At 48.5% G+C, this 70,986-nt stretch overlaps 3 protein-coding genes and 1 pseudogene across 4 annotated transcripts; 3 read left to right on the top strand and 1 right to left on the bottom strand.

Annotated features, from left to right (window-relative positions):
- The first annotated feature begins 4,535 nt into the window (after window positions 1-4,535).
- LOC133913002 (glucan endo-1,3-beta-glucosidase 7-like) lies at window positions 4,536-8,041 on the top strand. The gene is made up of 3 exons (XM_062356024.1): window positions 4,536-4,891; window positions 5,103-6,383; window positions 7,655-8,041. Exons 1-3 carry the CDS (start codon window positions 4,819-4,821, stop codon window positions 7,687-7,689), a joined length of 1,389 nt encoding a protein of 462 aa, XP_062212008.1. The 5' UTR covers window positions 4,536-4,818; the 3' UTR covers window positions 7,690-8,041.
- Window positions 8,042-32,691: 24,650 nt separating this feature from the next.
- LOC133913000 (guanine nucleotide-binding protein subunit beta) lies at window positions 32,692-43,252 on the top strand. Of its 2 annotated transcripts, none has more exons than XM_062356023.1 (6): window positions 32,692-33,010; window positions 33,103-33,197; window positions 40,100-40,524; window positions 41,282-41,645; window positions 42,421-42,534; window positions 42,985-43,252. In XM_062356023.1, exons 1-6 carry the CDS (start codon window positions 32,902-32,904, stop codon window positions 43,018-43,020), a joined length of 1,143 nt encoding a protein of 380 aa, XP_062212007.1. In that variant the 5' UTR covers window positions 32,692-32,901; the 3' UTR covers window positions 43,021-43,252. The 2 variants fall into 2 exon arrangements, with proteins under 2 accessions (XP_062212007.1, XP_062212006.1); XM_062356022.1 differs by lacking the exon at window positions 32,692-33,010 and adding an exon at window positions 35,959-36,525.
- Window positions 43,253-43,525: 273 nt separating this feature from the next.
- On the top strand, window positions 43,526-44,766 carry LOC133913001 (deoxyuridine 5'-triphosphate nucleotidohydrolase-like; annotated as a pseudogene).
- A 17,039-nt stretch (window positions 44,767-61,805) lies between these two features.
- Window positions 61,806-63,322, bottom strand: LOC133912999 (E3 ubiquitin-protein ligase BOI-like). The gene is made up of 2 exons (XM_062356021.1): window positions 62,604-63,322; window positions 61,806-62,484 (listed from the first exon to the last, which is right to left on the bottom strand). The coding sequence occupies exons 1-2, from the start codon at window positions 63,015-63,017 to the stop codon at window positions 61,933-61,935; spliced, it is 966 nt and encodes a 321-aa protein (XP_062212005.1). The 5' UTR covers window positions 63,018-63,322; the 3' UTR covers window positions 61,806-61,932.
- Window positions 63,323-70,986: the final 7,664 nt, after the last annotated feature.

The raw sequence follows: 70,986 nt of genomic DNA, 5'->3' as shown, positions 1-70,986 counted from the left end.
TGGATCCAGCCCTAGAAGGTGAGATAGGTACCTACTGATTTCGAGTAGTTACTTTTGAAGAAATTACGAGCTTAGTATTAACAATTTGCTTGTTGTTTTCCACAGTGCTCTCGTTGGAGGCGTCCAACAAGAAAACCAAGCTCCCCTTTGACGCAATCCCCTCGTCCAACCGCTCAGACGTCCTGGTCCCCATCGTAGAGATGGATCCCAACGCCCAAAGGAGGAACATTTTAGTAAGTCTCACAAACCTTCTCGTTTTTTTGAATGTTGTTTCCTTTCCGAGTAGTCGTAACAACAACGATGGCCACCGCGGACTTGTACAGCTTCCCGGACATGGGCAACCCAACTCAGAGGCCGAGAACATGGGAGCCCCAGCTATGGACCCGGATGAGGTTATCATCACATGGAGCACGAGACCGAGTGGGAGTGGTGGCGGCGGTGTGTTGCCGACCACATCCCTCTCTAATGGCATGGCATCGGAAGGGGATGACTACACGGAGATCGAGTCGCTGGTGGGTCATTCTAGGCCGCCGTCGCTAACAACTCCAATGTCCTCAGCTCCCATCGATCCGGTGCCAGTATCGTCCGTTGCATATCTGACCCTTGCGATGGCTTCCAGGGGTCCAGGCGTGATGCAATCACTCAAAGCAGTGGTCCCAACTCTAGTAAGTTGAGCTTTTATCTAGAGCCTTCGTAGTTGGATTATTTTTTATGACTTTGGGTTCATTTTAGCCCCCAGCTTAAGATCACAGGAAGGAGATTGTCACCACATGTAACACCCTAAATTTTTAATTTTCTCAATAGTTTAAAATTTTGCTAGAATTAAATAGGAGTTGTAGATTTTGTTTAAGTTTAGAATGAAATTAATTTATAAATTTAATTTTCTATAGGTTTTATTCATCCTTGATGCATTCATGTTGCAGTAGTTATATTAGGTTTTTATGTGTGGAAAATGTTTACAAAAATTTGCTAGAACGCACTCGTTTAAAATCTCTTTTGAAATGGTTCAAAAATAAAAAGAAAATCTTTTCCTAATTCCTAAAGCTTTGTGAGCCTTTTTCCTCTCTCAATCCGGCCTAAACATCTCTCTCTCCCCCTCTCCTACTCTCCTTTCCACCTGGCCCGGACCGCCTTCTCTCTCCCTCCTTTGCTTGGGCCACAGCCAGTTTCCCTCCCTCTCCCGCGTGCCCAGCCGAGCCGGCCTGTCCCTCGTGCGAGCCGCCTCGCTCATGTCCCTCTTTCTACCGTGTGGGACCACACCGAGCCACCCCGCCTGAGCCGGCTCCCTTTTTTCCATCTCCGACAGTTTCCCCTCCCACCGCTGCATCTTCTCTCTCTCTCTCACTGGGCATTTCCAGCCAAATTCACTAGTCTCCATGCGCGTTAATGCCAAATGAAAGCTGGAATGAAGTCGCTCGTTGAGTTTCCAAACGATCCGACCATTTTGCATGGATTAAACCCCCTCAACCGAGCATTTTCTTTGGAGCTATGAACCTGCCAGTGGTTTTAACTCGGTCGCCCGCTTGATCTCCCTTCTTGGCCTATAAAAGACCGATTAGATCCTCGGTCGAGCCTTCCTTTGCTGCACCACACTTTTCCCCTAACTTTTCTTCAACTCACCGCCGCCCAGGAGCCCCTACGCCGTGCTCGGGTCACCGCCGAGGGCCATTGTTGTTGCCAAGCCGTTGTTGCCCTCCCCAATGCTTGGCGACCTATCGAACGACTTAGCTGTCACTTGGTCGATGTGTTCCGTCGCTCGCAGGAGCTCCGCGACCACCCGCGCGCCGAATCGTCGCCGCTCTGACTGTGCGCCACTATGCCCAGCTCGTCGTCGCTGTTGTCCAGGCCGGAGCCGAGCCAGGTGAGATAAGCGCCATTCGATCTAAATAGTAGGGACAAGATTGTGTACCCCCTTCGTTCTTATGTAATTGCTTCACCATGGACTGTGGACTGGCCCTCCAGCTGTGGTCCATGGTTCCATGGATTTTTTCATGGGTTTTTCAACAGAAAAATAATTATGTTTTGCTTTTTTGACGTCAGCTTGCGCTATAAAAAGGATTTTTAGAATAAAGAAATCTAGAAATTCCTAAAAATTAGGTAGATTTTGCAAATGGGCCCTTAGACCATCAAACCATCATAATTTTTTGCTCGTAGCTCCGATTTGAGCAATTTTCATGCTCAAATTCTCATAGCGTCGTGTAGTATCTTTCTATAGGGTTTTTACCGAGTTTTTATTACTATTTGGTGTACTATTTTTAGTAGTTCCTTTTGTGTGCTTTTTTATGTGCCATTCAGAAGGTGAGCGGTTTGTGAACCTGTAAGACCAAGTTTTTGAAAACTTCGAGCAACCATCCGTTAAAGGCAAGTGTCCTTGAAAATCTTGCACATACTATAGGATTTTAAGTTAGTTGTTTATCTTTCATGCATGTTTGTCTAAAATTGGAATCATATTATTAGGATTTACTAGTATTTGTATCATCTTTTTTATCGTCGTTGATGAGTTCTTGGGTTAAAGAGTACATATTCTAGTCGCCGTCATGGTTGAGTTATAATTCTAACATGAATAATGTCTATTACAACATGAATCGGGAATGATAATTTTGTAGCAACATGATATAGAGATCCTAATAGGCTATATTTTTTCAGAATTTTTATGATTATTTCAATAATATTTTGAATTTTAAATGTATTGGAACTAGGCTTTGGATAATATCCAAACTTAGGCATTTCGAATATCCGATGCTGATAACGATTCCGTTGGAAACTGCTACACCGATTTAAAAAAAATATCCGATGCTAATTTTTAGTCAAAATATCTAATACTCCCTCCGGTTCCATGTTAGATGTCGTTAGAGTGTTTTTAGGTGGGATGGTTGAAAAGCTATCGTTAAAAGATTTTAGGATCATCTAGTCCGTTTTACCCCTTACGGTTACTCTAATCTTACATGCACCATTAACATTATTCAACCTTTGTTGCTATATTGAATAACTCTCAGGTATTTGAGTTATGATGAATAAAATGGTAAAAAAAACAACTTATTTAAGCCGGCTTGTATTCTAATTTCTATCTAAAACACGACATCTAATATGAAAAAAAAGAGTACCGATTTTAAAAAATCTATTTATATCTAATTCGGACTCAGATGATCAGAAAACTTACTCTCAGGTACGTCCGAGAAAACAGGGGGAAATATTACTCTATTACAGTCCCTACCAAATCCACCAACGTCATGTCAAAAAGAAAAATCTGCCAAACGTGAAAAGTGAAAAACGAAACCAGTTACCATCATAATGTAACCTGCGCCTAACGGCTCTCTCCGCCCGTCCTATCGTCCTCCGCCTCTGCGACGCTTGTCGGAGCCCCACGCATCCCGCCGTTGCCTCCGCGATCCAACCGTCGTCCCCGCGCCACGGCCCACAGCTCCGCGCGCATAAGCTCCATCTTGGTCCGGACCGTACATAGAATCCGGTGTAGAAGGTTGTTTAGCGCCTGGGTTTACTGTAGCAGCCTGTTGAGCTGATGTAAAAATATAACTGTGTGTCGCATACCGATGAAGCTCGAATCGAGCTTCACTCGTAGGTCTGATTGAGCTGATACAAGTGTACGGTCACCTTCTTGCTTAGGCCATTTAAATTGTGCACCGTACTCCACCAACCTACATTGTCCTCTTCATTCACACCGGCGAGAGATCCCTTCTATCCCCTGCAGCGAACTCTCGCAGGGTGAGTACTTGCGCCCTCATCTCGTATTGCATGGAGCAGAGGTTGCTGATGCCGCAGAACAGAGGCAGATGGGGGTGACGCATGCCGACGATGCGCAGATCTGGAGGGGGGCGGTGCAAAGCACAGACAGGCAAAGGTGTCGTAGGCCGGCAGCTTGTAGGTCTGGAGGTGACGGCATCAGAGGGCATGCAACAACGTGTGGTGATGGTGTCGGAGGGCTAGGCGGTGCACTGTGCTTTAAGGCTGAAGGGGTGTCGAGCCGAGGAAAAAAATAGGAGTTAGATTATAAGGGTTTTTTTTTATAGTCAGATCGGCATAAAAGCACTGTTGCTCATAAGTTCATGAGTTTTTTATTTTTTATTTTTAAGAAATGGTATGTATAGTATGAAAAGGATGATATGTTTATGTTTCGGTACTTAAAAAATATCGAATATCTTTAAAAAAGGTGAAATACTCACCAAATGTATCCATCCAATCACCTTCTCAGCACATTAAATCTTTATGAGATCTCAGATTCAACCTACAATCACAGATTCAATTCAAGCCTTGAATTCAACCTACCAATCGCATCCATAATTATAATCAATCAAATACTTTTTTTAATATAAATCTACTTAATTTACTTCTCTTTATCTAAAATACAGGCTGCAGCTCAACAAAACATCATTGGGGCAACCAAACACGGATCCCCTCAAAGTCGCTCCCCTTTCCGAACCCGTAGGACGCACGCCACGGTGGGCCCATCTGCTAGTTCCGTAGGGCAGGTAGCCCGAAAGGAAACTTTATAAAATTTTGGTGAAAGACTCTCTACGTCTTTTCTCTTCTGATCTAATGGTTACAAAAACAGAGGACAAGTGTCGCGCTATAACTACGGTTCTTTCGAAAACACAGTTCTTATAAATTTTTCTTCCGGATAGCTCCGGCGTGGGCAAACGATTTCTGCGTCACCTGGCCGGCGGCCGCCGCTTCCTAAATCGAGTTGGCGACCGCGTTTTAACGGCTCCGAGCATTGGCCTTCTTCTGCTGCTCGTGCCTTTCCCCACTCGCTCTCTTTCTCGGTTCTGACAAGTGACGAATCCGAGTGCGGGATCGACCATGGAAGAAGCGGCGTGCAGGAAGCTGGTCAATGTTCTGCTACCAATCTTGCTCTGCCTCGTCGGCGCGTCGAGTGAGTGATCAGCTTTTTTAGTTGCAGTCTCGATCGCGAGTCCCGAGTAGTGCAGGGAAAGTTGGCGGGTTGGGAAAACCAGGCTTTCTGAGCCGGAAGGATCAGGAATTTTATGCCTTTTTCTGGGTTGATTGAGTTGGGGATTTTGTGGTGTGGCTTTATCGGATGCTTTTGTGAATGGTTGATGGACGGGTTGGTCGGTTGTGTGCAGGGGCGCAGCCGTACATCGGCGTCAACTACGGCGAGGTGGCGGACAACCTGCCGTCGCCCGACGAGACGGTGAAGCTGCTCAAGTCCACGGCGATCTCGAAGGTCCGCCTCTACGGCGTCGACGCGGGGCTCATCCGCGCGCTTGCCGGCTCCAGCATCTCCGTCGTGGTCGGCGTGGCCAACGGCGACATCCCCGGGCTCGCCGCCGACCCCGCCGCCGCGTCCCGCTGGCTCGCCGCCAACGTGATGCCCTTCGTCCCGGCGACCACCATCTCCGTCGTCGCCGTCGGCAACGAGGTGCTCGAGTCCGGGGACGCCTCCCTGGCCGCCGCGCTCCTCCCGGCGATGCAGAACCTCCGCGCCGCCGCCGTCGCGGCCGGTGACGGTGCCGCGGAGATCAAGTTCTCCACCGTCAACACCATGGCCGTGCTCGCGCAGTCCGACCCGCCGTCCACCGGCGCGTTCCACCACGACATCGCCCCCCAGCTGCAGCAGATCCTGGGGTTCCTGAGCAAGACCAGCGCGCCCTTCATGATCAACCCCTACCCCTGGTTCGCGTACCAGTCGGACCCGCGACCGGAGACGCTGGCCTTCTGCCTGTTCCAGCCCAATGCCGGACGCGTCGACGCCGGGTCCAAGATCAAGTACACCAACATGTTCGACGCGCAGCTGGACGCGGTCAAGTCGGCGCTGGGACGCGCCGGGTACGGGGACGTGGAGATCGTGGTGGCCGAGACCGGGTGGCCGACGAAAGGCGACTCCGGGGAGGCCGGCGCCACGGTGGACAACGCCAAGGCGTACGTGTCGAACCTGGTCGCGCACCTGCTGTCGGGGGTGGGCACGCCGCTGATGCCCGGCAAGTCGGTGGACACGTACCTGTTCGCGCTCTACGACGAGGACCTCAAGCCCGGGCCGACCTCGGAGCGGTCGTTCGGGCTGTACCACACCGACCTCAGCATGGCGTACGATGCCGGGCTGACGTCGACGTCGGGGAGCGCGGGGAGCCCGAGCGGCGGGGGTGCGGCGGAGCAGCCGAAGAGTGCGGGGTGGTGCGTGGCACGGGACGGCGCGTCGGACGCGGACCTGCAGACGGACCTGGACTACGCGTGCGCGCAGGTGGGCGTGGACTGCGGCGCCATCCAACCCGGGGGCGCGTGCTTCGAGCCCAACACGGTGCGCGCCCACGCCGCGTACGCCATGAATCAGCTGTACCAGGCGGCGGGGCGGCACCCCTGGAACTGCGACTTCCGGCAGTCCGCCACGCTCACCTCCGACAACCCAAGTACGTGCACGCCCCCCCCCCCTCCCCTCTCTTCGTCTCTGTGCCCAATCTATTCATGCCCTAAATCATCCACGTGCGGCCCCGGGCTGGGCGGGGTCCTGGGGGCCGGGGGCCTTGCCCGGGTGGGGTCTGAGCCCTGCGTGGTTCCGCCTAGGCCGCTGCGGCTGTCCCTTATGCTGTTGGAGCGTGCTTCGTCCAGTTTTGGGCATTTTTCGTCCTGTGAGCAGTAGCACGCATTTTCTTGGGTTGGCAGGCCTTTTCCTGCCCTTGGACATGTGCCAATCTTTTTCTAGAAGTTACGAATCTGCTTTGCCGATTTCTTTTGTTTACATTGTTCCATTAGCCAAAAGCTGCTCGCCTTGGAGAGTCGAGGCACATCGGGCACTGTGTCACGTGTGGTGCTCTTCCGATTACTTAGATCCTACCTCCGATTGAACCGTTTTCAGAGTTAGAAGCATAAAAGATAATTATTCCTGAGGCCCCATCGGCATCTTCAAACTGTCTAAAGTCATCATCAACTGTCACATCCCGTTCGAAAAATCTTAACCCTATTCCCTTTCAGGCAACGCGTGTGATGCGCTATCTGCTATAATTACCCTATCAGATAGGATCAACTTACCTATGTGCACGTGCCATTTACATGGGTAATTTTGCTCCTCGTTGCTTCAAAGTTCTTATTTAAATATTTGCCACTACCATTAAAATTTGCACCAACGGCCGCTCCGCCCGTCATCATGTTTCTCCATAAATCACTCCGAGTCAGCCGTCACTACGCAGCCGACATGGCATCTGATTTGTTCGGGGTTTGTTCATAATGCACACGGCACGCAGAACATGACATGGCCTGACATGGGCATGATAAAGGAAATCAGCTTTGCTCATCATCTGTCACACGTTGTTCATGTGCCGACAGTCGACGCAGCGTCTGCAGTGATCCTTGCGCTGCCGAGGTGGGGCGAGCAGGCTTTCTGACGTGCTTCACTTTTCGCTGCAAAAGGCTCTTGTAGCTCTAGGCGCAGACGACAGGCACAAATCGCAGAATCAGTGACACAAGTCAGTTTTGTGTCAAGTGTTAGTGCACAAGTTTGGCTTTGCTAATCTCGCAGTCTTAATCTTTCGTCTCTGAAGTTATCTAGCTGCCTGTATTTCCAAATTTAATTTGACGTGTTTGCTAGAGACTGGATTAAGTAGCTTGGGTTAATTGTCATCTTGCTACCTGACTGCCAACGAGCCATTCTTCTGAAAGTCGTTTGTCTCTGTGATTTCTGCAGGCTACGGCTCGTGCGTGTACACCGGAGGCCAATAGTGGCGCGGGCAATCAACCCCGACAGCCACTCCATGGCACACAATTATTTTTTTGCGATCGAGTACCATGACGAGTGACGATCTGGGCCTACGTGTAGCGGTCTGGATGAATGGAATAAAGCTACAAATAATGGTGGTGGTTGTTGTGGTGTGGGGATGCAAAACATCCGCTGTTTCGTCGTAGATTCGTAGCAGATGTTTCCTTCCTTCGCTTCGTTTCAGCTGCTTTTGTGTGCAGAAAAGAGACTAGAGATGGCGGCCATATATAATGGCTAGCGCTTTGGGTCTATAACTAGAATTATTCGGTTGTACCATTTACTATTCATAAGTTATATATAATTTGTTTTCAGTTAGCCATGTGAGCAGCCGGATCTTGTTGCTGTTTCTAGTTGTAGGTGACGAGACAAAGGAAAAAAGATTGGAACGTGAAGTCGCGAAGGTCGTAATCTGAGTTGTTATTATCGCCAAACAGGGAAGGTTTCTGTCGACGTCGATGATGTGGCATTCGTTCATGGGATAACGGCTAGTAGGTGTGGACCTGAGGAGTGACCATCTTTTTGTCGGATTTCCTCGTCCATCCGGCACCCATCGGCGCTACATGTCCAAAACCATTTTCACCGGCCATACCTTTTTGTTACAACAACCGTGCAATGAGTCAGGTGTTGCCATGGCTAGCTGAACAAACACGTGTCTCAGCTCACTGTGTTTGGTGGTTAGGAGGGCAAGCATCTCGGTGGCGTACTCCTGGCCGGCGTGGTCGTGTGGGCGGATCGAGCTGGCAGAGGCAGCAAGCATGGAGAGCGAGGTGCACGAGGGTGACAAAAGGCAAAGCATCAACGGCGTGCCCCCCAAAATATCTAGGAGATGACTACTGCCATATTCAAAACCTTATCTTCTATAATGAATGGCCGCATTGTCACGCGGTGTACGTGCCTGATGAGGAGGGCACGAAGTCTACTAAAGCCTGAGACAAGGTGGGAAGACTTAGACCACGGTCAACGGTTTCTTTTCGGGGATGAAAATTCTATTGTGAAGGAATTTTCATTCCATTCAACGTTTCAACAGTTTCCCTTTACGGTTCACATCACGAAAGGATTCTCAAGGTCATTCACTTCAGGATAGGATTCTCTCTCCTTTCCCTTCGCGATTTCCCTCGAAGGGAAGCTGTTGGGGATGAGAGAAAATAAAAAAATGAGAACGGGGAAGGGAATCGGGAAGGGAACGAAATAAAGGGAATATAGTTGAAGATGATCTTAGACGGGCTGCAAGCATGAACCAAGGGTGCACCGGCCCAACTCCCGATACCTAATCTTCAATTGGGCCTTGTAACAGGCTAGAGATCTCATGTCTAAACCCGAGCTTGTTATAACCGGACAGAGAGGGCGAGGCGGAGGTGAACAAGATAGAACCAAACTCTTAAACCTCTCCTAATACAATTCCTCCTACCTCTAAACCTCGATGTTCTTCCTCTCCTCTGACCCCTGTTCTCCCTTCTTCTCCGTCGAGCCGTCGGGGTCGTGACATTTGGTATAAGAGCCAAGCGCCCTAGAGCCGCCGGACTACCTCAGGAAGCCAAAATACCACAAGCGTGAGCAGCGACGAGCCATGGAATCCGACAAAGTAGCTAGTGGAGATCTCAAAGATGGTGGTTGCTCTTCAAGAATTGAACCAGACCAACACAAAGGCTTTGGCTGCTCTTCAGGCATCAAACCAGACCATTATGGAATGATCAAGGACTTGGTGGGGTGGAAGCCAAAGGTTGATGCCGTAGTGGATGAGGTGTGGGATGAACTCAGAGCCTTGAGGGCACAGGTGGAGCAGATCACAAGGAATCCAGTCCTCACCATGAAGTTGGCGGTTCTTCCGCCGCTGATCGCCAAACCTCCACTGCCACCCACTTCGCTTCAACCAGTCACACCAATTAGATGGCAGAAGGAGGGCGATCCTTCCTTCCACAAGGCAGATCCAGCTCCCAGGTCGGATGGCCACCGCCTCAACTACAGGAAACGAGGGATGATAATTTGGGGAAAAATTTCTCCAATTTTGCCTCTAGAGAAGGCTATGTGTTTCTCTCCTAAATCCTATCGGTATGTTGATGCTAAAGGTGAAGGATCAAATAGATTTGGGCATGAGTATTCTCCAGTCATGCCTCCCCATATGGATTTTCCCCAATTCGATGAAGACAATCCACGGGTGTGGCAGCTCAGATGTGAAGCTTACTTCTGCGTGTTTAACATTCACGAGGATCTCTGGGTTAGCATTGTGATTTTACATTGTGGGGGTAGTGCTGCTCTCTGGATTCAGTCCAATCCTAGAGTTAAGGACAAGGAGTGGCGAGAGTTTATGTTTGCAGCGTGTGAGAAGTTTGGGAAGGGAGAATTTCATAGTGTGTTGAGACAGTTCTCACACCTCAAACAAGTGGGTAGTGTAGCACAATATGCAAAGAGATTCAATGATCTGATTCATAGTTTAATAACTCATCTTTATTTGTGGGATCCTCAATTCTTTGTGACCCAGTTCTTGGATAGACTTAGAGAGGAAATTCTCGCTCTTGTAATTTTACATCAGCCCGGAGACTTGGATGCTGCTATGTCTCCGGCTTGTTTGCAGAAAGAGGTGGTGGATGCTTCCAAGCATAAGGATCATTGTCGTTTTGATGCACAGATGTCTAAGGTGCATATGCGGACGAGGTTTCTCTTACCACCACTACCGAACAAGCCGAGAGTACTACAAGCAGATGACTACCGGGGCGTGGAAGGAGCATGAGCAACTACGGGTGAAGCTAGGCTGGCAACACTGCGCAATCATCGGTGAGCGCATGTCCTTTGCATGAAGTGTGGAGAAAAGTGGGCAAGAGATCACCGCTGCTCCCCAACTGTTCAACTACATGTGGTTGAGGAAATGCTGGATTTCTGGAGTGGCCAAGAGCAATACAATCCAATCAGACGATAAACAGTCATAGGCAACAGAAGGTAATCTTATGTCTCTGTCCACAATTGCTATTAATGGAATTAAAGGGCCTAGAACAATTCATTTGAGGGGAATGATCTAGAAGAAAGAAGACCTAATGTTGATTGACTCTTGGAGCTCACATAATTTTGTGGGTGAACATTTTGCTGATAATATGTCAGGCAACAGAAAGAGTTTGCAGCCCATGACTATCCGAATTGCTAATGGGGGTACCTTGTGTTGTTAGCAAGAAATGGTGCTGTGTGAATGGTGGGTACAAAGAGGTATCTGTCGGTGTATCAGGAACCGGGGGTCCCTGAGTCCCGAGGCCAGGCCAGCCGTCCGCCACGTGTCACCATCCCGCGAGGTCCCTCCTGCGGGATGAGGTAAATCTAAGTTCCGGGAGAAGGTGCTCGGGGCCACAGCCTCTGGTCCCCGAGCACCCCAATTCCCCGATGACCTGCAGAGTCCAAGTACCGGGAAGAAAGTGCTCAGGGAGGTGCTCGGTCGCCCCCGAGCACCCTAGTCCCCCGATGATCAGAAGAGCTAAGTTCCGGGAGAGAGCGCTCGGGGGGCTGCGTGCGGCAGCCCCCGAGCGCCCGGTTCCCCGAGGGTCAGTGCAAAAGTGCTCGGGAGAGAGTGCTTGGGGTTGCACGTGGCAGCCCCCGAGCACTCGGTTCCCCGAAGGTTCGTGCGAGAGTGCTCGGGAGAGAGTGCTCAGGGAGGTGAACAGTACCCCCGAGCACTCAGTGCCCCGACGACCCAGAAGGGCCCCCAAGGGGCCCGCTGATGAGGTGTCAACCAGTTAGAGGTCCGATGCCGCATTTAATGGGCGTGCGCGGCCTGACATTCCCAACTGCTCCCGCCGCAGTGTCAGTCCCTGCCATGCTTTGGCAGAGAGGCGTGGGGCCATTAATTGCACGGGTCCCGTCCCGTATCATCCGGTGTATCTCGGGATAACGTTGCCAGGATCAAGGTGTTCCGCCTGCCGCCCTGCCGTGGCAGAGGAACAAGACAGAGCGGGCACGCGGGGTGCCTCTGTGGCTGCTCGGTGGGCCCTCTCAACGGTGCCCGTCGCTAGGGCGTCCACGGTGACGAGTGACCGGACGCACGCTGCGTTTTTCCACCGCTCCTGTCACTTCGCCCAGAGGAAATGATGACGCCTTTCTCAGTCGTGGCGTCTTGGAACTTGTGCCCCTTCCTTCCCGTTCGGGGTATGTCGTGGCTGGCGAGTGCATAAAAGGATGGGCATACAGAGAGAAGAGAACAACGATCGAAACATCGAGAGATCGGAGGAGAGAACAATTGGAAAAAAGACAAGCCCAAGCAGTCGATCGTGCCACACTCAGACGAAAACATCGCAAGCAAGCCTGAGCAGAGCTAGAACAAGGAGCCTCAAGCTCTTAGTTAGACAATATATTCTTGTAACTAGATATATCCCTGAGGGATCCCCCTTAGGGTAAGATATAGCATCCATACAGGAGTAGGGTATTACGCCCCCGTGCGGCCCGAACCTGTCTAAACTCCGGTGCATTTACTTCCCTTTGCACTAGGTCGATCATCTCCCACCACCGGCCGTTGCATTTACTTCCGCTTCCATTTATTTCTCCGACAAACTTATTCAGGATCATCCCCCCGGCCGAATCTTTAAAAAGGGGTCTCTCGGGATCCCTGCGACAGGAGTTAATCCTCCGACAGCTGGCGCGCCAGGTAGGGGGGAACATCCCTGAATCTGTTCGTTTGTTTTCTTCCACAGGAAAAGATGGCCGGTGGACACCGTCTCCAGCGTTCCGGCTCCACTTCCAGTGACGGAGTGCTGCCCGACGTCCAGGAGGCCCCAGTCGCTGCTGCGTTCCAGCAACAGCCACTATCTGCGCGCGCGGTTTTCCCCTCCCAAGGGGACCAGGGTGCTGGGCCCAGCAGGGCCGCCGCCGCCGCCGCCGGTGCACCATCCGACCCCCAGCAGGTGGTCGAAACTCCGGCCGCCAGGTCCGCCTTTGGACAGCGCCGGGTGCCACTTCGGCGTAGACTCGCCTTTAGCGAGGCCGGCCTGGGGAGCGCGCTGCTTGCGGTGCATGCTCTCCTCAGGCACCCGCCCGTCCAGGCAACGCCGAACACTCCGGAAGGCCGGTGGATCCAAGACATCATCACCCTGGTCGGCATTGCTCGCCGCCAGGTGCTGGCCGGGAGTTCTCGCGCCACCACCCACCATGGCGCTGCCAGAACCGGCTTATCAACGGGCAACGTTCGCACGGGCCGGGGGGCCTCCAGGCGGAGCGCCACCCCCCTGACCGCGTCCGAAGCCCAAGACCTCTGCTTGCGTCTCAACGAGCGAAGGGGCCACGAGGATGCGCGCGTCACTCTCGAGCGCCAGCGGGAAACCTGGCAGGAGGCCGAGGCAGAGGATCAGGCTTTCTCTTTCCCGGCCCACGATCGCCGGGAATCCCCGGCTCGCCGGCATTCGCCACCAAGGACTACCGCCTGCGCCACGGGGTACGGCACCGGTTACCGTGCCTTTACCACTGAGCTCCGTCGGGTCAAATGGCCCTCCAAGTTCTGCCCCGAGCTGCCGGAGAAGTACGACGGGTCCATCGACCCCGTCGAGTTCCTCCAGATCTACACTACGGCCGTCCAAGCGGCCGGAGGCAGCGAAAAGGCGATGACGAATTATTTCCATGTTGTCTTGAGGGGCTCTGCCCGTTCTTGGCTCATGAACTTACCCCCAGGGTCTATTAGCTCCTGGGATGACCTCTGCCACCAGTTTGTGGCTAATTTTCAGGGCACATTCACGCGCCCCGGTTTGGAGTGCGACCTCCATGCCGTCAAGCAACAGGAGGGGGAGACGCTGCGACGCTTCATCCAGCATTTTAGCTAGGTATAAATGCGATGGCCGGCGGGGTGGAATGATCTAGTGCGGAACGAAGTAAATGCACTGGGGTTTAGACAGGTTCGGGCTGCACCGAGGCGTAACACCCTACTCCTGTATGGATACTATAAATGCCCTGAGAATGTCCCTCAAGGATGTTGCTGATTACAAGAATGTTTGTCTATCCTAGAGCCTGGGGCTACTTGTTCTTTGGTCTGCATGTATCTGTTGGCTTTGGGTGCTCTTGGGCTTCTCTTCCCTTCTCTTCTCTACTTACTTCCTCTGGGATTTTCCTACTTCCGAGAGATTGTCTAACTTGTCGAGCTTGTTCAGAGATTGTTTTTTGCCTGTCTAGAGATCCTTGAGCGCCTGTCTTTGTCCGTGCTGTCGGCTGCTTTAAATACCCGTCGGCAGTAGCGTGCCCCGAAGGGGAGGGCACGAGTTCCAAGGCACCATAAATGGAAAGGGCGTCATCATAGCCTCTGCACGAAGTGACCGGGGGTGGAAAATGCGCCCCACGCCCGGTCATGCGTCACCATAAATGCATTGGCAACGGGCGCCGTGGAGAGAGCCCACCGGGCAGCAGCAGAGCGACCCGGCGTGCCCGCCCTGTCTTGTTTGTCTGCCACAGCAATGCGACAGACAGAATGTCTCGGCCCTCACGATGTTATCCTGAGGCGTGCCGGATGGCACGGGATGGGACCTGTGCATTTAATGTCCCCACGCCCTTCTGTCAGAATGTGGCAGGAACTGATACAAAGCGTGGCGGGAGCAGTTGGAGGTGACAGGCCACGCACGCTCTTAAATGCGGCCTCGGGCCTTTGACTGGCAGACACCTCATCGATGGGCCCCCGGCGCCAGGAGGAGGATGTCACGATCCGAGAGACCGATGTCGGCATCACGGCGTCGGATCTGGAAGCCCGAGAGGAGGTGCTGATCCGCTGGGAGACGGAGGCTGCCGAGGCGTTGGTGGCCTCAGCTGCTCGGGAGGAGTGAGCTGCCAAGTGGGAGTCAGAGCTGACCGCCCGCGAGCAGGCCCTCTCCGCCCTTGCAGAGTAGGTGAAGCAGGCCGAAGCCCAAGTGCCCCGTGGCGCCTCGACCAGCGCGGCCGAGGGACTGAGCCTCGAGGAGCGGCTGCAGAGCATGACGGAGGAGCTCGAGACCGCCAAGACCGAATGGGCCAACGTGAAGTTGATGATGGAAGACATCCTTCGGCAAGCGCGGAGGTCCGTGATGGTGGCCGAGCTCGGGTGAGTCCATGTGGGAGCGAAGGGGACGGGCATTGGCCACATTGCCCTTGGCTTCAAGAACATCAGCCAGCGCCTCGAGGCGCTCCCCCAGGCCATCGAGGAGCTAGCGGCCCGGGAAGGGCGAGGCTTGGCCCATGCGGTAGCCGAACATGTCCTGGCCTGCTAGCGAAGCCAGGATCCGAACTTCCCGCTAGAACCAGCTCGGGAAGGGTTGGTCGAAGCCGAGGAGGAGGCCGCCCAGGAGGCAGTCCGGGGCGGTGCCGCCGAGGTGGCGGCTTGTTTCACGCGAGAGGCACCGCCGACTCCAGACCCAGGAAGTAGCGGCGAGGAGGCCCCGCTATCTTCCGAGCCTGAAGGCTCCGACTTAGATTAGGCTTTTGTAATTTCGTTTTTCTTTGACTTTGTAAATATGGGAGTGATCCCTCAGAATAGGTGTCCTTTCTTGTGAATATAATGGAAGCCTTTCTTTGGGGTCGCAACTCTAGTGTTCTTCTGAGTGCTTGATGAAGTTTCTGTTCTTTTCACTTGATGTCCCGAGAAGTACTCAGTCAGACCGAGGCCGACCTTTCCCTCCCCGAGAACGAAGTCGCCCCGACCACTCGTCGCTCGAGCAGTGAGGCCTTCTCTGCACGTTCAGCCCCCTAGCCCTCGCGAGTCCGCAGCGTCTAAGTCAAAAGACAAAGGCACGAACTTCCTTGCTCGGGAGATAGGTCGATCCAGCACGGAGCACGCCACGACCGGTGAACACTTTCCCATTCTGCGACCACTCAAACAGGTAGACTGGAGACACGTGCGAGCGGAAATGTGACCAAAAGTCCCCACGGTTTGGTGGTGCCCGGGCTAGGACGGACCGGACCGAGCACCGACAGCCCGCCCCCAGAGTCTAGGCTCCCGACCGCTCGAGCAGCTCGAGCGGTGAGATAACCCGAGAACCCCAGAGGATCGATAGTGCCCGGGGCCTTTTAAGCGGACCGAACACCACGACCACCATGAAAGACTTCGGTTAGACATTACCGTACGTACGGTACACCTTTTTACTGTCCGTTCTGTCGTTCCGGGAAAAGCGGACACGTGGCAGGGTTTTGTGCGCGAGGAGACCATCTCGCCGAACAGATTAGAATACGAGGGCCCCGAGGAAAACTCGGGAACAATATATTAATGACTGTAAAATTCGTATGAATTTAACCACTCACTGGACGGCTGTCAGCTTTTCGGCCGACCGATCCAGGAGAGGCATGCGCTCCGAGGTTGGGGTGCCCGGGAACTTGGTTCCCGTGGTTGGGGCGCTCGAGCACTGGGGGGCGCATGGGGAGCCCGGGACCAGACGATCCCGACCACTCATGCCCGAGCGGTAGGACCACCCGAGGACCCCTAGGGCCGAGTAGCGACCTGGGCACTGAGGCCCTCACGGTCGAGCTGCTTTTGCTTTTGATTGTCGATCTGTGATTCGAGAAAAATAGAAAGATTCTTTGCTTGGTGCACTCTGTTAGTGCGGTACTCATTATAGACTGCTCTCGTTTTTTACCTGAGACCTCTCGAATACCTAGACCGGTGGACTATACAGGTAGAGGCACAACCCAGAGGTCCTATGGTTCGGTGGCGCCCGGGTATGACAGACCAGACCGAGCACCGACAGCCCGCCCCTGGGGCCTAGGCTCCGGACTACTCTTTACTCGAGCGATAGGATTACCCGAGAACCCCAGGGACTCGGTGATGCCCGGGAGACTGCCACGACACCGAACACCACAGCCTACCACGATAGACGTAAGTCAGCGGCAACTGCCCGCGCGCATACTGATCGGGATTCTTTTGTCAACGGGGAAAATGAGAGAGCAAACTTTTCTCGCACAATCGAGCATCTCACCAGACAGATTAAACATATGGAATCCAGGAAAAATGAAATTTAACATAAGAACTGCACATTGATATACATATTGTATTGACAATTTTTACAAGACTGGGTGACTTACCCGGTTAGTGGTAGCCCCCGGTCAACTTGGGCGGGGGGAGGGGGGGGAGCCCCCGGCCTGGTTGACCTGAGCACGCATACACGCCATGTACGGGAAGAACTTGCGCAGATGCTCGATGTTCCACGCGTTGGGGAGCGGCTGCCCATCCTCTGCAGCCAATCGGAAGGAGCCTTCTCGCGGGACACCGATAACGGTAAAGGGGCCTTCCCACATAGGGGACAGTTTATTCCTTCCTTCGCGCGATTGGACCGGGCCCGGATGTGACGCTGATGATAGCACCGCAGGCTTTGCTGGTAGCGGGCTGCTCGGACGGCGTCATGCCGCTGGCGCTCTTCCAAGTAGTCGACGCCGTCGCGCCTCTGCTGTTCCTGTTCACCTTCAGAGTAGGCATGCACCCGAGGGGAGCCTAGAGTGAGCTTGAAGGGGAGGACCACCTCAGCGCCGTACATGAGGAACAAAGGAGTCTCCCTGGTAGCGCGACTTGGCGTGGTCCGGTTGGCCCATAGCACGGCAGGCAGCTCGTCGATCCACCCTTTCCCGTGCTTTGTGAGCACGTTGTTGGTCCGGGTTTTGAGCCCCTTCAGTATCTCCGCGTTGGCGCACTCGACCTGCCCATTGCTCCGAGGATGAGCGTTCGCAGTAGTCCCCGAACAGGGCACTTGTGAACTGAGTGCCATTATCGGTGATGATCCGGTTCGGGACACCGAAGCAATTGGTGATACCGCGGATAAACTGGAGCACCGTGTGTTTGGTCATCTCGACGACTGGAACCTCCTCCGGTCACTTGGTGAACTTGTCGATGGCGACGTAGAGGTACTCATAGCCCCTGATTGCTCGGGGGAATGGACCCAAAATGTCCAGCCCCCAGGCCGCGAAAGGCCATGACAGGGGGATGGTTTGAAGAGCCTAAGCTGGCTGGTGAATCTGCTTTGCATGGATCTGGCACGCCCTGCAGCGCCGAACCAGCTCGGAAGCATCCGGGAGGGCTATAGGCCAGTGGAAACCTTGCCGGAAGGCCTTCCCGACCAACGTGCAGAACGATGCATGGCCACCGCACTCGCCCTCGTGGACCTCAGCGAGAAGCTCGTCGCCTTCTGCTCGGGTGATGCATTTTAGGAGGACGCCGCCTGCGCCACGCCGGTAGAGATCCCCATCTACTATGGCATAGCGTTTGGACTGCCGAGCAACTCTTTCAGCAGAGGCTTCATTCCCTGGGAGGAACTTTTCCTTCAAGTACCCTCGCATCTCGTCCATCCACGAGGCATCTTGAGAACTGTCAGCAAGCGCAGCGCACTCGCCGGACGACGGCACCCTGTCGGGGCTTCCCACTGAGGGCGCCGCAGGGGTCCCCTGAATTGAGCTCGCGGTTTCCCCTTCGTCCTGTTCGGCAGGCGGGACGGAAGGCCGTGTGAGTCTTTCTTCAAAGACTCCGGCTGGGACGCGCGCACGAGAGGAGGCCAGGCGGGAAAGGTCATCGGCCAGAGCGTTGTCGCGACGAGAGATGTACCGCAGCTCCAGGCCGTCGAAGTGCCTCTCCAGCTTCCTGACTGTCGCCATGTACGCCGCCATTTGAGGATCCGTGCACTGGTATTCTTTCGATACCTGGTTGACCACCAGCTAGGAGTCTCCCTTGACCAGGAGGCAACGCATCCCGAGGCCCACCGCGGCTCGGAGGCCGGCGATGAGGCCCTCATATTCCGCCATATTGTTGGTTGCGCGGAACTGCAGCTGCACGATGTACCGGAGTTCTTCACCCGTTGAGGAGGTGAGAACCACTCCGGCCCCGCGCCTTTCAGCGTGAGGGAACTGTCGAAGTGCATAATCCAGTACCCGGGCGCATCGTGCCCGGGATATGTGGAGATTTCTTCTTGGACGACCTCAGGGACGGGTGTCCACTCTACCACGAAGTCAAAGAGCGCCTGGCTTTTGATCGCCTGGCGGCTGACAAAGTGCAGGTCGAACTCCGCCAGCTCCACTGCCCACTTGACGACGCGCCCGGTGCCTTCTCGGTTCCGGAGGATGGGCCCCAGTGGGTACGTGGTAACCATAGAGACCTTGTGCGCCTGGAAGTAGTGATGCATCTTTCAGGAAGCAATGAGCACGGCGTAGAGCAGCTTCTGGGCTTGGGGGTATCTTGTATTGAACTCCCGGAGGACTTCACTAACGAAGTACACCGGTCGCGGTACTCGGTGGGCCCGGACTACGGCTTCACCCGAGGGCCTGTTACAGCCCCCGAACTCGGCAACGTGGTCGGGGCTACCAAGTGCTCGGGCTCGACCCCCTGCTCGGGGGGAGCCGCGAGGACAGGGGAGTGCTCGGGGGCGGCCGGGAGCTGGGACCCAGCACCTAACCCCGTGCATTCATCGCGCTCCACCACCAGTACCATGCTCACGACCTGAGGAGTGGCCGACACGTAGAGCAGTAGTGGCTCGTCCTCGGAGGGGCCACCAGTACGGGTGGCGAGGTGAGGTACTTCTTCAGATCGCGGAAGGCCTGCTCGGCCTCCGGCGTCCAGTCGAAACAACCGGTCTTCTTCACAAGCTTGAAGAGGGGGAGTCCTCGCTCCCCAAGTTTGGAGATGAAGCGCCCGAGGGCTGCCATGCAGCCGGCGAGACGCTGAACCTCCTTGACTCGAGCCGAGGGTCTCATCTGCTCGATGCCCCGGATCTTCTCTGGATTGGCCTCGATCCCTCGGCTGGAGACCAAGAAACCGAGGAGCTTGCCCGCAGGCACCCCGAAGATGCACTTCTCGGGGTTGAGCTTCAGGCGGGTAGTGCGGAGACTGTTGAAAGTCTCGGCAAGATCTTCGAGCAGGGTGGCACGATCTCGGGACTTAACCACTAGATCGTCGATGTAGGCCTCAACGTTGCGGCCAACCTGCGAATCAAGGGTGATGCAGATAGCGCACTGGAAAGAAGACCCAGCGTTGTGCAAACCAAAAGGCATCGATACATAGCAATAAGTCCCCATCGGAGTGGTAAAAGTAGTTTTTTCTTCATCCTCTATGGCCATACAAATCTGGTGATAACCATAGTTTGCATCTAAAAAACACAAAAGATCACATCCCGCGGTTGCATCTACAATCTGATCTATGCGGGGCAAAGGAAAAGGATATTTGGGGCAAGCCTTGTTTAGATCGGTGTAGTCCACGCATATGCGGAGCTTGCCGTTGGCCTTCGAGACGACAACTGGGTTCGCCAGCCACTTAGGGTGGAGGACTTCTCGGATGAATCCGGCGTCAAGGAGCTTGCTGACTTGCTCCCGGATGAACTCCTGGCGCTCGGGCGCCTGCCGCCAGACCTTCTGCTTCACCGGGCGTGCGTCCGGGCGCACAGCCAGGTGGTGCTCGATCACCTCCCTAGGGATCCCAGGCATATCGGACGGCTGCCTTGCAAACACGTCGACGTTAGCCCGAAGGAAGGCGATGAGCACGCTTTCCTATTTGCCGCCCAGGTCACCGCCGATTCGGACGACCTAGGAAGCGTCTTCGCCCACCACGACCTCCTTCGTAGGAACGGATGCGTCGGCAGCGAGTTGGGGTTTGGATGAAGAGGGTCCCGGGCCCCGTGGACGACCTTCGACCTCAGCCCGAGCTGAGACCAAGGCCGAGTATAACTGCTCGACGCAGGAGATGACGCTGCTGGTCTCGGCGGACACGGAGATGGGGCCTGCTGGGCCCGGTATCTTAATCGTGAGGTACGCATAGTGCGCGACCACCATGAACCGAGCGAGCGCCGGGCGCCCGAGGATGACGTTGTAGGGTAGGGGGAGCTCCACGACGTCGAAGATGATGTTCTCCGTCCGGAAGTAGTCCCGGCTCCCGAATGTCACGGGCAACTCGACCTGCCTGAGGGGCAGGGAGTGCCCGGGTGTCACCCCGTAAAACGGGAGCGACGGCTTTGGGCGCCTGGAGGGCACCTGCAGCTTCTCGAAAGCCTCCTTAGAGAGGACCTGTAGTACTGGTGGGATGGTCGGCACTCTGCTGACCTTCACATTGCAGATGGTGGGGGACACTACCACGGGTAGTCGCCCCACACCTGCAGTACTGGTGGGATGGTCGGCCAAGCTGAACGTGATCGGGGCGTCCGACCACTTCAGGGGCCTTACGGCCTCTTCGCTCGGGGTCGCCGAGCACACCTCGCGCCGCTTGGTCTTGACACTGCGGCGGGAGGAGGGCGTGTACGCGCCTCCGTCGATGAAGGCGACGGTGTGCTCAGGCTCCTGGAAGCCGAGCTCTAGGTTGTTGGGGGTGGCTCCATCGTCGCCACCCCTGCGGGGCTCCTCGCGGTCCCTTTGGCGCTGCTCGATGAGGCCCTTGACCGTGCGGCACTCCGTGAGGTCATGCCACCTGGTCTGGTGAATCGGGCACCACTTCCCCGGCTCGGGCCCTGCAGGAGTGGGGGCCCTTGCCGGAGCGGGAGCCGCGGGCCGTCTGTCGGCGGCCGCCCGGTGTGCTTACCGGCGGTCAGGTTCCTGGGCTGGCCCATGGGCGGGGCCCTGGAGTGGCTCGACGGGGACAACCTCGCGCCTCCTTCTCTTTTTTTTCCCGCCTGTCGGAGCGGGAAGGACTTGGCTGATCGGCGGCGGGATGCTCAGGGCGCGGAATGTGCCATGCCCGAGTCTCCGCCGCCTTGGCGCAATTATCGGCGGTCGGGTTCCTAGGCCGGCTCACGGGCGGGGCCTTGGGCTGGCTCGACGGGGACAGCCTCGTGCCTCCTTCTATTTTTCTTTTCCCGCCCATCGGAGCGGGAAGGACCTGGTTGATCGGCGGTGGGGTGCTCAGGGCACGGAACGTGCCACGCTCGAGCTTCCGCCGCTTTTGCGCACTTGTCGGCCAGCGCGAAAAGCTTCGCGATGGTTTCGACCTCGTTCATGCCTAGCTTCTCGAGCATCCGCTCGTCACGGACCCCCTGCCGGAACGCGACAATGATAGCGTGGGGGGTTATCCGTGGGATGGTGTTGCGGACCTGGCTGAAGCGCTGAATAAAGCGCTACAACATCTCCCCCTCCTGCTACTTGACGGCGTAGAGGTCGCACTCCAGGCCGGGGCGCGTGAACATGCCCTGAAAATTAGCCACAAACTGGTGGCAAAGATCATCCCAGGAGCCGATAGACCCTAGGGGTAAGTTCATAAGCCAAGAGCGGGCAGAGGCCCTCAAGGCAACATGAAAGTAGTTGGCCATCACCTTTTTGCTGCCGCCAGCCGCTTGGATAGCGGTGGTGTATATCTGGAGGAACTCGACGGGGTCGATGGACCCGTCGTACTTCTCCGGCAGCTCGGGGCGGAACTTGGTGGGCCATTTGACCCGGCGGAGCTCACTGGTGAAGGCACGGCAACCGGTGCCGTACCCTGTGGTGCGGGCAGCGCCCTTGGGCGGTGAACACCGGCTCGCCAGGGAGCCCCAGCGATCATGTGCTGGCAAAGAGGAGGCCTAGTCCTCGGCTTCAGCCTCCTGCCGGGTCTCCCACTGGCGCTCGAGGGTGACGCGCGCGTCTTCGATGCCCCTCCGCTCGTTGAGGTGCAAGCGGAGGTCCTGGGCTCCGGTAGTGGCCAAAGGGGCAGCGCTCCGCTTGGAGGCCCCTCGACCAGTGCGACCACCACCTGACGATGGGCCGGTCTTAGCGGCGCCGCGCTGTGAGGTAGCGCGGGAACTTTCGGCCAGCACCTGGCGGTGGGCTGTGCCGACTAGGGCGGCTACTTCCTGGAGCCAGCGGCCCTCTGGGGTTTCCCCCGCCGCCTGTACTGACGGGTGCCTGAGGAGAGCATGCGCCGTAAGCAGCGCGCTCCCGGGACTGGCCTCGCCGAAGGCGAGCCTGCGCCGGAGCGGCGCCCGGCGCTGTCCAAACGCGAACCTGGCGACAGGAGTTTCGGCCACCTGCTGGGGGTTGGATGGTGCACTGGCGACGGCGGCGGCGGCCCTGCTGGACCCAGCGCCCTGGTACCCTTGAGAGGGGAACACCGTGCGTGCAGATCGTGGCTGCTGTTGGGACGCAGCAGCGACTGGGGCCTCTTGAGCGAGGGACTCCATTTCCTCACTGGAGCTAGAGCCGGAGCGCTAGAGACGATGACCGCCGGCCATTTTTTTCTGCAGGAGAAAACAAACAAACAAATTCAGGGATGCTTCCCCCCTACCTGGCGCGCCAGCTGTCGGAGAGTTAACTCATGTCGCAGGGATCCTGAGGGACCCCTTTTTAGAGATTCAGCCGGGAGGATGATCCTGAATATGTTCGCCGGAGAAATAAATGGGTATAAATGCGATGGCTGGCGGGGTGGAATGATCTAGTGCGGAACGAAGTAAATGCACTGGGGTTTAGACAAGTTCGGGTCGCACGGAGGCGTAACACCCTATTCCTGTATGGATACTATGAATGCCCTGAGAATGTCCCTCAAGGATGTTGCTGGTTATAAGAATGTTTGTCTATCCTAGAGCCTAGGGCTCCTTGTTCTTCGGTCTGCGTGTATCTGTTGGCTTTGGGTGCTCTGGGGCTTCTCTTCCCTTCCCTTCTCTACTTACTTCCTCTAGGATTTTCCTACTTCTGAGAGATTGTGTAACTTGTCGAGCTTGTTCAGAGATTGTTTTTTGCCTGTCTAGAGATTCTTGAGCGCCTGTCTTTGTCCTTGCTGCCGGCTGCTTTAAATACCCACCGGCAGTAGCGTGCCCCGAAGGGGAGGGCACGAGTTCTAAGGCACCATAAATAGAAAGGGCGTCATCATAGCCTCTGCGCGAAGTGACCGGGGGTGGAAAATGCGCCCCGCGCCTGGTCATCCGTCACCATAAATGCACTGGCAACGAGCGCCGTGAGGGCCCACCGGGCAGCCGTAGAGCGTCCTGGCGTGCCCGCCCTGTCTTGTTCCTCTGCCACAGCAGTGCGGCAGACGGAACGCCTTGGCCCTCACGATGTTATCCCGAGGCGTGCCGGATGGCACGGGATGGGACCCGTGCATTTAATGTCCCCACGCCCTTCTGCCAAAATGTGGCAGGAACTGACACCGAGCATAGCGGGAGCAGTTGGAGGTGACAGGCCACGCGCGCTCTTAAATGCGGCCTCGGGTCTTTGACTGGCTGACACATCATCGATGGGCCCCCGTGGGGGCCACTTGTCAGGGGGCTTCCTGGGTCGTCGGGGAACCGAGTGCTCGGGGGTCACTGTTCACCTCCCCGAGCACTCTCTCCCAAGAATGCCCTTTTCTTGGTCCTCGGGGAACCGAGTGCTCGGGGGTTACTGTTCACCTCCCCGAACGCTCTCTCCCAGGCATGCTTGTACGGATCCTCGGGGGACCGAGTGCTCGGGGGCCGCTGCATGCAGCCCCGAGCACTCTCTCCTGGAACTTCCTTCAGTGGGTCCTCGGGATACTTGGGTACCCATGGGGCCACCGCTTGCGGCCCCGGGCACACTTCTCCTGGTACTTAGCTTTCCTGGTCGTCAGGGGACTCGGGTGCTCGGGGGTCACCGTATACCTCCCCGAGCACTTTCTTCCCGGTACTTAGACTTCGCAGATCATCGGGGAACCTGGGTACTCGGGGACCACTGACCGTGGCCCCGAGCGCCCTCTCCCGGGACTTAATCTTTTTTACCTCGCGGAGGAGACCCCACGGAATGGCGCCACGTGGCGGATTGCTGGCCTGGCCTTGGGATTCAGGGACCCTCGGTTCCTGATTCACCGACAAAAGGAGTCTTAGTGTTTATAGATGACATATTAGTCTATAGCACTTCTCTGGAAACTCACTAGCAGCTTTGCACTAAGTCTTTCATATTCTACATCTCATCACCTGAAGATCAAAAAGTCTAAGTGTGGCTTTGCAAAGGATAGCATCACATACTTTGGGCATATGATTAGTGCAGCAGGTGTGAGTACAAATCTTAAAAATATTCAAGCTATAATAGATTGGCCAGTGCCTACTATTGTGAGAGAAGCCAGAGGATTTTTAGGGTTAGCTGGATATTATCGCAAATTTCTGTGTGGTTTTGGTGTTATATGCAAGCCCTTAACTGATTTACTCAAGAAACACTCCATTTTTCATTGGACTCACATCCACCAAGCATCCTTCCAAGCACTGAAGCAAGCTCTTATCACAACCCCAGTTTTGGCCTTGTCAGATTTTGCTAGCCAATTTGTCATTGTGACTGATGCATCTGATAAGGGAATTGGAACTGTTCTTATGCAACAAGGTCACCCTATATCTTTTCTAAGCAAGACCTAGGGTCCTAGAAACCATGGACTGGCTATAATTATAGCTATTGATCATTGGAGGCAATACCTGCAAAATGAGAAATTCTAGCTATGCATTGATCAAAGAAGTTCATTTCATTTGGAAGATCATCGTTTAACTACACCTTGGCAGAAAAAAATTTATGACAAGTTACTGGGACCCCAATTTCGGCTAGTTTACAAAAAGTGTCAGGAAAACAAAGCTGATGACTTGTATTTCTCCATCTTCAATTGAAATCAATGCCATCTCTACTATTATACCCACTTGGTTGGCAACTATTGCAGAAGGATACAAAGATGATTCATCTATTTAGAATATATTAGCTCACCTTTTAGCTAATGAAACATCTGACAAAGGGTTTCAACTCAAGGATGGCTTGTTAAGGTATAAAGGTTGTGTCTAGGTAGGCAGTAATGTTGCAATGCAGCAAACGATAATCACATCCCTCCATTCTAGTACCTGGCCACTTAGGATTTCAAGTTACCTATGCTCGGGCCAGGAGGATATTTTCCTAGCCAGCAATAAAGAAGGGAGTGAAAGATGTTATTGACGGATGCACTGTATGTCTTAAGTCCAAATCTAAAAGAGTGCGCTATCCGGGTTTGTTGTAGCCTCTCCTCGTTCCTGATGCAGCTTGACAGATCATTTCATTGGATTTTATTGAAGCGTTACCACGGTCATTTGGATATGATTGTGTGATGGTGGTAGTGGACAAATTGACCAAATATGCACACTTCTTGGCTATCACACATCCATTTACAGTAGGTTAGATTGCTCAATGATATCTCAATCGCATTTATAAATTGCATGGCATGCCTCAATCGATTATATCAAACCATGACCGCATATTCACTAGTACATTGTGGAGGGAACTGTTTAGGCTGGCAGGAACTAAACTTTGCTTGAGTTTAGTGTATCACCCGCAGTCAGACAAGCAAATGGAATGCATCAATCAATGCCTTAAAGGATATTTGCGTTGCTTTGTTCATACATGCCCTAGAAAATGGTATTCTTTGCTATCCTTGGTGGAGTATTGGTATAATACTACATTTCATTCAGCAATTGGCTATTCACCATTTGAGGCTCTCTATGGTCACTCCCCTCGACACTTCGTTACTGAAGATGTCTCTACCTATGCACTGCCGCATGTAGCACAATGGCTCAAGGAGCATCAACTGAAGAACAATTACTAAAATAGCATATGGAGAGGGCGCGACAGCGCATGAAAGACCAAGCGGACAAGAAGCAGTCTGAGTGATCGTTCGAGGCTGACGACTGGGTCTACGTCAAACTACAGCCGTATGTCCAAAGATCGATTGCTAGTTAGGCCAATCACAAGTTGCCTTTTCGATATTATGGATCATTTCAAGTTGAAAAGCGCATCGGCGAAGTGGCCTACAGATTCAAGCTCCCTGCCTCCAGCCGCATTCATCCAGTCACTCACGTGTTGCAGCTCAAGCACGCCGTGCCGTCTACTACACCAGTACACACATCATTGCTGCTGATTGATGAAGAGGAGGTGGATGCAGCAGCTGGTCTGCCCAAGGTGCTTTAGACTCACCTTTACCGCCGAGGTTCAAAAGTAGCCAAGCAAGTTTTGATCCAATTGGAGGGGATACCTCCGGAGCTTGCTACCTGGGAAGATGAGTTGGAGCTTCATCACTGTTTCTCGATTGCAGTGGCTTGGGGACAAGCCGATTCTACATGAAGGGGGGATGTCACGATGGTGTATAGGCTTGACAAGGAGGGCATGAAGTCTACTGAAGCCGGGAGCCAAGGAAGGAAAATGTAGACTAGCCACAAGCATGAACCAAGGGTGCGTCAGCCCAACACTCGATACCCAATCTCCGATTGGGCCTTGTAATAGGTTAGAGATCTCATGTTTGAACCCGAGGTTGTTATAACCGAATAGAGAGGGCGAGGCAGAGATGAACAAAGACAAAACCAAACTCTTAAACCTCTCATAATATAATTCCTCCAACCTCTAAACCTCGTCGTTCTTTGTCACGTCCCAAATTCCATAATCATGTAATTAAGCTTAGTCATGCATCATTAGTGTCATAATTAAATTTGAGGTAAAATATTTTGGCACAATAGAGTACTTTGTTTTGAGTCAATTGGATAAGAGAAAGAAATTTGGGACAGAAAAGAATGGAATTCGCGGTTAAAATGGACCCCTTTTCTCCAGTATGTGGGCCCCACAAGTGGTCCCACCATCCCAACCACCAAAAGGGGCAGCACCACCTGCTCCCTCTCTCTCCTCCCTCATTCCCCACGCCTCCCACCCGAGCAGCACAGCTGCTGCTGCCTCTCTCTCACTCCCTCTTAAGCTCTCTCACTCTCCCTTGGATTTTCTCACTCTAGAGGTAAGGCCGTGGTGCGCGTGTAGTGTCTATGCGATCACGAGCTCGTAAGCTATCCATCCCTCCAATTCGTTTTTGTTTTCCCAAAGGTTTCAAGCTAATTTTGGTGTCTTTTGGTGTTTAGGGTTGAAATGTGAGGAACACCGAATTTATTCGTCTCCCGAGTGATTTCCTCCATCACCTGACAGTCATCCAACTCCACAATCATCTTGGGTAAGTCCCTTAGGCTTCCCATGGCGCGAGTTCAAGTTTTAGTTGGTCGATTTCGAGTTGGAGTGAAGTTATTGAGTTTTGAGGTTTTGGAGCAATTTGAGGAATTTTGATGAAATTGAGTTAAGAATTGAGTTGCAAGGTTGATGAGGGTGTTCTAGACTCTATAAACTCTCCCAAACACGTTCCCCTTTGGCTTGGAGAGGTTCCCAAATCAAACTGGCCAATTTTTGCCCTCAAAACGGCTATTCTGGAGCTACCTGAAGTATCCGGGTCACAATCCAGAGGATCCGGGTGACCCCAGCCAAAAATGACAGAGAACCCCCTCCCGGAGAGTCACCTGGAGACTCCGGTACCCGGAGTATCCAGATCATCCTGGATTATCCGGGTTTATTGTTCATCAGAGGTTTTTCCTGTTTGTCTACCTTTGTTGATAGCTTGTAAAATTCATAGTTAATTCATATGAGCTCCAAAAATTCTGAAACCAATTTTGTTGGCTTTATAATAACCTCTATACATTTTAAAAATGTCCCTAACCTTTAAATAGTTAATTAAATTTCTGAGATTAATTAATTAGGTTGAGACTTCATTAATTCACCATTAATTCTCTACAAGTCCAAAATTAGCGAAACCAATTTTGCTAGTTTCCTTATGACTTGTTCTAACTATGAAAAATGTTTTTATGCTTTATATGACATATTTTATGGTAATTCATCATATGCATATTGTAGTATGCATTATTGCATTTCACTCATGCTCATCATTGTATGCGCTTTTCTTTAGTGAACAAGGAGCTGGAACGTGATACGATCGTGGTTGAAGATGACTCTAAACTTTCGGATTTCTGTGAGTGTTTCTTGGGTAATTTTAGGCAACCACATGAGCAGCAAAGTAAGCAACTAAGCATATTGCACCCTTGTTCAATTGAATCAAGTTTAAAATTGATAAATTATGCTTATGTATATTGCATGTTTAGCGAGTCGGTGTCGGGTATAAATGGATAGATCCTATGTTTGTTGCATTAGCCCTACCTTGAGATATTGTTTACCCGCATCCTTGTAGCCTTGAGAGCATGTTGTCATCTAAGTACAAATTCGACTTAAGTGCTTAGCAATGCATAGCCTTGAGAGAATGTTCCATCATTTGCGAGCTATAGGTTTAATTGTTGTTCACAATAATTTAAACCTTGACGGGTTGTTGATGATGGTTGGATGAGTGGTGAGTATGAGGCGAGATGTGGGTGGTGTTAGGGGTGTTTTCTGCTTCGGAGGAGTTCCTCGGGTAGTTCGGGAGAGGAACCCGGATATCGTAGACCGCTTGCATCATTTAAGGCCGTCTGTCGGTGCCGTTGGCTTTAGCACTTACCTTACTCATCATATACCGATCTAATGGTAAGGCGAGCTGAATACCTCTGTAGTTGTGATTATTTGAACCTGAACATCGACGGTGTGAGCGGGTGGGCTTGTAAGAGGTGCTAGTTTACTCCGGGAGTAGTTCTAGTACCTCTGCGCCGAGCGATGCACGATCCAAATGGTTGGGGGTTATTAGAAAAGGTTTACACGAGTACCCCCTTGTGTGAACCTATGTGGTTGCATGAGTCGTATGGTCCTCAAGTCGTGTGGGTCCAGGAGTATCCCCTGCAGGGTATAAAAACATTTCGAAATGCCGCGCTCTCGGTCATGAGCATGCTATTGTTTCATCCGCATCGGTCGTAGAGTTTTCGATTATGGATTATGGTTGAGTATGTGGGAGATGGATGGGTTGGTCTTTGTTACTTATATGTTCATAATGGTTCCAGTTATTTGTGTTCAATTGGTTATGGCTGAATAGAATTATGTTGTCGTTGGTTAAGTTAGTTGCTCACATATTTGTGCCTAGGTTGCTTACCACTTATGTTTAACTTAACCATGTGATTTTTTTCTTGCTAATAGCTCAATACATAATCCTTGGAGTCAAGCTATGTATATGTGCTCCATATGATTTAAGTCTTGCGAGTACCTTCGTACTCATGCCTGTGTTTTCAGGTGTTGCCGATGAGGGAGAGGCGGTGTTTGGCTACTTTGTGCCCGCTGGCGATGGCGACGGGCAAGAGTAGTTCATCCTACTCTCGGAGGTCGTGCTTTTGGGGTGGAGCCTAAGGACATGTGGCTCCGCTCTCTTTTATTGTATATGTTTATGTTTCCGCTGCGTAGTTGTTGTTATCTTTTGTTGTAAATTAATACAAATGATTGCATAACTAAAGACTTGTAATATAAATGTTAATTACTTGCTCTTTATTAAGCTATGGTGTGATGTGTTATGTTTGAAAGGCATGTGTTTCGATCTTGGGCACAAAACACGTGCCGGGACTACCGGAACGGTATTCTGATTAATTGTTGAAGTCGTGATTAAAAAAATGATCGATATAATGATTAATTAGACTACTGTTTGGACGGTTCCTCACATTCTTTCTCCCCTCTGATCCTTGCTTTCCCTTCTTCTCCATTGAGGCGTTGGGGTTGTGACAAGCATGTGAACCACCTATGGCACATGTAGGATTATGGATTTCCTCTACAGAGAAAGGAAGACGGAATAGGATTATATGCGAGAGGAAATGGCTCAACACGGCGAAGAGGGCAACACCGAGCTTGAGCTACACTCGGGCTTCGAAGAGTGGAGGTGCGAGTCAGACTTGCGCTGTCCATTTTTTATGCCTGCCTTTATGAGGCGTACGTGTGTCAGGCTACTCTTGCTTGCTGTTTATGAGCTCACTGTTACATGATTGAGTGGCAATGAGGGCATATCCAATGGAGGTCGACATAGCTAGTTGAATAGGGTTTCGTCCGATGTGGAGGAATGAATGAGAGGAGAGAGTGTGTCTTCTAGTGCTTTGTGAAGAGCCAGACGATTTCACATGATGTGAGGATGGTTGTGGGCCCGTGCTGCTACTCGTGTGGGTGGGCAACGGATTTCGTGCGAAAAAGAGAGCAATTTCGCCCTCCACTGTAAGCCGGATGGCTTTGTCCGTTCTCGTCGAAGCCGCCGCCCTCCTCCACAAGCCAGATGGCTTCCCAGGTGAGGGTGTGCTGAGGCACGATCTTGCCGTTTCTGGCCGCGTTGGGAGCAACGGCTGCATGGGGGTGAGGTAGAAAGCAGAGTACAACGAGAGAGGTGTGGAGCTGGTGCAACAGCGTAAGGGGAGAAGAAGTCCGTCGGCCGGTCAACGGGAAGGGAGGAGAGTTCGCTAGCTTGGGTGGATGTGGATCGGTGTGAGGAGGGATGAGGAGATGAGGCTGACCTGCTACAGTGGTGACATGAGGAGATCGGTGGGGAAGAGAGAGGGTATGAAGTTATTAAATAATACTGACATGTGGGCTCTATGTTAATTTGGGAGATTGTACTATAGTTGGATTGTTAGAGGAGTAATCTATAAGGATTACTATATGTGACATGGATGACTAAATAGCAGGTTAGCTTCATTATTAGAGATGCACTGATATGCCGAAACTATTATATTCTGTACTATAATAAGACTTAGTCGATGAATGATGGTTGATCCTCCTCATGAAGACTTTCTGCTTGCCTAACAAAACCTCATCACAAGTATGATGGAGTGGAATTTTTAGAATCTGGCTCTTTTAAAAAATTTCTACATAAGGACCATTGGGAAACAATGTTAAAAAATAGACTCTTTTCATGGTGCCTCCATTATTGACGCGGTTCTTAAATAGCACACCACCATGACAAATTGGAGCTATAATAACTATCATGCATGATCTTACAAGTCTAATGCAGAAAATCATACGTGATAGCTAAATGTCACAACGGCGTGCAAGTGGGCTCATTTTAAATATTGTTTCTTCTGAGATCTATTTGTAAAATATGTTTTTTTAAAAGGGCTAAGATGAAAATCCATCATGGTGAAGGCACAAGCAGTCAAACTGTGCAACGAAGCCAAGGCCACATGGCGATGGCGGCCATAGCCCAAGAAACTATTGAAGATGAAAATGTAATAGACAGTAGAGAAAATCGTTATATTCTTTCATTTATTCTTGATGTATATTTATACGATATGAATGGCACATGTATTTGTTAGGGAGATATTTCTTCTAACGGATATGCACAAATGCCATCGGCAGTTATTGATCTTTTAGTTTGTATCCATGAGTTCTTCTCTTTTCCACACAAGCAAGAGTAACATACAGATCATTCAACTTGCGAGTTGCGAGCAGGGTTCATAAAATTCATCAAAAATCACTCGAAATTCATAGTTTTTGACGAATTCAGTCTGCACCATATTGAGAATGCGATCACATTTCGAACCAATTTAAACTCAAAATTAAAAACTTTTAAAATTTTGATAAAATTCATCTAATTTCTACTAATTCTTATCAAATTCATATTAATATTCACAAATTTTAAAGAACTCGCTGGTCACCGCATTTTAGGGCGTGTTTGGATGCCCTGCTGAGCGCGTGCATGCACCAGCGGATGCAGAGCGGAGCAGAATGCGCGTGTTTGGTTGGCGTTCCTGACTGCACCCGCTCGTGCAGCTGCATCCGCCCAGCGCTCGGGGAAACACCGGAATCGGCCGTTTCCGTCGGGCCTGGCTGGGGAGATGCAAAAACACTGTACGTACGATTTTTTTTATTTAACTTTCGATTTTATTTAGAGGTCCAAAAATTCTAAACATTTTCGTGAGAAAACTAGAGCTCATTAGCAACCCATTTTAATTAATTTAATCCAAAAAATCTAAGTTAATATTTAATTAAAATTCTTCAAAAATCATTAAAAATTCACTAATATTCTTATCCTGTGATGTATTAATTTATAAAAATATTTTCAACCCTAAGTTATTTGGTAAAAAAGTGAGTTTTTTTTAATGCAACGTATACTCATGCGGACAACCAAACACAATCTTTTCTCAGCCAGACTCAGCACATGCAGCCAACCAAACAGACCCTCATACATCAACTCAACCTGACTCAACTTAGCCTGTATGACTCATACGAAACAGGCTGAGAACATTCGGCAACCAAACACACCCTTAGTGACCGAATTCGTCAATGCGAGAATCGTCAATGCGAGAAGCTACAATCTCAACAGTTACTGCTCCCGTGGACCCATCCCCATCAAACCTCCCACTCCCAGCCTCCCTCAGCCGACCGCAATGAATCAACACCACGTCAACTGGACCCCGCCCTCGCTGACCCCACACGTCATCCACAAAACAGCAACCAACGCGCCGCTCCGCTTCGTTGTCAGTTTGTCGTCGTCGCCGCCACCGTAGCCGCCGCTTCGTCTCCTCCTCCTCCTCTTGGGAGCTTCCGGAGCTCGACCCGTAGCCATTGGAATTCCCCCTCCCATGCGCGGATCCCAGTAGATCCCCCACCGGCGCGAAGCGGGCGGCGTCATGGCGTCCGTGGCGGAGCTCAAGGAGAAGCACGCGGCGGCGACGGCGTCGGTGAACTCCCTGCACGAGCGGCTCCGGCAGCGGCGGCAGATGCTCCTAGACACCGACGGTGAGGGCTCTCCTCTTTTCTCTCGGCGGGGAGCCCGCGAGGGTTTTGAGGGGTGGGATTCGCGGCGTTTGCTGATTGTTCTGTGTGTGCAGTGGCGAGGTACTCGAAGGGGCAGGGGAGGGCGGCGGTGAGCTTCAACCCGACGGATCTGGTGTGCTGCCGCACGCTGCAGGGGCACAGCGGAAAGGTTACTTCACTTTGGTCTCTTACCTCAATTTCTGCTCCAGCCTTTTCGGCTTCTCTTTTTGTTGCCAGGTCCAATTGAGTATGAGATTGGTGAGGTTTTGCACTTTTGCGATTAGAAATAGTGGAAACTTGGAGGCAGTAGTGTGAGCAATTCGTACCTGCAAGGTTGTTCGTCAAGAGTAAAAACTCGTCAACATGGTCGGCCTCTGAGATGTATGTTTCCTGACCTGGATGGGGTTTTGCCCCTCCTGGTGGCGTAGTTGACATTGATTTGAACGTTTGTTTCACAAGTTTTTGATGATTTGGTCTAATTTGGTGTGGATTTAGCACTGTTCAAGTTTCTCCAGACACGTTATTGTAGTTCCCTCCATTTCAAAATTTCAAGACCCGTCTGCTATTTAGGGGACAAAGTTTGTAAATGTTCAGTGAAGTTGGTCCTGTAGGAATGGTATCATGAGGCATCCTGTAGGAATGGTGTCATGAGACTCATCTAGCAGGCAAGGGTGACCCTACCAAGTTATAAAATTATGGGTGCTAAGTAATATTTAACCATAACTTGATTCTTTACTATAGTGATTTGGCACTACACCGTAAACGTAACCACATAATACTACCTGTGATAGAATGTGATGTTAAGTTTAATCGGAGTGCATTTTGAATTTTGGTAACTGTTTACTCACACAAACATAGTTATTACGGCGGTAAGGCGAGGCGAGGCGAGGCGCCTGACTACCTTCACACCTTTTAGGTGAGTATGGCATGCAATGAGGCGACGCCATACTCATTTCACATGAATGTACTAGGCTACAAGCACGCAGTCAAGCACAATTGAGTACTGAGTAGCATACCTTGATGCATGATGAGTTTGATGACATTGCCCTTTGCCTTTCTTTGCTCTTGTCCCAATCTGCAATGGTTCCAATCTGCAATTAAAAAAAAATAATGTTAGTATGTTACCAACATGCAGCAAGTAAGCATCATTATTTCATAATTTGGCTCACAACAGCACAAGCAAATAAAATGACAAGTGCACAAGTTCATAGGCTCATAGCAATAACATCAATAGTTCAACATGACAACATCATAGTTTTAAAACACAAACACAAACAAACAGCAGCAACATCATAGTTTTAAAACACAAACACAAACAAGCAGCAACATCATAGTTTTAAAATACAAACACCAACAACCAACACTCTCATCTCTCAATAGTCATCAACATTATTATCATCATGAAGAATAAAATCTTCATCCTCATCATCTAAGTTGAGTGGCGTGTTCCTTCTATTCTTGTTCAAATATTCTTGTATTTCTTTCCTGATTGCTTCTGTAGTCTTTCCACATTTGTGCACATCTCCATATCCACCCAAAAAATGATGCTTCAGTCTCTTGATTCCTCCTAATAATTTCCTGTCACAAAGTGAACATTGCATTGAATCTTTGTTACCAATATCTGGCCAAAATGCATACTTCCATCCCGGGTCTTTAGACTTTGCCTTCCTTTTAGGATCATTCTTTGGGTCACACTGCTCAGCTGCTCCAGCCACAGCACTTGCACTTGCTGCTCTATTAGTCATCCTTCCGGTTCTTATAAAATAAATAGCTCTCTGTTAGGAACAGATTGCAAGCATTTGTAGGAACAATTCAAAGCAGTTCGTAGCAAGCAGTACTCATAATAGCTACTGAACAGAGGACAATTCAAATTGTAACAGATTGCATAAATATGAACAGACCAACAGATTGCATAAACTGTAACAATTCATAATAGCTAGTGATACTTAGCAAGCAACACAGTTCAGTACTAGCAAGCAGGAATAGAGGATGAGGAACTAGTCAACTAGCAAAGCAAGCAGTACCGCAGTAGTATACAATAGTAGCACAAGTAGACATACACTAGACAGTTCACCGAGTTCAGTATTGAGTACTCACACTTGAGCAACGTAGAGGACCGACGGAGTGCGGACGCCGCAACGGGGACCGGCAGACTGCAGAGCCAAAGCTCTGAGCAAAGTGCTGGGGAGGTGACGCTGCGACGATGGACCGGCAGAGGGCGAAGGGATGGGGACGGACAACGGTGGCAGACTAGGGAGTGACAGGCAACAGCGGGCGGCACTCTAATTTTAGAGATTTGTGGTCTTCTGGAGACGGCGCAAACCCTATAGGTTTGCTTTCCTTCGTGCGCATGCGCTCTGCTTTCTTTTTTTTTCCTGCCCGAGCCGACGGGCATTTTTTCCTGTGCACTCTGACCCCCCCCCCCCCCCCCAAATACCCATCCCACGTGCTAGTTGGTCCTCATGGCGTCCTCCTTGAGCCATTTGGCGTCCCGCCGCGCTAAGGCGATGCCATACACGGTGAGGCGGACGTCATACTCGAATTAGGTGAGGTGACGGGTCTAGCGAGTGCTGGCGAGCGCCTCGATGCCTAGGCATCGATTAGGCGACACCTTAATAACTATGTGTACAAGATTTTAAAATTCTAGTGAGGGCAGGTTTCAGGGGTCAAAGTTTGTAAACATTTATCGACAATCGGAACTGCTCCATCAATATGCATGTTTGGTCTTGTAGGATAATATCATTAGGTTCTTCTATCAGGCAAGGCTAATCCTGCCAAGCGAATAGAATTAATTGTACTTTGCAGCATGTAGGCACAACATTTTTCGTACTTATGATTTGCCATTACATCTGCAATCATATAATATTACCCACGTCAGAATGCGTCGATAGGTTGAATCACAATGCAATTTTGAATTTTGATAATTGTAGGTTGCTCGAACAAGATTTTAAATATTAGTGGGCACACTTCATATCCTTCCTTCCATAGCCCCAGGAAAAAAGTCAGCTGTAGTACCAAGTCATCTACGATCTAAGGGAGAATCACTGGTCATAGTTGTTATGGCGCCGGCATAGCGACGCCATATCGTTGCCACATCGGTGTGGTGGTTTTCTGGCTCTTGCCATGTCGACACCACGACGCTAGTGGGAATGGCGTCCGCTGCTGCCGCCCCTGCGCTCCTCACCGTCCGCCGCCACCCCTACACTCGGTGTCCGCCGTTGCCCCTGTGCTCCTCGGTGTCCACTGTCGCCCCTGCGCTCCTCGCCATTCGCCGTTGCCCAGTGAGATCCCTGCTCTGCTCCTGCGCTATTGCTCCTGCTCTACTGCTCCATCGGCCTGCGCTGCTTTTGTTCTGCTGCTCAAGTGTTGAAGGCCTCAAGCTCTATTGCTCTGCCCCTGATCTGCTCAGGTGTTCAAGGCTTCAAGCTTTGATGTGTTGTACTGCTATGCTCAAGTGCTCAAGTATTCAAGGCTTCAAGCTCTACTTTCAGAACAAGGTAAGCTCTACTGTTCAGTTCAAGCTCTGTAGTACACTAGTACATAGCAGTTAGCACTTAGCACACTAATGATCTCGATGAGTTTGCATTGGATGACTTTTGAGAGATGAGAGATTTGAAACTTTGAGAGATGAGAGTGTCTTTTGTGCTACATTTACATTGCTATTTTGATTTCCTAATATCCTAGACTATAACTTTTGAGCTACATTGCCATTTGCCAATATAATTTCCTAATATCCTAGACTATAATTTGTGTATTCGTTACGCCAATGTGTGTATGGTGCCGCCATGCCACGCCTATAAAGTTGTGAAGGTGGTGCGTTGCCACGCCGCGTTACACCGCCGTAAGAACTATGTCACTGATACAACTGAATATGTGTTAAGTTGGCTGAACATGATGCAAGCATTGTCACTGTTGCCATTGCAAGTGGTAAACTGGTGATAGCAAGCGTTCCTCCATGGAAATGCTTCCCTTTTGTTATAAAATAATACCACTATATATTTCGCTAGTGCTTTCGTGTAAACCCTATTTAGCTTAAGAGGTAAGAGCATGTTATTGTCTTAGTACAGAGTGTGGATAAACTGGTACCATTCATTTGACAAAATGGTATGCTTGCTTCCTACTCCCTTTGCTTTTCCCACAAAGATGCTTTAGTATATGATCATTACATTGGCCCATTGGAGCCAGATTCTGGGTAATGAAGCAAAGACTACCATAGCGAGGTTGATGTTTGAGCTGTGAGACCAGATCTTCCCCATGTACATTATTCTGTGTTAGTATAATCCTTGTGTGTAACTGTAGCAGAGGTCATTGATTACATCAGCAAACTGACCTGCTGTATATATATATAGTGTGTGAAGTAGTGAAGCTACCAGACAAGTGATGTTGTGATATATCAATATAGAATGAGAATATTGAGTCACTTGTGCTCTCATATGCTTGAGTGAATCAAGGTAGAGAGAGAGAGAGAGAGAGAGAGAGAGAGAGAGAGAGAGAGAGAGAGAGAGAGCAAATAGAGGAATTGAGTGAATTGGTTCTAACAAAGTGAGAGATTGAGTGATTTAATCCCAACAATTGGTGTCAGCATTTTAGGTTTAGAGTCGAGGGAGGAGCCTAAGGTTCTGTCTAGGAGAGCTTAGGATTGTGGTTGTCCAAGATCATGGCTCGTGATGAGTCACCGGAGAGGACATTTGGAAGTGGTACAACACCGAAGGTATCGACAGGGGAGGGAGTAGTGACCCTCCAGTACTATCCTATGCTCACTGAGAGCAATTACGGAGTGTGAGCAGTAAAGATGAAGATCTTCATGCGTGCATAAGGAGTATGGGAGGCGATAGAGGGCAAAGAATTGGTTGAGGAGAAAGACCAGATGGCTCTCGCTGCCATAGTCCAAGTTGTGCCAAAGACTGTTGTGGGCCATCTCTGAGAAGGAGATGACAAAGGAGGCTTGGGACGCTCTCAAGGAGATGCACGTCGGTGAAGATTGCATCAGAAATGCGTGTTTACAAACTCTCAAGAGAGAGAGCTTGAGGGTATGTACATGGGTGAATCGGAGACGATCATCAAGTATGCCTTAAAGCTTACCACTACGGTAAACGAGATACGTTCTCTCGGCACCAAGGTGGAGGAGAGCACTGTCATGGAGAAGCTCTTGCACTCTACCCCTGACAAGTTCCTACACATCGTAAGCACCATTGAGCAATGGGGCGATGTGATAAAGATGTTGGTGATGGAGGCCGTCGGATGCTTGAGGACGTATGAGGAGTCCTTGAAGGGTCGCAGGCGTGACAAGGAAGGAGAGCACCTACTGCTCTCGCGTGCTGAGTGGGAGGCCAAAGCTGCCAAAGAGGAGCAATTAACGCTCCAGCAGTTGTGACAAGAAGAAGCATCGGGAGAAGTCAAAGATCCACTGCTACAATTGTCAGGAGTTTGACCACTACGCTTACGAGTGTCCCGAGAAAAAAAAAGGCACTTCTTGTTGAGGTACAAGATGATGATAAGCCTGCTCTATTGATGATGGAGGCTGTGGCGATTTAGTGCTTCTCGTAGAATCCATGGGTGGCGGTGTGAAGCCGTGTTCATGGAGTTAAACGGTGTGAAGCCGTGTTCATGAAGGTGGTGGTGTGATTCCACTGTGTTGGTATGAAGCCAACAACAAGGGCAGTGTGAAGCTGCTATGTTACCGTGTTGGTGTGAAGCTAACAGGCGAAGACGGTGTGATTATGCTAAGAAGACAGCGGTGTGAGGCCGCTAGATCAAAGAGATGGCAAGGTGTGAGAGATTCACATAGGCGAGTCAACACACAAGGCTTAGGGGATTGTTAGTATAATCCTTGTGTGCAACTGTAGCAAAACAGTGTGTTGAGAACTGTAGCAGAAGTATCTCGGGTATGCGTGCGTTAATCAGGGTAGTTAGAGAGAGAGAGAGAGAGAGAGAGAGAGAGCAAATAGAGGAATCGAGTGAATCAGTGTATTACTTCTGCAGCAGTACTGTAACACAATAGAGGAAACAAAGTGAGAGATTGAGTGATTTAATCCTAACATTCTGCAACAGTACTGTAGCACAATGGCACCTCCTCGTCGAAGTATTACTTGATACTCCCTCCAGTCACAAATAAGTATTGTTTTGGGTTGCGTGCAGTCATCACTTTAAAACTTTGGGAAAAAATTACTGTGTATTGAGTTTGGATATTTAAAAATGATATGGGTAGATTTGTCTCAAAAGTAGTTTCATAATAGTATAACTTTGCTATATTCTATAAATATAATACACCAAAAGTAGTAGTAAAAGATGTGTTTTGGGGACCGTGTCAATGTCTAAAATGTCACTTATTTGTGTCTGGAGGGAGTAATTAATAGCTAGAGGTAAGAGTAATTAGTTTTGTTATTTGATGGATTCATTTCCATAGAGTTATGCTCTATGTGTGAGAGAGAAGTTTACTTAAATCTAGAGATTATTTCTTAGGGTCAAGTCAACTCATCCCTATAAAGGGATAGCATTGTGCCCATTTGGAAGCAAGCAAGAAAGAATTAGGTCTCCCCATCTAATGTTCTGTCATCCTAGTCTATGTCTATCCATCTTCTCTTGAAAGTTGAAACCCTAATCTCCTTCAAGGATGCTGTCTGGTCTTTCTATGTATTGTAGTTATCCCATTGTGAATTAATATTCACAAAAGAAATCCAGACCTGTTGAACCAGCAACTTGAGCTATTAACTGCTTCTTGTTTTTCTGGTTTGAGGATCTTATATAACACCCCACCTGTTTATTTCTTTTTGGCTAATGACATTATTGGTGATAGTCTTTGTTTGCCCTGATCTTTGACACCGATGCTAAAAGTTAGGATATTTCAGATTTATTGCCAATTCGCCAAGACTACAACTCATGATGCCAATAGTTTGTGATCTTTTGAAGCTTTAAAATTCCAATTGTTCTAAGATGCCTAGATTTAGGTTTTGTGGCTTTTCCCTTGGAATCGAGCACTTCAGGAATCTTTTTAGGGTAGTACTTTGCAAAATTGCTACGTGAAGTGGCATGATGGTTTTATAACTAGTATTAACTCATATGGCATCACAGGTATATTCTCTGGATTGGACTCCTGAAAAGAATTGGATAGTCAGCACCTCGCAAGATGGAAGGCTAATTGTATGGAATGCATTAACAAGCCAGAAAACACATGCCATAAAGCTACATTGTCCATGGGTGATGACATGTGCTTTTGCACCTAATGGCCAATCTGTTGCCTGTGGTGGTCTTGATAGTGCGTGCTCTATTTTCAATCTTAACTCGCAAGTAGACAGAGATGGGAACTTGCCAGTATCAAGAGTTCTTACTGGGCACAAGGGCTATGTTTCGTCATGTCAATATGTCCCAGATCAGGAAACCCACCTTATTACAAGCTCAGGTGACAAGACCTGTGTTCTGTGGGATGTTACTACCGGCCAGAGGATATCAATATTTGGAGGTGAATTTCCATCAGGGCATACAGCTGATGTTTTAAGGTAATTGTCTGTTCTTTCAAGACTGCGTATTTTGATGTCATGCCTACTGCAGCAGACTTTCTCGTAGTTAATTGAAATCTTCTCACTTGATACATTTTCAACTTCAGCTTGTGGATACCAGGTTGCTAGTTTTACCAATATGTGAATATTTGATGACCAAACATACTGCTATTTTATGCTAAAGTTTTATTAGTCAACTGGTTGTTATCAATGTGAGTTGAATAAATTTTCTCAATATTACTGTGAAAGCATCATACCACTACCCTATCTACACTTGTTATGACTAACCAAACTATGTAAAGAAATGCTGCAAGCCTGCAACAATTGGACGATGCAAGTTTAATTTTAAGCAGTGGCTTTAATTACTAATAACAAGTACGCTAGGTTTTCATGCTGTAGCACAGAGCACAGGTGGCAATTAGCCTAACAATCTTTTCTTAAAGGCTGATGATAACCTATTTTGAATACAATTGCGTTAGTTGAACTAGGCATCACTTACTAATCAATCTAGCAGATGCGTATGAGGCAAATGCTTTGAGATCTAAACAATGTGTCTGAATGATTGTGCTGCAGCTAGCTGATGTCTATGAGCCAAATACATTAGAATTGATGTAATATGCCAGCATGGTTGTGTTGTTGCTTTATAATGTGCCGCTGGTTTATTTTGGTCTTTATTACTGAAATACAGAGGTTGCTAAACTTTTGTTTGTGCGCTGATTTAGTTTCGAGTTTTCTGATCTTTCCTTTTCTTCTTCAGTGTGTCCATCAACTCATCAAACACGAATATGTTTGTCTCTGGTTCGTGTGATGCAACTGTGAGGCTGTGGGATTTCAGAATTGCAAGTCGGGCAGTTCGGACCTATCATGGACACGAGGGTGACATTAACAGTATCAAGTTTTTCCCGGATGGCCATAGGTTTGGTACTGGCTCAGATGATGGCACGTGTAGATTATTTGACATGAGAACAGGACATCAACTTCAGGTGTACAGTATGGAGCTAGATAGAAATGATAATGAACTACCTACTGTTACATCTATTGCATTTTCGATATCAGGAAGGCTCCTTTTTGCTGGGTACTCCAATGGTGACTGTTATGTGTGGGACACGCTTCTTGCCGAGGTTTGCATTTTTGGATATTTTCCATGAAATTAAATGCAGCTTAAATATTGCAAAGAAAACCTTACACCAAAAATCATTGTTGATCAAATTACTGTTATATTTACTGTTTCACTACAGTTTGGTTTCTTTTAGTTGTTAAAAATAAAACATATTTGAATACGGTATAGTTTGTGAACTATATAAATTTTGAGTCAGGTGTAAAAATTTCAATGTTAGGCTAGAAGTTAACACTAATATGTGATATTTATGTTACATAAGCTTAACTACATTACAGCACAGCAGCAATTTAGGCATGCCGGTGTGGCTGTGGTTGCATTTATTGAGTGAACATTAGCCACAGGGGTAAAGCCATTAAATATGAAGAATTAATTGCTTCTTTTTTCCTTTGAGATACTCAGCAGATAATTACCATGATAACATAAATCATTATTCGCATTAGGCCATTTTCCTCTTGAGTATTGACTAGCCTTGCTTCTGTTGTTACTTATTAGTTCGTACATCATCTGCTATGCAAATTCGTGCATACAAATTTAGATGTTGCTGCTGCTGCTGCAGATCACCTTGCATCAAAAGATTCCTAGTTCCAGCTATAGGCCGAGATGCTTAGAGCATAAATTTTAAACTGGGCCAACATAATGCCTAATTGAATGCCTGTGTGTAAAAGCCTTTCTGAGTTCAAGCTACTGGAAGGCTCGTGAGCTGCCTGCCATCATGTATTATCCGCCTCTCCGAAGTGCTTATATAATTTTTTTTGTGAATATTTGTAATGTCCCAGGTGGTACTTAATTTGGGAAACCTCCAAAACTCCCATGATGGTCGAATTAGTTGCCTTGGGATGTCATCTGATGGGAGTGCATTGTGTACAGGAAGTTGGGACAAAAATTTGAAGGTAAGGAAATTTGAAGAAAAAAAATGTTTTCATTGATTACTACTCAATTGCACAAACTCTATTGCGCTAATGCTAACAATTTTACTTCAACTGAACTAGTAGTTGTACACTTGTACTACACAGTATAACTATATGCCCTTCTCAAAGTGATTGCTTGAATCCTTTTGCAATACCGTCGTGTACCTTTCATTATGAACTTATATTCCCAAGTCCTAACCTTCGTAATAGTTGCATGTATCATAGGTCAACACTTTCTGTATTAAGATATAAGGGGATAGTGCAATACTTTGCCAGTTTAGCCGCTAGTTAGATTGTTTGGGAGTCCTACGTGATTAAATGTTACTTAATGTTGATTATGCACCCCTCCCCACAAAAAAAAAAGAGATCCCAAGGAGAGGTACAAAAGTTTTCAGTATTCTGACCTTCAAGTTGCTTGTTGAAAATTTACAGATTTGGGCCTTCAGTGGACACCGGAAAATAGTTTGAAGACCAAGTTTTCTCCACATGTTGTACGTCTTCCTCATTGTGCCTTAAGAACGGCGATCAATTCAGCTGGTTTCTGGAAATTGCTTTGTTATCTTTGTAGTATAGAATCTTGTATATCATACCTTATGTTCAATGGAAAATGCAATTTGTCAGCAAGACATTATGTGTTGTATCATGTTATGCTAGTGACTTTCTATACTCTTATCACCAGAATATCAGCACCGATGTGATCTGCCCTTTCTTTGTTTCTCGAGCTAGAGAAGTAGCATATATATTTTCGAACCAACTACCGGAGGCATTGTGGTCAGAAATTTTTTTATAATAGAATATCTCTAATTTCTATGGTTGAACAGTGGATAGTTTAAGCATAAGGTTACGATGCCATATCTGAACTGATATATTTGCAGTGACATCTACATAACCCAGAAAAGAATTGTACAACGAATATGGCATTTGAGCCTGCAATTGTCATTTGAAAAGCCAAAAATTTTGCACTTGAAAGGTGTACCACTTGTAATTTGTGTTTAATTATCAATAAAGTCGCCGGATGGCTTTCCCTCAAAAAACAAAAAAAAAATTGCACTTGAAAGGTATACCACTGGAAGGGCCGCAGGGTCCTTTCAAAGAATTTATTTGGGCAGGTGGCATTTGACATTTGCCCTGCACCTACAGCGCCCCGTAAAATGGGCGGCATCGGAGAGATCGAGATCGACCAACCGGCCGAGAAAATTTTTGCACGAGAAGGGAAAATATGGCGGGAAGATTTGGCGCCATCTGTTCCCGCGCCGCCGCCTCCCTATTTAGCACCGCCACCGCCACCGCCGCCGCCTCCAACTCCCATTCGATCCCTCCCCTTCTCCCACCGCCTCCGCGCAAGAACCCTCTCCCACCATGGCCATGGCCGCTTCCAACGGCGCCGCCGCCACCGACTCCGTCCACGAGCTTCCCCAGAAGATCTCTAAGATCTCGCCCCTGCTCAAGGTCAAGAAGCTCTCCGAGAGGGCCATCCTGCCGTCCCGCGGATCAGCCCTCGCCGCCGGCTACGACCTCTCAAGGTACACACTTCTCACGCGACGCCCACGAAAGCCTCGGAATTGCACGGATTGTTTGATGCTCTTCTTGTTTGCCAGTGCGGCGGAGATGGTGGTGCCAGCGCGGGGGAAGGCGTTGGTGCCCACGGACCTCAGCATCGCCATCCCGGAGGGCACCTACGCGCGCATCGGTGAGCGACCTGCTTCTCTTTTCTTCTTTCTCGCCCCTTTCTTGGTTCGCACTTCAGGTGTTTGATGAAATGTCTGTCCGTTCCGGTCGTTGCAGCGCCGAGGTCGGGGCTGGCGCTGAAGCACTCCATCGACGTGGGCGCCGGCGTGATCGACGCGGACTACCGCGGCCCCGTGGGGGTCATCCTCTTCAACCACTCGGACGTGGACTTCGCCGTCAAGCCCAGCGACCGCATCGCGCAGGTGATCATCGAGGTGATCGCGACGCCCGAGGTCGCGGAGGTGGAGGACCTTGACGCCACCGTGCGCGGGGTGGGAGGGTTCGGATCCACCGGCGTCTGAGCCGGTGGTTATCTTTCGATGGTTCGTTCATCAGTGAGATTGCAGTTCAGTCCTTAAATTAGGATGGTGGTGGTTATCTTTCGATGGCTGTAAGCTTTCTTGATGTTAGTATCCTATCGAGATGTTTAGGGCTTTAGGTTGTCAATAAATGCATTAAGTGTTAAGAACTTACGACGGTTCTGTGGTCTTATTTTGCACCAAGTGTGTTCATCATCTCCTGATAAAAGCAGTTGCAGTTACTCCTCGCACTTTCTCCCTTCTGGCCTTGCGCTCTCCATTCCATTCAAGGCTTGAGCACTAATCCTTCTAAAATGCCGCTTCCCATTGCAGCAGCAACATTCCGGAAGCTTGGAAGTTGATTTTTATTTTGGAGATTAAGGAAGAGATGAACAGAGCTTGAAACAAGTTCCAATGGCTCCCTCCTTCAATAGCTTAGAGATCATTAGCAGCAAGCACCAAATTTAGTTCCTGTCCGGATTTGTACTGCCTTGACAGCAATAATACGATTAGCTCAGGGTGTGCATTTTATCTCTGGATCCAGTTTCTCCTAGGCCCCATGGCAGAACGGGCTTGTGATGAACAGCACACTCCTGCAGAATGTGCGTGAAAAGCGGACGAGATCCTCTGCACCTGTACTGCAGTTGGCCTTGGATCTTGGTATTTATCTGCCAAGCAGCCCCCACCATCTATGTTTCAAGTGAATTGTCACTCGATGTATGGCGGCTCAACAACGTTTTGGATACATCGTGATGCTTGTTACTCCCTGACTACAATTGTATTTCATGGGCTATTGAGCTAGTTTTGGGCTTTGGGCATTCAGATTGGATAACCAATGCATCTGTCCTTTCAAATGTTTGAAAATTTTGCAGAGGTCGCAAGCGCTCGCCGATTTGAATAGGTCCACATCCATGTAGTTTTCGCCGGACTAAAGTAATTGTTATTCGTACGGCCCTCACGTCATTGAACATGTTGATTTCTACATGCGTTTTTTTATCTGGGAAATTCTGCGAAGTTGTGAAAAGGAAAACAAATTTTATAGTTCCGTAATCAAAGTTTTAAGATCTCAATTATTCCAGTACTATAGGCTTTAATTATTCTTATAGCGGCAATATTTTGAGACAAGCTTTTGGTGAGGGAATCAGTAAGCTTAAACATAATATCTAATTCTTATAGGCTGAACATCATAATATAAACTTAATTTATTTAAAATACAATCTTAATACTTATGTACTGAATATTAATTTGATTCTGGATTCCATCTTTCACAACATGATATTGAAGTGATTGGCAACACCATTTGACTTGTTATTACTTGAAGAGAAAGTTGCATTCTTGCATAATAAATTCCGAGATAAATTCTTAAACCAAAAGAATTTTTTGTTCTTAAACCACAATAGCCTAATGTGGATTTTTTTTTCTATCCAAAAAACCTTACTACATGCCACAATAGCTTGCATCGTTAATGATGCTTTAAGAGATTGGTTAGAAACATTCCACAATATGGCTCCTCATACAAGGGTAAAGATTTAACTTGATGTGAATTTCTTAATATCAATACATCTTGCAAAATTATGGTTATGAGACTTTTCATATGTGAGCATGTAATCATTAGCACTCTGCATATAACGCAAAGTCGTCTTTAGTATTTTCAGTGGTCCAGTCCTAGATCAATATCTGCTATGTTTTCCGGTTACAAATATTAAATGAGGACGCATACAAACTTAAGTGTGCATAATGTTCATGATAGTGGTAGCTTAAGAAAATTTTTTATTGCCCTCAATTATCGAAGTAAATTCCCTTAATATTGAATCTGTTTAGTGAATCTTTATAGTCAAAATATGAGAGGCATCACCAAGACAATCTTAATACCCAAAAGAGAAAAGAAACCTTTGGCTCTTAAACATTAATATCCCTATTGCTGATAGTCAACAAGATATCATCTATATAAACAACTAAGAGATTAAATTTACTCCCATTAAAATCAACATCTCTACAAACTCAGTGGTTTGTCTTTGACAATATTCCATGCACATATGTATCTTAATTCTTTAATTTGCTAGGATACAAACCCACAAAAAATATGTACGATTATCTTTAATCCTTCCATTAAAGTAAGAAATTTGTTCATGGGGGTTATATCTCAGATAATGAAGCATTTCTTTCGTAATAAGACGTTCCATTCTCCCCCTCGAAATCTGACATAATCATCAATGCGAGAGGTGGCAGAGGGCTAGGAGGCGGGGTAGGCTGGAAAGCTAAGAGAGGTCGACCCCGGCGACAGAGATATCCTCGAGGGAGGTGGCGAAATGCTTGAGGAGTGCTGGTGAGGGGAGGCGGCCTGTGGAGGACTTAATGGCGCCGTCGAGGGTGAGGCTCTTGGATGCGACGGTGATGGCACGCTCCCACACCACATCGTCCTCATCGGCGGCAGCCATCGCTGCGGCAGCGGTTGGCGGAGTGGCAGGAGGAGAACCCTAGCTAAACCTTGGAGATGGAAGGTTCGGAGGGGGACTGAGTACGGTGTACGAAAATGGATGGGCAACAAAGGGCGGTGATGTGAGAGCGGTGAGCTAGTGGGCCTACTCTCAGTCTGCCTTGGTTCAGCCTCGGCCCATGTCAAGAGGAAGAGGAAGAGGCCGCCGTTGAAGACGATGGTACCCCTGAGGCCCACCTAACTCCATTCATGCTGCAGAGATGCAGGCTGCACTGCTGCGCCCGCACGAAAAGAGCAAACAATTTCAGGTCCAACAAAGGAAAAATGGAGGAACTTTAAATATTTGAATCCTATAGGAGAAATTTCTTTAGAGGCATGAGCCCTTTGGAACAAAGGGACCTCTAGAATTCCTATGGAATGACTTGTTCTATAGGAATTTTGGAAGTTTTTTAGCATGAAAATTTCTTTGATTCTATCCCTCTTCTCTCGTTCTTGTGTTTGTCCTTTGTTGCATTCAAATGGTCCACTAGAAGTTTTCTTGCATTCTAGATTCTTGTATGATTGCAAGCGCCCAGCAACTCGAATCCTATGTTTTCATGTTCCTACATTTTCAAAATCCTTCGTTCTAACCAGACCCTCAGCTCGCGCTCACTTTGGAGGGAGGGAGAAACCCAATAAACGATAGAAGGTGTTACATTGTCAATTGTCTCGAGCTCAATGAGCAGGATGAAAAATCAGAGCGGCCATTTACAACTGGTGTCAGTTTTGAGCTCAACATGGTGAAGCCATGCTATCCTCATCAGCAAAGGCTCAATCAAGCAGTGCGGAGACCAGAGCCCGATTTGTCACCTTCGGTACGTAGTGGAGCGAGCAGCAGGCCGGATCATCGTGGACCATGCATAGTGCTCATGTTTCACTTTTGCAGAAGAACACAACAAGTGAAGCAACATGGATCAGATGAGATATATCTATTGGTGCCTGCCGGCAGGCCGCTCCATGGACAGTTCTAGTGTTGTAGATCATAGCTATTATTATTATGTGGAGAATAATCTTATAGAGTTAATTCTTAAAAAAAATAAAATAAGAAATAGTTTTAAACATTGTGAGATATGAAGAATTGAAAATAAAATCTTTTAAAAAATATATAAAGAGAAATATAAAAGGTAGAATCTACCTCTTATGGTTGGAAATGCCCTGACTACGAACTCACATCAGAAACTAAAGGCGCATTGATTATTGCTGCATGCATGCATCTGCATGTGCCGAATTAGACGTGAGATGTGACTGATATGACACAAATGGGAAGAACAGCGTTCTGGGCCTGACACATGAAAATCTGTCGACGTGATGGAGGGATCCATCGATGGGAAGCACTAGGCGGTGTTGTGCCTGGCAAGGCCAACCAAGGAGCTAGCTAGCTCCCATTTGTTTTTTTTTTACACCTCTCAACCGGATACAAATGTAGTATCTATTCGTACATGAATACACACAACAATACACATCACCTCATACACCCAACACATACACACAGATCTACATCTATATGAAGCAAAGCGTCCTTCTAGGAATCGACGAAACCAGCTGGTTCCGTAGGTGACGGGCACGTCACTATCCCCTTTTAGTTCCACGCACGAGAGGCAGATCTGAAAATAAACGAAAAAACACGGTGCAAAGTCGCGTCGAGCAACGCTCGAACGCACGCTGGCTTGGGCGCACGCGCCGTCCTTGCCAACCGAGCCGACGCTCCCATTTGTTGCAGTCGCAGATCGGACTAGGATGAGCGTCAGACCAAGAGACGGCCCCGCTCTCTACGTTCGTAGTGCAGCAAATTGAAAAGCGGTTATCGTGTGCTGTGCGAACGAGATAGTCCTGGTGTGCGGTCGGGTTGGTCGACCACGTTATAGCCTGTTTTCCCTAATTAACCAAGCGTGATAGGTTTGCTCTTGTTTTCTTTAATGTAAGTCAACTTCTTACATGAAACCACAGTGTTGCTACAGCAAGTGCGAAACCCAACTTTCTTTCTCCTCCTCCAGTCTAGCTTACTTTTACTCTCGCCGGCGACATCTTCTTCTCCAACGTCACACTCCACCGCAGCCCCTGACCCGCCACCCGTCGCACCTTGACGCTTAACCACACCATCATGGTGTCCTGCCTGGTCCAGCGCTCGACTACTGATGGTCAGGGGTGTTTTGCAGCTCCGCCCACCGCCGAAGTGACATTACTCCCCGATTCTATGTCCTGGGGGCGATATATTGAGCAGCCCCCATAACCCTAACCCCTAGAGCCCTATCCTGGCCGGCCTCGTCATCTTCGTCCCCGGCTGCGTTGCGTGGTCGCGCACCGACGCTTAAAGTTTTCCCTTTGAAATCTATGCTGAACTTTCTCTTTGTCATTGCGTCGGTGTGCACCTGGCTACCCGTGCATGCGTGAGACAAGCAGATGACGACCGATGCAGTTGGGCATTCATCTCTCCGTCACCTGTCATTGTGCAATCTTAATGATGTTGTGTGTGATTTTAGCAGTGCTGATTAGCTAATACCCAACTGACATGCATGCGTGTTTGCTCAAAAGTCAATTGTAGAGTTTGGCCGAGAAAAAATCCGGAGAAATATAATGCAACTTGTTGTATGTTAACTCTTTCTTTTTTTTTTGGAAGGAGACATCAGTGATATCGATATTATTAGAGAAAAAGAGAATTAATTCTGTTTAAAAAAATTGGACCTAAAATGCTTAACAACTTGCAACTCTAAGACGACATCGACTCGAATAGAACGACGCTCATACTAAATAGCACAATTAGACAACAGATAAATCTAATCCAACTCAACTCGCACGCTAACCAACCAAACAACTACCTCCCACACAACTCGATCGGCGGAGCTCAGCTCCCACGTCGCAACTCAGCCGACGGAGCCCTGCTTCCACGCCGCACCTCTCATACACACAAGTTGGCAGCGCGTCACGTAGAAGGAGCACACATTAGACTAAATCGCTATCGCGAAGCGTCAATCCAGAATGAAGAGCTATTACGAAGCAAGGACGTAGGGGTAAACCTACAAAAGAGAGCATAGGCTTCTCAAAGCGACGCCTTCAAGAAGGTAATGACATCAATGCCACCGTCGTCCATCCGGACCCCCGGATAGGGTTTTCACCTAAAGAAGCATCTAGGGCGAAGTAGACGCGATAATGTCACCTCCAGGGAAGGAATGACGCACGAGAGAGTCAATGACATTGGCACTAGCAAGCCGGACAGAGCTTTCACTCGTAGCTCCCTGCCCTAGAAACCTGCACAAAAAGCAATACAGGCAGCCCTGCGTGGGCCAAGGTCAAAGTAGCAACAACACAACCTCCTTGCAGCCACGCCATCCCACAGCCATCCTAGCATCACAAAACTCCCCACGGACCCAAGCTACAGAAGAGGAGATCGGACAAGGGGAGGAGCTACGCAGAATGCCAGTGGTCAGGACTGGCACGAAAAAACTACCGAGGGAACGCATGAGCAGCAACAAAGACACCACAGCAGCACGGCACATGGCGAGCACCACCGCCAGCATGGCAACACATGAAGGCATGGCACACTGTGAGTGCAGCAAAATAGCCATCGGAGTGAAGACCGCACGCATGCTCGGTGGGGAACGCGGCCGAGCGTGCCCCCAAGGCCATAGAGAAGCACTGGACGGGAGCCAAGGCATCCTCCGGGGAAGAAAATTATATGAGACCCTCTACAGAAAGACCCCCGTGAGACCCTGATCCACACCGTTCGTTCTGAATCCAACGATCTGATTGAACACATATGAGAGAAGTAGAGGACACGTGTCACACGGAGATGAGGATCTTTCTGTGAGACCCAGTCTCATATAATTTCCTTTCATCCTCCAGGCGCCGGCCACAGCCTGCAGCCACATGAAACACGCTGACGGCGCCCTGCAGGAAGAAGGCAGAGCCCATCCCCACTGGTTTGGGCGGCAAGCCCCGCCCAGAGCGCCGGATGCAGGGATCTCTTTGGCGCATGATGAGCGCAGGCCAACCCCAGCCCCCTGTAGCACGTTTCGACCTATCACGGCCATGGCCACAGGCCGGAGTGGCACACCCAGCACGGCGTCGCCCAGCAAGCTGTTGCCGCACGTGTGTCAGCTAGCCCAACCAGAGGCCAGAGAGCAGCGGCACCCAGCAATGGCAACGCGTCGAGGGGCAGAAGCTGCCGATCCAGAGGAAGAAGCACCCGAAGGCGGACGCCCTCGACCCGGGCACGAGGAGCAAATATGTCGGCCCTCGCTAAGATAGCCATCAGCTTCGCCAGCATGCCGCGCTACACTGCGTCCACGACCACCAGCTGCCGCAGCTGCGCTTCCGCCGCTAGCGCAGCCTCCTGCTCCTCATCCAACGCCGCCCGTAGGTGGCGTGTCAGCATGCCGTGCTCCTCCTACCATCACGCATGCTCCGCGTTGAACCAAGCCGCCTCCCATCCCACTCATCCTGAGTTCCTGACGCGCCTTAGCGCCGATTCGTCTCGCCCGGCTAGAGGCCACCTTGATCCACATCGGCAACACGCGGATCCGGCCCGCAGGTGACCAGATCCGGGCCGGCCGAGTGGATCCCGACCACCACCACCACCGGTCAAAAGCCACAGCCGACGCGCCAAAGAAGCACCGCAACCACCTGAAAACAAATGGAAGGGGAGGGGAGGGGAGAGAAAGGGGAGGGAAGGAGAGGGACGTGGAGGCCACTGCCGGCCGGCGAGGTTCAGGCGGTGGAGGGCTTTGGCGACTAGGGTGTTTCACCTCTTGCGTCACCCCACTGAGGAGAGATTCACATCCTTTGACTTTGCTTCGGCAAAAGCAGAGACACTACAATAACCAGCAGTTTGCTCTCTCCTGTGCGTCAGATCACGAATGGGCGGCCAGAATTCCAGCGATACAGTAGCACCTCTACCTTTGCCGAAGCAAAGTCAGAGGATGCGGATCCAGCGAGGAGGTATGAGCGTTCTGACATAAATCATGTTAACTATTCCTTGAAAGACATTTATTCAAGTCGCCTGCCATACTTGAACTATACACGTCATTAACATTATAGCCAAGCGTGTGACGCATCATTTTCTTCTTCCTCCAGTCTTCTTTCTTTGGCTAGTGCCATATTCTCTGTCGCTACCTTGCACTGTAGCCCCAGCCCTTGCCACACCGAGTTGCAACTCACCACAACTATCGGTGCCTCAATCGGCATCATGGTTGCCCGCCGCACCTCCGCCTCCTCTGCCACCACCAATAGCCATCAACCTCTAGGCCATCCACCTTCCACCGCTGCCTTGACTTCGCCCTCCCCTAACCACGTCGTCATGACGCGCTCGTCCTGACCTGGATCACTGCTTGTGCCACCACCGGTGGCCAACGGCATTACGTTGTCTTTCCACTCCGCCCACTGCCAGGCCGGCCATCCCCTCTGTTTCTATGTCTATGGGGGAAGGAACTGCCCATGGAACCCTAACCCCCGGAGTCGTAACATGTTTGGCATCCTCGTCTTTGTCCCTAACAGCATTGTGAGGCCACGCGCTGAGTCAAGGGACGGAATGGTTGCAGATTAGAGTTCCCCTTTAAATTTGTTGTCAAAGAAAAAGTCAGAAGATACAGTTCCTCTGGAAACCTATGTTGAACTCTAGAAATCCACTGTTCCTTAAAAGATTTTTTATTCAAGCACTTTGTTGGAGGCATGACATGGGCAATAATAGTATGTACACAAGAGACCGATGTCAAGACCTGAATTGACGGTATGAAGAAATAAACTTTGAACTCAGAGGCGGGAAGAAGATGAATAAGAATTGAATGGCTGAGATCATCTGATACCGCTTCATGATATAATTGGACGGCTACTTTTCCTTTTCGGTTATTACTGTGGATAGTTAAGTAGTTAAGATGGGACTTTTCTGTTATTACTATTACCTATATGAAATTACTATAAACAGCTGCCTGGGACCGGAGATGTTATAACCCTCTCCCCGAATGGAAATCGGCAAGACTTCGATTGCCAAATTGCTTTTGTCTTGCATACTTGTAGTAGCTAGAACCCTACTTCTTATCCCCTTCTCTCTCATTTTCCCAAAAATTCCTCTTTATCCTGCTTACCCAGATCTCCCCCAATTCGGTCTTGATCCTGCCTAATCTTGTAAGCTAGCGCTGAAGATTAGGAGTAAGCGAGGGTTGCAGGATGAGTTCCTGCATAAAATTCCGGTGCGGATCCGATCTAAAGCACAGTGGTGTTGGTGGAAGTGTAGATTCTGGTGCGTGTTACAAGACTAGTTCTTGTGTAAAATTCCTATACCGATCCCCACACTTGACGGCGGTAGATTGAACTGAGCAGGCAAAAAGGGGGTGAGATCCAAATCCTAAACTGACTCGTTTAGTGGTGAAGATGGTGACAATGAGAACCAAGGCGGAATAATAGGCAACTGCCAATGAGAGCAGAGTTGCAAGTAGTACAGTCGGATCTAGTAGCAGTCAAGAATTTAAAGTCAGAGATGGATGAAATTAAAAGCATATGCAAAACCCTCATAGTGTCATCAGAAAAGGGGATGGTAGTTGAGGCAGATCAGGTAAACTCTAATTCTAATGCTCATCCTATTGAGAAGAATGGAGTTGGTTCGAGTAGTCATACTAATCTTGATGGAGCTATTAGTGGAGTGACAGAATTCAAACACCTAAACCTAGAAGCTAATCCTACTGAAGCCTTAAATGTAGATAATTCCACCCTAAACCCACCTCTATTACCACCATTACCACCAGACCACAATACTCATTGCACAATTATGCCCAACAGATAACCCAAAAATACAGTAACATGCCTCTCAACGACACCTCTTACCCATATCCAGAAACAAGACCTATACCACCACCACTACCACAAATCAACACTAATCCGTTACCACCCTACTATAACCATCACACACACTCTTGCACACCAATTCCCAATTACTACCCACTCGACAACAAACCATGATCCATCCTACTATTCACCTTATAATGACTCCAGTCACAGAAACAATCTTCAAGTTGATATGCCATACTTCTCTGGTGACAACCCATTTGGATGGATAAGACAAAATGAGAAATACTTTAAACTATTCAATACCCCTGATTAGATGAAGGTTAAGATAGCAACTGCATATATCACTAGATGTGCTGACACACGGCTTAGAGGGACTGGTATCTGGACTGGGATCCTTTATCTTTACAGACCACCGAGCTACAGTATTCTAACAGTAAAATATGAGTGGTGCTACAGTGAAGTAAAGAGTGATTTACAGTGAATTACTGTATCACGGACTCTGAGCACAAAACTGTGGCAAATTCACTGCAGCACTGATACTATATCATCGCTGTAGCAATACATCTCGGTCGTCCGTCCTCAATCCAACGGCTTGCGAAAAGGACTAAAGTCACGTATACTGTAGCACAGTGACTTTGCTCCGTAAGTGCAGAGGATCCCGGTCCCTGGTATCTTGTTACAATCCCATCTTTCTGATTGGAAACATTTTTTTGACATGATAATTGAAAGATTTGGAGCTGTGAGCTCATTTGATGCTATGGAGCAACTCCAATCCTTACAACAAATACAAATTGTCACACGATATATTGATAGATTTGAGGAAAATTTGGTATTTCTCAAAAGAGATAAACCATACATGCAGGAACCTGTAACACTAGCATATAGATTGTAGCAAAATTCATTTCTTTTTAAAAATTATCTAATTATTCAAAATAACTTAAAAGCAATAAAATTTATATTTGAATATATATCTACACACACATACACTTGTATGTATATATTCAAACATATTATTTTGGCTAAGTATTCCAAAGAGCATCAAATTAGTTTCTAAATTAACCCTTGCAATAATTTTGAATCATATGTTTTTTGGTTTATTTCTTTTTATGGATCATTGGGTGGAGATTTGAATTTGAATATATCTCAAATTCAAATCTATTTCTTAGATTCATTTTAGCTGAAATCCAAATTTGAATTCAAATCCCCTCCCAGGGTCAGAGCTCCAAATCCAAATCCTAATTCAAATAATCTAATTTGAATTTATGCCAAACTCAAATCCAAATTCAAAACCAAATTCAAATGCTTCCATTTGAGTTTACCCAAATCAAAAACAAAACCACTTTTGTTCCTCTCGGGCTGCCTTCTCTCTTTTCTCTCTCTAAATAGCCCGCTTGTGTGGCCCCGCCAGTCTAGCGTGCTCACTCTCCTCTCCCCGCGCGCGTAGGCCGCTGCGATGCCACTCAGCTGGCATCGTCTCACTCCCTCCTCCAGCGCACGCCGTCGTCTCCCTCCTCTAGTGACGTCGCCGCGGCCAGCGCATTCAATGCGCCATGCCTTTGTTGCCTGCCCACTCTCTCTCTACCCTGTCTCCTCTCTCTGCTTTCTCATGCTCAGCACGAGGCTGCCCCTGACACCGCCGTGACTTGGGTGACCACGCGCGTGGATGGCGGCGTAGAGCCACCGTCATTGTGTGATTTCCGGAGACACCCCCACCAAGAGACCAAGTTGCGCCCTCTCACCGTCACCGCCTCTCTATTCCGCCCCCCTCTCGCTATAAAAAGGGGAGCTTGTTAAGGTTGGTGTAATCGACGCACATCTTTCACTTACCATTGTGTTTTTGGATCATGACTAGGTTAGCTAGCCACTCTAGGGTCTGTATTTCTCAGATGCTTCCAGGAGCTTGTTGATCTCAACTGGTCGCGCATCAGGTCGTATTGACAACTTGTGCTCGATCACGTTCTTGGGGACTCCGGGCATATCAGACGGACTCTATGAAAAGACATTTGCATTTGCCTGAAGGAAGGTGATATGCGTGAGTTCCTATTTAGGGGCCAAGCTGGCCCCTATCTGGACCGTCCTGCTTGGGTCAGAGTTGTCGAGACGTACTGCCTTGAGTCACTCATCTTGGCTAGTGGTGATGTGTACCTTCATCGGGCGGCCACTAAGTGTAACATTCTCCGGCTATGACCCGGGAGTCAGCTCGATGATGTAAAGGCTCCTCTTGTCGCAGTGTGAAGCCGTCTTTATGTTGCCAAAGATGGTGATGTCCACGCTCGGATCAGGGATCTTGATCTCCTAGTATGCATAGTGGGTGATAGTCATGAACTGAGCCATCGTCGGTCGCCCCAGGATCGCGTTATAGGCAGTCCCAAAGTTTGCTACATTAAACATGACTTTTTTGGTCCTGAAGTTACTCAGTAAGCCAAAAGTGACAGACAGTTTGACCCACCTCAAAGGCTTAGTTGAGGAGCCTGGGTAATTCCAAAGAAGGGGGGAGACAGTTTCAACGCGCTTCTTGGGATTTGTGGGGCGTCCAGTGCGTCGGCGAAGAGGAGGTTGATGGAGCCCCCTTCGTCAACCAGCATGCGATCCAATCAGATGTTATGCATGATGGGTTCAACCACAATAGGGTAGTGACCAGGTTGCTTGACACTCATGGAGTGGTCGGCCCGACTGAAGGTAAGGGGCACTTTTGACCACTTCAGACATGGGCTTGGGTTCGACGTGGTCGTCCACACCTCCCGGACCACCGACTTTTATTCCTTGCTCGAGGAGTACATTGTGGCACCACCGAGATGTGATGGACCATGTGATCGGCTTGCTGGTACCCAAATGCCGACTGGTTGGGGTCAGCCCCATCCTCACCATCCTTGTCGGGCCTGGATTTACACTCTCCAAGCTCCTTGTCGATGATGCCCCGCACGATCTTACACTTGGTCAGGTCGTGGGCATCGGTGTGGTGGATTAGGCAGTAGCCATGACCCTTCTTTCTCTCCTCTCAAAGCGCTGAGGTGGTTGGTTGGTCTGCTCGACTGCCATGACGTTGGACGGTCCTTCCTTGCATTTGTTTTTCCTCTTCTCCTTCTGGTTGACCCCATTGGAGGGGGTGGCTGGTCGGAGGTCGGCCGCGACCTGGTGTCAATTTGATGCTCTCAGGCCTCGGTGGACTGTACGCACTTGTCAGGGAGCTCGAAGAGCTCAGTAGTGCTTTGGTTACCTTGGTGGCCAGCTTGTCGACCATATTTTGGTCTCTGACCCCTCTCTTGAAGGCGATGGCCACTGATTCACCCGTGATCCTTGGAATTGTCTTTTGGCGCTTGGTGAAGCATCGAATGAAGTCTCACAATGACTCAACTTGTCACTATCTGACCTGGTACAAGTTGTCCTCGACCCCGGGTCTAGCATAGGTCCCCTAGTAGTTGGCGACAAATTGGTCGCACATATCCTCCCGGGTGTGAACTGACTCGCGGGGAAGGTTCATAAGCCAGGACCGGGCTGAACTGGTCAAGGTGGTCGGGAAGTAGTTGGCCATGATTTTCGCTTGGCCCCCCCACTCCTGCACCATGGTGGTGTAGATTTGCAAAAACTCCTCAGGCTTGATCGAGTTATCAGGCTCGGTCAAGCGCATTAGTGATAATCTAACTATCACTGTCGGTTAATTATGTGAACCGACAGTGATAATTATGGATATCACTACCGCTTAATCACTACTGGTTGAAAAACCAGTAGTAATGATATTTTTGAACCGGTAGTGATGACCTTTTCTGTAGTAGTATATCAAGAGCAAATTTCCTATTCCTGTCATTGAAGATCTTTTGGATGAATTATTTGGTGACTTGGTGTTTACAAAAATAGACCTTAGGTCTGGATATCATCAGATAAAGATGAAAGTAACATATATTATGAAAATAGCCTTTAGAACTCATCTTGGCCACTATGAGTATTTAGTCATGCCTTTTGGACTGACCAATGCCCTGCAACCATTCAATTTTTAATGTATGACATTTTCTAAGAGTTTTCATCTTGGTTTTCTTTGATGATGTACTCATCTACATTAAGAACATACAAGAACATGTTGCTCATGTGATAATTATTTTGGAAATCTTGAGGAAACATTAGCTAAAAGCAAAGATGAGTAAGTGTGTTTTTGTAGTTGATCTGGTAGAATACTTGGGGCATACAAATTCTGGTCGGAGAGTATCTATTGATCCAAAGAAAATTAAGAATATTCAATAGCGGCCCGTACCTACTACAATTACCCAATTGAGAAGTTTTTTTTGGTATGACTGGGTATTATAGATGGTTCATTCAAGGTTATGGGTATATTTGCAGACCTCTATAATTCAAGGTTATGGGTATATTTGCAGACCTCTATATCATTTGTTGAAGAAGAATTCACTCCATTGGAATTAAAACCATACAATAGCCTTCAACCAACTCAAAATTGCAATGACCACCTCTCCTGTTTTAGTCTTACCTGATTTCACCAAACCATTCACATTAGAAACAGATGCTTGCAGTTCAGGCATAGGTGCATTCTTGATGCAATCAGACAAACCTATTGCTTATTTTAGCAAATCCTTGGGGATTAAGGCTGCTGGCCAGTCCATTTATGAAAAGGAGGCCCTAGCTATTTTAGTAGCAACGAAAAAATGGAGGCACTATCTGCTTAGAAATCAGTTAATCATCAAGATAGATCAACAGAGTCTCAAATACATTACTAACCAAAGAATTATGGATGGCATAATCATAAACTCCTTAAATTATTGGAGTTTGATCTTACAATTGAGTGCAAAAAAGGGAAAGAAAATAAGGTGGCCGATGCTTCATCTAGAAGAGATCATTCATCAGAAACATCAGCTCCCATGTGTGCTGCTATTACAACTGTGAGCCTGACTGGACAACAGATAGTATTCCCAGCTTTGCCACTGATCCAAAATGTCAAAAGTGGTTACAAAGACTACAAGCTCAACCTATACCAAATTGCAAATATACATATCAATCTGGCATCATAAGATATAAGGGCAGAATATATGTGGGCTCTACTGATGCATTGAAGCTCAAAATTTTCCAATCCCTTCATTCTTCAGCAATTGGAAGTCATTCAGGTATTAGAGCTACTTATCACAGAATCAAGAAGCTATTTTATTGGCCTAATCTCAAAATTCAAGTACAACAGTATATAACTGAATGTCCTGTCTGCCAAATATGTAAGGTAGAACATGTCAGTATTGCTTGATTATTGGAACTCCTATATGTACCTGATATGGCATGGTCTCATATTACCATGGATTTTGTGGAGGACTTACCAAAGTCAAAAGGAAAGGATGTTATATTGGTTGTGGTGGATAGGATGATTAAATATGCATACTTCATTGCTTTGTCACACCCCTACACTGTCCAAGATGCCACACAAGTTTTCCCTGATAATGTATTCAAACTCCATGGTCTTCCAACCGCCATTATCACTTATCGTAATAGAATCTTCACAAGCAAGTTATGGGAGGAATTATTCTTTTCACTCAAGGTTACCTTGAAAATTAGCACCTCATACCACTCACAAATAGATGGTCATATATAGCGTGTAGATCGGTGTTTAGAAAACTATTTGAGATGCATGACATTCCAAGAACCCAAGAAATGGTTTATATGATTTCCATTGGTTGAATTTTGGTATAACTCAACCTACCATATCGCCATTAAGATGAGTCCATTTCAAGCCCTCTATGGATATCCACATCCATTAGTCAACGGATTCTTTGTTCCAGGTAATATCTCTGAAGATGCTCAAATAACACTCAATGATAAAGAAACAGCTCTGAAGAATCTGAAGAAAAATATATTGGAGGCTCAGCATAGGATGAAACACTATGCTGACAAACATAGGTCTGAGAGGGAATTTCAGATTGGTGATATGGTCTACTTAAAGATGTAACCTTATCGTGAGACAACTCTGGTTTGAGGAAATCGTTGAAGCTGATTCGGCTGATATTCACACCGTCTTCCAAGTCAGCCAACTGAAGAAGCACTTGGGATCCCATGCAGTTCCAAATCCCAATCTGCCGCTAGTAGATGGCAATGGGAAAATCAAAACAGAACCATTGGTTGTTCTGAAGTTACTGTAAACAACTGTCTGGGACTAAGAACGTTATAACCCGAGCCCCGAATGGAAATCGGTAAGACTTTGATTACCAAATTACTTCTGTTCTTATCACTCTCTCTCTCCTTTTCCCACACATTCCTCTCTATTCCTATCCAAATCTCCCCCAATTCTGTCTCGATCGTGTCGGATCTTGACAACCGATCCAAAATCCGCAATCAGATTACTAGAGCCAGCGTACGTGCTGCATACGCCGAGTTGACGACCTGCTTTCGATCGCACCAAACAAGCAAACGGACGCATCATCCGTCCCCACATTAACCGGCCGGATCTATCCAAAACACGACCGCTCACATCGTCGATCGTTCGGTGCCCAGCTGCGTCGCTGTGCCGGTGCCCCGCACATGTGAACGAGCATACCTGAGCACCGGCCACCGGGCTAGCTGTCTGGCGCTGCATGAAAAACGCAGGAGAGAGAGAGAGAGAGAGAGAGAGAGAGAGAGAGAGAGAGAGAGAGAGAGAGAGAGAGAGAGAAAGACAAGGCAAGTTTAAAACACAGACATGCATGCATCAATCATCATGTCATGTGTCGTGTGTGCTGTGTAGAATGTAGACTAGCTAGGTCGATCGATAGGAGAGTCCGGGAATTGGACGGCACGGAGGAGACTAATGGGTGCATGCATATTACTATATTGCTGATCGATCTGTGTGATACTGTGATCTCGATCAGCGCCGTACGTGAGGGAGAGAGAAAGATAGAGGCGACGCAACATGGGCGAGAGAGAGACTCCAAGAGGGCGAGGCACAAGCCGAACAGGAACAGCACGGCGTTCAGAGCACGCGCGTCCAATTATGCGCGTAAGAAGTCCAGCATGCTGAAAACTCTTTTCATTATCTAAAAAGCAAGTCTTCTAGTTACGCCGCCATCGGTTGTTTATATTTCAGAAATGGTCCGTGTAGTGATTGCCTACGGACGATTCAGGCTTCGCATGTACTCCAGGTCGGCCGGCTACTGCTGCCTCTGCATGCGATCCATCGGTGGTGGATGAGGACGACGATGATGGGACCGAGTCTGGCGGTGCTGTTGGTTTTGGCTGCAAAGCAAGAGCAGGGACCAGCCCGGCACCGGCAGACTCTGCTTCAGGCTTCTTTTTTTAAGACACGCTCAACACATGCGTGTACACTCTAAGCACATATGTTACCGACTGATCTCGCTAAGCATAACTCGGATTGAGCCCGGGCTAGGGATAAGCACACGCGTGCGCGCCCCATGACTGCTTCAGGCTTAAGAATAGCTAGCAGCATGCATCAATGGCGCCCCATGACTGCTTCAGGCTTAAGAATAGCTAGCAGCATGCATCAATGGCGCCCCATGACCGCCTATTTCCTCGTCTCGTGCGCGCGTGTCGGCACTCGGCAGCAGCAGCTTGGTTCACGCATAACGCCTTACTGGAATAAGTAACACGGCGTCCATCGTAACAATTTTTGTTTTGGAAGCGAAGCGTGTCCATCGCAATATCTCTGACGATGCAGTACTCGATCTGCCGCTGCAGTGCTAAACTATGGAACAAATTGAAAATCAAAGCGGAATCACAATATAAAAACTACATGTGCGGAGAACTATTTTTTTTTTCTTGCGTGTATTAGGAGTTCAGATGCAGTGCACCCAGGACTCCAGGTATACTCAACAGATGTTTTTTTTTTTTTTGCTGAGACATGATTTTTTTAGAGATAAAACTATTGTAGCACTGTGGTCAAACTAGGAAATGAATTAGTTAAGAGGTTCGTTGTCGGATCAAATTCGAGTATCAAAACAGAGGACGATCATACATGCATTTCAAATTGTAATCAGAAAACAACCGAAGCAACGATATGCAAGATTTCTAATCTTTTCTTTTGTTGTTTTCCTTCTTTCTTGTTGATCAAATAGATCCAACAGCTTGAGAAAGCTAAAACGCAACCTCTCATTTCGCAAAAAAAAACTATTCCTTTCACAACCATCACGAAAAGTTGACGCAAACGCTGCCGTTGTTGGCGCACCCGCACGCCGGGCACGCCCGCGCCGCGGCCGCGCACGGCGCGCACGCGCACAGGTGCCGGCACGGCAGGAGCAGAACCTCGGCCGCGCCCTCGCCGCACACCTTGCACCTCGTCCCGCTGCCCGTCGTCCCAACCTCATCCTCCTCGACGGCCCCCGCGTCCCCGGCCACGCCGTTCTCCCCGCAGCAGCACGACTCGGCGTCGTCGGCGGCGGCGCCGTCTCCGGCTCCGGCTCCGACGCAGCGGCGCGCCTGGGCGTCGAGGGCCTGCTGCAGCTCGCCGCGGAGCGCGTTGGCCCTGGCCTCGTTGGACTGCGCCAGGTCGCGCCACACCTGCGCCTCCACGTAGAGGCTCTTCATCCGCTCCTCGAGGGCCCAGTTGAGCCTTCCGATCCGCTCGATCTCCTCGTCCTTTGCGCGCAGCCGCTTTGCCGCTGTGGCCTCCACGGCGGCCACCACCTGCCTCGCGTGCCGCCGCCTCTGCTCCGTCAGCTCCGCCCACATCTTCGCCGTCTGCAAAAGCACATCACGAACAACACAAGTAATCACGTCAGCCTCAGTTTCATCGATCATAGATAACTCAAACGCCGGCATCGAGACCGGCCGGCCAGCACATCGGTCATGGAACTTACGTGTTGGAGCACGAGGCGGTCGACGTCGATCAGCTGCTGTTGGAACTGCGCCGCGACGTCGGCCGCGCCGAGTCCGAGAACAGTCGGCTGCTCGGCGCGCTTCCGCTTCCTGGGTGCCGGCTCCTGTGCACCGCCGAACGTGACGCCGCTCTCCGACGCGTCCGCCGCGCACACCTGCCCGTACCGCCCCAGCGGCGCGACCGTGGACGGAGCAACCAGACCCATGCACGACTGCTGGTACCCCTGCTGGTGCTGGCTCCCCACCGCGCCGCCGGCGACCTCCTTGCCGTAGCCGTACCAAGCATGCCGCCCCGGCTCCTGCGCCTCACAACATATACTACCACCGCCCGCCCAACCCGCGTGGGCTAGTTTCTGTCCTCCTGTGTGGAGCATGTTGTGCGCTTCCACGGCCATGGCGATCGCCGATGGGCACGGTGCGTGTGTGCAGACGTCTGCTTCTCCTCCACCTCGTGTCCTCTTCTTATATAGGTAGCAGCTCGAGCAGGGCAGAGCACCAGTCGTCCACGTACGAAGCAAGGCGACGGCCCGGCGGCCAAGGTGCTGGATGCCTGGACGGATGCGATTATTGTTGGAGATGGCGATGTGGGTGGAGGTTAGGTCACAGCAGCCTCGGAAGGATGGAGAGGCTAGGCAACAAAGGAGGAGGTCTCGATCAGCCTTGGCAGGGAGGGCGCGTATTTATGGGACACGGTTGGCCGTGAGCGAGAAACGAAGCAACAACGCATGCATCGATCACAAAAAGGCAAATAATCCAGCGCCTTTTATAAGAAGGAGATTTTACTCGTGAAACTTGATTTTCCTCTGGAGTACAAGCCAAGAACCCGTCCACGATTTCTGTTGTTTTCCGCCCGGATTAGGCAGCAAACGCCGTGACCTGGCGCCAAATCAGCCGGCGTGGTTACGGCAGGTCCGGTCGACACGAGTCTTGGGGCGGCGAGATAGGGAAACGTTGGGCGCTCTTGGCCTCCTGGAAAAAGCTCAGAAAATCACAAAATTGGAGCTCAACTCGTAATGGCGAGCGATTATGGTAAAAAGATCTGGCGCCTTACGTACGCATACACGGCCCGAATCAACGCACGAGGCTTATATCAGTCTAGCTAGCTGTAGACGGTTGGAATGGACGTGGAAAATCAAGGAGTAATTCAAAAGCTAGAGATGTAAAACCTACGATGGCTTGAAATAAGGCAAGAAGATTGCATCGGTGAGAACGATCCGTTCATCGATCGTTGGCTAAAGTTGGTGCACATGAATCGGTCTGTACGTTGGGTGCAACAACTTCAATGGCCGAAAGGCCGGGACAATACATATAATCAAACCGGTGCCAAAATAGAATCGTAGCACTAAGGTCTACCGCATACTCCTACTCCCTCCGATCTCAAATATAAGTTCATTATAATATTAACATGATCTCCAATATACTACTTTGACTAACAATATCTATAAAAATAAATTATTTTGAATATAAAGAGTTACTCCCTCTAATTGCAAATGTAATTCGTTTTAGCCTCCTTAACTATTCTCTAAATATAAGTCATTCTCAAACTTCTATATACTTTTTCTCTTTTGTTCCCTTCTTGCCCTTTTTAATAAATACTATCACTCTCACAAATGAATGAATTATCTTTTTCAATGCAGAATAAATAAAGGGCAACAAGTGTATTTGGTCTACTTTCTTAATCCTTGTACATAAGTCTAAAACGATCTACATTTACAATCGAAGAGAGTATATATTATGATAATAATATTCATAATTAATCTAGTAACATCAACCTCGTATTATCAACTTTTGCTTTTGGCTATTCATGTTCAGAGCTAAAAAATATCTAACTTGGGACAAATCTAAATGGATATATATTTGGGATGAGAGGGAGTATATCACATCCTTGGAATTTGCAAAAGAGCTGGGAAAGCAAAACATCATATATGCATGGTCCATTTTGATTTCCAGCTTTCTTTTAAAGAATTTTTCTGCAGGAAGAAATGAAGCGGACGGCCATGCATATGCATGCAAGAGACCACGACGAGGGCAGTAGCAAACAAATCCTTCTGTCACGGCCCTCCTCTTACTTCTGGAAGCCGGTACAGAAGAGCTGACAGTGAAGGGAACAGAACGGTTGCCGAGAGAGAAGCGGAAACGAACAAACGGTCCTACCAAGGGATAGAGTGACGAACGAGCAAGGAGACGATGGGATTGTTAAATTGATGTGATCAATTCCCTTTTATCTCTTTTTACAATATACTGCAACACGTTATTAAGCACTTGGTCTAGCCACTTTATCCTACGGCCAACCGGCCACAATCAACGCAGCAGGGTAAGTGTCAATGGCTTCCTCACCGATCGGCAACATTCTTACACTATTACGGAATAGCCCATCACTGTCGGCTGGTAAACCAGTTATAATACCGGTTTTCTAGTTAGCAGTATATAACGGACAGTGAAGTCTAGGATGTCACCACTGCCAGTTTTTTGGACCGATAGTAAAGCCTTTCTCTAGCAAAAAAGAAAAGAAAAAGAAAATAAATCCATCCACCATGCCGCCACTGGACATCGCTGTGCTCGGCGCTGCTGCCACCGGACCTTGCTGTATTGTTCACAAACAATCATAGAACATTCACAAAACACAAAACATTCACAAAAATAACAGGAATGACTGAAAATCACAAAATCACAGAACAATCACAAATATTCTCACCCACACACATTTGGTAATCACAAACATTCACAAAAATCAAAAAAATAATCACAGTTGCTCTGCCGCCCACTACCGTCTGCTGCAGCTGCCGTGCTGTTCAGCCGCTGGAACTGGTCGGCGACGAACTTGAGCTCCTCGGCGCGCAGCGCCAAGGCCTCGACCTCAGAGATGGCCCTAAAAGTGCGCGTGCAGAGCGGGAAGTTGGCACCGTCCTTGGTGTCGAGCGCCCACGTGAGTAGCTCCTCGCTGCAAAAGTCCCCTTGCTTGAGCAGGCCCTGATTATAGAAGCTCATGTGGCCGCCGCCGGTGGCGGAGCTCTCGAGGTGGGCCCGGATGATGAGGAGCATCTTGTCGATGGGGTTCCCCTCGCATACGATGTAGGTGAACTCTGTGCAGAGATTGGGCTTGAGGCGCTCGCAGATGATGTCGAGGTTGGTGGACTCCGTGGATTGGATTGCGAGGCTGGTGGGGAGGAGGCCGGTGGGAGAGGATAAGGGAGAGAGAGCCGGATGTGGCCGGTGGGGAGGATAAGGCAGCCGGACGTGAGAGATAAGAGAGAGAGGGAGCAAACATGAGCTTTTGCGAGCAAAAGTCGATTGGAATAGAAATTCGGGTCCGGCCACCCCTTCACTGCCAGTTGGTAATATAAACCAGCAGTGAAGGGCATCACTGCCAACTCAATTTATCAGCCGGCAGTGATTCCCCTTGTTACTGTTCCATATTAGCTGATTTTTCTCGCGAGGTGTATGGATCGATAGTAAAGCACCATCATTGTTGCCTCATTAGGAACCGATAGTGATGGGCCGGCATATATGGCCGGTTTTGTAGTAGTGTTATATCTCTAATGGTACTGGAAACCGCTATCCTCTGTGCCCTTCCTCTTTGTCAGCCGCAACATCCACCGTGACGTACTCCACTATGATGTTGGCATCACCTCATTCTCATTGCGTGGTACGGGCAGATGTTGTGGCACCCCTACTCTCCCCACCTCATCCACAGAAGGGGCCGACATGGCGGTCTCCATATCTGTGGCTAGGGCAACCTTCAACGATGACACCCCTGCTCTCCTCGATGCTTGTTGCAGCGACCCTCCTTCAACGGTGGGCACCTCACCTCTCCAGGCTACGACGATTGCTACCCCAAGCGTTGGAACCATTGGATCCGAAGAGGGCTCGGACACCAGTGTGGAGGACAAGGCCACCACGTCGACGGACCCCTCTCCTCCCAACGCGCATGGCAGTGGTGCCAACGACTGTGGCAGCTCCTCCCTCTCCTCTTGGTGCATGTGGCGGCGGTGCCAATGATGTCACCTCTCCTTCCCTCCTAGCGGGACCGTGGTTTAGCTACCACTCACTCATGCAGGGAGGGGGTGGGGAAATGAAACCCTAACCGTCAGCCCAACCCTGCTTATATATGCAATGACATTCTTGCAAAAAAAACCTTGTGTTTCTCAAGATTTGGAGATCCAACATTAAACACTTAATAAAAGTAATATATTATTTATGTTTAAGTCCTCAAACTTCATATAAATTGTGGTATGCTTTATTTACCTTATGTAAATATGCATTCCATACCCTCATGTCATCAGAAATTGCATAGTGATGTGTACTGTTGCATTATACATGTATTACCTCTATAATACTACTACTTCACAGTTATTAATATATTTGTAGTTTATTACACATTTGAATTGTTTTCTTGCAATTATTTACCTTTTGCATTTCCTACTTATTTAAGCATCATATTAGCTTAAATAATTCATAGAAAATTATGCAAAATGTTGATTGGTGACTACCTTCTATTATATTGGCAAAACACAAGGTAGTGGAGTCTATAACATTGGCTATGATTGTAGTGTCGCCTGTTCCTATGGAACGACACCCATGTCTATAGCATCAAGTTTTCTCGCTCATTGTTGCGAGGTCTACACCATATCAACATGGTGATTAACTTCATGATATTTTCCCAATATTTAATAGCACAGACCATATGTATCTATCAGTGATTGCAGCGTCATCAACTTCCTCAGAAGTGGAGTCCAAGACAATAGCATTGACTTTGTCGTTTATCCTATATTGAAGCTATACACCTATGGTCATTTAAGGGCATGTTTGGCAGAGCTCTCATACCAGCTCTTACAATGGAATCTGTGAGAGCTCTGTCAAACAACAATTTGTAGTTTTTAGCTCTCAGAGTGATTTTGTGGGAGTGAACCAGGTGTTGGAAGTTGAAAAAACTAGCTTCTCCTGATTCACTTTCCCCACATAATAACTTTTTTCATAGAGTTTACCCTAGAGAATTATTTTCAACCATATAATAATTTTCCCTAGAGAATCACTTCCCTTAGAGAATATGGATCTGGGGAGCTCTACTAAACAGGTCCAAAGAATCATCTTGACCTTAATTTTGCATAATTATAATATTTGCATGCTTTTAATTTACTATTATAGTAAATTAATAAAATGCATAGCCATTTCATATAGGACATGACTAACATTTTCAAAAAGGAATCCATCAAACTCATCCTAGATGGAAGTAATTACTTAACATGGGCTATGGACATAAAAATCAATTTGTCGTCTCAAGGTCTCAATGGCACCATAACTCCACCTCAACCTAATGCGTCGGTAATACCTGATATTGCCAAATATGCAGTTTTGCATTTTATACGGCATCACCTCCACTCAGATCTTAAAACTGAGTATTTAATGGAGCAAAATCCACTTGCTCTTTGTACCTCCCTTAAGGAGAGATATGATCAACAGAGACCAGTAATGCTCCCTGAAGCACAACGCAAATGACCAATCATTCGTTTTCTGGACTTCAAGTTTGTGGCAGCTTACAATTCAGTTGTTCATAAGATTAACTCCAAGTTGAGATTTTGTGATCAAGCAATCTTGGATACTGATCTTATTGAGAAAACCTTGTGCACTTTTCATCCTTCTATGTGATTATTGCAATAACAATACCGTCAACAAAAAATTACAAAGTATTTTGAGTTAATATATACTTTACTTTGGGCTGAAAAACATGATGGAATACTCATGAAGAACCATAATAGCCACCCAACGGGTACTATGGCACTACGTGAAGTACATGCTAATACTCTGAATCCAAGTAAATTCAGTGGTCGCTAAAGGAATCATAAGAAATTCAAAGGTAAGTGGAGGCTCAATGACAAGTAGAAATACAATAGATCTAACAAGGAAAAATGTCATTTTGAGAAAATGACCATAACGACAACTATCAAGTTTATCTAAGGTGTGGTTGTACCAATAATCATACAAATAAATGCCATACTCAAAAATATTTAGTTGAGTTATACCTCCAATCCATTGGAAAAGGGAAACGAGTTCAAGGGGTTAAATTTGAAGCTCAATTCAATTCACAACCAGATGAACATCAGACTGTTCTCAAAACATCCCTCAGATGGAGAACAATGATTTGGTCCGGCAGAAGTAGGATGACATCCTCAGTGTAGATGAAATGCATATGGAATTTACTTCCTAAGATTTGTTTGGAGACCTTAAATAGTCTCTTAGTTATCCCAATAATGCCATTTGCCTATTATTGTACTACTAGATGTTGTATATTGTAAGTCATCATGTATCTCAGACATGATACTTAATGCATTTGTTACGTATGTATTCTATATATGAGTTAAATTCATACTAATTTTTTTTCTCTATATATAATTCTTCGGGTAGCAATTTGATAGAGGAGGAAAATTTTTCTTATCATTATAATTGTACTATACATACATCAATCATGTACCATATGTTACGTATAAAATAATTTTCAACATATTGATAAATTCAAGATTTGGCATCGTCTTGGTCATCCTGGTTTAGGGGTGATGAGAAAAATTATTAACAATTATGTTGGCCACAACATAAATGTTGTAAGATTTCTAAAATCATCAATTTTTTGTGCACCGCATGTGCAATAGGTGAATTAATTTTGAGGCCATATTACTATAAAATTAAAAATGAGATACTTAATTTCCTTGAACAAATAAAAGTAGGTATATGTGGTCTGATTCAGCCATTATCTGGGCCATTTAGGTATTTATGGTGCTTTTTGATGCATCTACAAAATGATCTCATATGTGTTTCTTATCCACATGGAATCATGCCTTTGCTAAAATAATTTCTCAAATTATCAAATAAAAAGCTAATTATCCTAAACACAAGATAAAATTTCATAGGCATTTAACGATTATTGCATAGCTTTGGATATTAATTTGGAGTATTCAGTACCTTGTGTATATACTCAGAATTGTCTAGCTGAATATCTTATCAAGAAGTCTAATTAACTGCACGACCACTCCTACGGAATTGTAGTTTACCAACATTTTGTTCGGGATATACATTTTTACACACTGCAGATTTGATCCAAATCAGTTCAACTGCATATTATACGTCTTACCATGTTGTGGTAAGTATGTGAAAAATAACCAAGTATTTTTCATTTGTGAAAATTTGGTTACGTTGTGTATGTACCGATATCTTGTGAAAAATTGTAAGATTTACTCACAAAATCCTTACCAACATCTACACTCCATACGTAGAATTGATATGAGACGAATTCGAGAATCGCAAATTCCAGGTGGAGTAAACTCCTAATTTATAACATGTTAATGATAATCAAATTATTAATATTGCACTCTTTACCTTTATGAGTTTTTCAAAATAATTTCTCGTATAAGGTTTTTAATGAGGCAATATTTTACTATATTGATCTCATCCTCCAGTTCAAACTTTTGTCTCTGTTTACAATATACTACAACAGGGATCATAGTCCGACGTGCAGTGCCCGTGTGGCACCCATACGTGTCACACGCCATCGCACAACCCTACCCGTGATGCCGATTGCATAGGGATGGCAATGGGTCCATACTAGCCGGGAAATACCACCCAATAATCGTACCCGTCTCAAACAAAAACGCCCACTACAATACCCATACCCGTCCACGGGTACAATTTTACCCATACCTGTACCCGAGCAGGTAACGGGTAGTACCCAACGGGTTACCCACACCTACTTGAAATGCATAGGCGCGCTTCTTCAAACGGTGCTGCATTTAGCTTGAACCAACAATGCAGGCTCAAACCGAAGATCCAAGCTTTTCGATAATTTCAAAGCAAGCATCCCTAATCACACCCAAATCCTCGCTCCCGAACCAGAAAGAACTGCCCTCGCAAAGACCATGGAGCACTATCGAGGCACCAACCAACAACCATGTATTGCTCTGCAATGCCGATACCATGCCAACCTCAAGGACAACCAAAGCATCACGATTGTAGGTACATGGAAGATGGGAGTGGCTCACTCTCGGGCCTACCAAGTTGGGCAATGACATCGATAAAGTGCTCATGGAGGTTTGCCGCCCACCATAGTAGGGGCTTAGGGTCCGCCGTCAGCACCAGGCTCGGCTCACCTGGGCTAGCACCGTGTCACTAGGAGTGGGTCCATCTAGGCGGAAACATCTCGTCCTTCTCCCTTGCACCTCCTGCTGCTCTCCGCGAGAATGGAGATAGGAAAATAGGGTGGCAGTAGCATTGTGTCTGTGAGGCGTGGTGAGGGAGGTCGGGTAGCCAAAGTCGAGGGATGGTGGGGCGTCGAAGGAGGAGGTGTATGGGGGCAAGATGGCATTGGGGCAATGCAGG

Source organism: Phragmites australis, chromosome 3, assembly GCF_958298935.1.
Source record: "Phragmites australis chromosome 3, lpPhrAust1.1, whole genome shotgun sequence".
NCBI classification, from domain to species: Eukaryota; Viridiplantae; Streptophyta; class Magnoliopsida; order Poales; family Poaceae; genus Phragmites; species Phragmites australis.
The sequence above is the reverse complement of the archived record's forward strand: the minus strand, read 5'-3'. Positions and strand labels throughout refer to the sequence as shown.

What these genes read in the sequence shown, in the direction of transcription:
- LOC133913002 (XM_062356024.1), top strand. Translation starts at nt 4,819, where the DNA reads ATGGAAGAAGCGGCGTGCAGGAAGCTGGTCAATGTTCTGCTACCAATC. An exon ending in CTGCCTCGTCGGCGCGTCGA is followed by an intron (nt 4,892 to 5,102) that starts GTGAGTGATCAG and finishes GGTTGTGTGCAG; the next exon opens with GGGCGCAGCCGTACATCGGC. An exon ending in GCTCACCTCCGACAACCCAA is followed by an intron (nt 6,384 to 7,654) that starts GTACGTGCACGC and finishes TGATTTCTGCAG; the next exon opens with GCTACGGCTCGTGCGTGTAC.
- LOC133913000 (XM_062356022.1), top strand. Translation starts at nt 36,178, where the DNA reads ATGGCGTCCGCTGCTGCCGCCCCTGCGCTCCTCACCGTCCGCCGCCAC. An exon ending in AGCTCTACTTTCAGAACAAG is followed by an intron (nt 36,526 to 40,099) that starts GTAAGCTCTACT and finishes ATGGCATCACAG; the next exon opens with GTATATTCTCTGGATTGGAC. An exon ending in CATACAGCTGATGTTTTAAG is followed by an intron (nt 40,525 to 41,281) that starts GTAATTGTCTGT and finishes TTTCTTCTTCAG; the next exon opens with TGTGTCCATCAACTCATCAA.
- LOC133912999 (XM_062356021.1), bottom strand. Translation starts at nt 63,017, where the DNA reads ATGGCCGTGGAAGCGCACAACATGCTCCACACAGGAGGACAGAAACTA. An exon ending in ACCGCCTCGTGCTCCAACAC is followed by an intron (nt 62,485 to 62,603) that starts GTAAGTTCCATG and finishes GTGCTTTTGCAG; the next exon opens with ACGGCGAAGATGTGGGCGGA.